At 40.9% G+C, this 71,868-nt stretch overlaps 4 protein-coding genes across 6 annotated transcripts; 2 read left to right on the forward strand and 2 right to left on the reverse strand.

The window, feature by feature from the left end:
* The first annotated feature begins 24,164 nt into the window (after positions 1-24,164).
* Positions 24,165-35,251, forward strand: mapk13 (mitogen-activated protein kinase 13). Its single transcript, XM_076092675.1, has 12 exons — positions 24,165-24,382; positions 26,143-26,272; positions 27,625-27,683; positions 28,161-28,266; positions 28,839-28,868; positions 29,922-29,969; positions 30,782-30,896; positions 31,538-31,609; positions 32,120-32,199; positions 33,010-33,088; positions 33,620-33,793; positions 34,288-35,251. Exons 1-12 carry the CDS (start codon positions 24,270-24,272, stop codon positions 34,371-34,373), a joined length of 1,092 nt encoding a protein of 363 aa, XP_075948790.1. The 5' UTR covers positions 24,165-24,269; the 3' UTR covers positions 34,374-35,251.
* A 649-nt stretch (positions 35,252-35,900) lies between these two features.
* On the forward strand, positions 35,901-47,901 carry brpf3b (bromodomain and PHD finger containing, 3b). Its single transcript, XM_076092688.1, has 13 exons — positions 35,901-36,249; positions 37,339-38,900; positions 39,081-39,243; positions 39,425-39,556; positions 39,965-40,093; positions 40,940-41,252; positions 43,783-44,076; positions 44,751-45,350; positions 45,584-45,665; positions 45,749-45,837; positions 46,051-46,145; positions 46,282-46,436; positions 46,624-47,901. Exons 2-13 carry the CDS (start codon positions 37,363-37,365, stop codon positions 46,805-46,807), a joined length of 3,774 nt encoding a protein of 1,257 aa, XP_075948803.1. The 5' UTR covers positions 35,901-36,249; positions 37,339-37,362; the 3' UTR covers positions 46,808-47,901.
* Positions 47,902-52,493: 4,592 nt separating this feature from the next.
* nr1h5 (nuclear receptor subfamily 1, group H, member 5) lies at positions 52,494-62,168 on the reverse strand. The gene is made up of 10 exons (XM_076090515.1): positions 62,072-62,168; positions 56,820-57,218; positions 56,559-56,699; positions 56,325-56,449; positions 54,587-54,685; positions 54,397-54,493; positions 53,782-53,898; positions 53,606-53,695; positions 53,375-53,488; positions 52,494-53,019 (listed from the first exon to the last, which is right to left on the reverse strand). Exons 1-10 carry the CDS (start codon positions 62,166-62,168, stop codon positions 52,817-52,819), a joined length of 1,482 nt encoding a protein of 493 aa, XP_075946630.1. The 3' UTR covers positions 52,494-52,816.
* A 4,513-nt stretch (positions 62,169-66,681) lies between these two features.
* Positions 66,682-71,500, reverse strand: slc66a1 (solute carrier family 66 member 1). 3 transcript variants are annotated; one of them, XM_076092702.1, is made up of 8 exons: positions 71,359-71,500; positions 70,575-70,771; positions 70,327-70,456; positions 69,833-69,920; positions 69,315-69,469; positions 69,113-69,205; positions 68,218-68,403; positions 66,682-67,619 (listed from the first exon to the last, which is right to left on the reverse strand). In XM_076092702.1, exons 2-8 carry the CDS (start codon positions 70,766-70,768, stop codon positions 67,533-67,535), a joined length of 933 nt encoding a protein of 310 aa, XP_075948817.1. In that variant the 5' UTR covers positions 70,769-70,771; positions 71,359-71,500; the 3' UTR covers positions 66,682-67,532. The 3 variants fall into 3 exon arrangements, with proteins under 3 accessions (XP_075948817.1, XP_075948815.1, XP_075948818.1); XM_076092700.1 differs by having other exon boundaries at positions 70,575-70,774; XM_076092703.1 differs by having other exon boundaries at positions 71,403-71,498.
* Between the last annotated feature and the right edge of the window lie 368 nt (positions 71,501-71,868).

Consider the following 71,868-nt stretch of genomic DNA (forward strand, 5'->3'; position numbering starts at 1 on the left):
ATGGCGAGTGTCGGAGCCACCTAATTTTGAGCTTCACAACGTTTCTTCAGAAACACATGGGTGACTGCATTAATACTACGTCCATATTTGATACAGTCTCTGAGCAGCTTGCATGGGAATGAATTATGATATAATACGTGTTTGATTAAGTTCGTTTTTTCAAATGTTTCTTATTTTGGACTTGTAGTTGTGACAAATTGTGAGCTTTATGTCTTCACTCGCACTGAAGAACTTGTGACTGTGACGTTTTTGTCTCAATCGACCGGTCCATCTCTAGTCTAAATTACATTTCTTTATTACATTGACAATTAAAAGGTATAAGCTTAAGAAGCCAAAGACAAAATTAAAAAAGTACTGTACCTCAAGGTCACTCCTGGGTGCTCTGTCACCTTACCCAATGTTTTATTAATGCTTTCGATTTTCGATTCGCTGTTATTTGTGCTGGCTGATTTCGAGTTGCTACATTTTAGTGGTGCTTTTCTCTAGCTTATGGGATTCAGACATGTCTCGGTCTAAGAAATGCACTGCCCCCATGTTTTTCAGGGCAAAGTTATGACCTACTGTGAGCCAAGCAAAGCCTTAACTCTCCAAGGCAAAGCCCTGTATTTCTCCTAAGCCACATTTTATCTGTGTCTTGAGCTTTAAATTTTGATGCATTGAGGGACTGTGGAGTGGTGGGCGGGCTAGAAGAGAACAAACACTGGAAGTGAGTCAGACGAGCTGGATGGAAGCCTGCTTTTAGTAACCGAGAACCATGGGCGTCCTCCAACACCCATCACGCCAAGTACTGAAAGGCTCGCGCTGCAGGAATCCAAGGAGGAGGGATGAGAGCGGGAAGTTTTGTCCTGCGTGAGGCCAAAAATAACCAAAAATACTGCTGCAGCATGCTGCTACTCGTGTTGTTTTGAAAACTGTGAAGTTATAGGTGATGAGGTGTGGGGATTGGTGTTTATTAAAAAGTCTGTTGTGGTATTAATGATTAGAATCTTTATCTACACCGGCTGCTACAGCATAAAGTCACACTGTGCTGTTTTCTCTTCAGTAATCGGATTTTACAAAACAATACAATAACAAAGACAACCAATGTCGATTCTGTTTTGTAGACTGCTCCAATATTTTTGGCAAACTATGTTTTGTAAATCCAGACATTCTCATACCAAAAATATGTATTCTGTCAGGTTCAAGGCTTCCCATAGGCAGTAGAGTGTTGTACTGAATAATTCCACAATGAGTAAGTAATCAAACAAACTTTATCATATAAGATGTGGACTGCACTGACGTGTCATTTTTCAGCCATATATCAGCTCCACACTAACACTGTACATCCCATTGGAACTTTTTTTGCATTTAATAAGTATTTCCTTTGCAGTCAAATGAATAGAAATCTTCAAAAGTCAAAAAGACGAGTGGTATGAGAAGCCTGTGCGATTGCATACCCAATGCGATATCTCATTGAAGCTACCTTTTATTGTTCATTGTCAATGCAAGGAGGAATGAGAGAAGCTGGCAAAGAAAGGCAGTTTTTCATGTCCCTTGTCCTGCTTCCTCTTTTCCTACTTTTCTGTCTCTCTCACTCTTCCCAACTTTGCAATTGTAAGGCTTCTCATTTTCTCTCCATCACTCCTCTTCTCCTCTCCCGTCATCTTCTGCCTCCTCTACTCCTTCTCTCATCTCTCTATGTCTGTCATCATCCCGCCCCTCCTGTTCCGTCTCTCCTCCCCCTCTTCGCCCTCCCCTCCCTCCCTTTTCTTTTCTTTCCCGGCGTGAAATGTGTAGCTCATTAGTTTGCTCACCACACCGTCTCACGTCAGTCTGTCCTTCACATCTCGCTGCACTGCTAAGAAGTAATTTACGCCGCCGCGTAGCTCCCCCCCCCCTCCCCCCATCTCCCTATTTCCCTTCCCTCCACCGGTAGCCTCCATATGGTTTCATCATCATTCTGCAGTAGCACAAGAAAAAACACATCCCAACCCCTCCAACCTCCCCAGCCTTCCCCCCCCCCCCCCCACACCCTAAACACCCTCTAAAACAGAAGAATTTGAAGGGTGAGGCTCAAGACGTGAAGGAGGAGGGAGGGGCGAGGGGATCAGGATTATCCCAAGCATAATGAATACAGCACTTTGATAGAGCAGAAGAGTGAAGGCAGAAAGAGGGGGAGGAGAGCAGGGAGGTGGAGGAGAGGGAAGGGTGGAGAAATAAAGCCTAAGCTACTGCCGAAAATCATGTAAATGCAGAGATAAAAAAGGAACTGTTTGGCATTCATGGGAGTGGGTGGCACATCAGTGAGGAGAAATCTCAGAGAGAATGTTGACTAATGCCAGCTCTCTCTCTTTCTCTCTCTCTCTCTCTCCTGCTTCAGAGCCAGCAGGGTGTCTGGGTAGGAGGCGGTGGGCAGGGGAAGGGGGTGGGAGGGTTTAAGGATGGAGGCCTCGAAGGCAGTTAAAGTAACGTCAGATCTGTCCTGTGATGAGTTCAAGTTCAAACAAGTAACTTAAAAGTTTACTGCCAAACGTATGCAGTGCATGGTGCAATGTAACTAAGTATTTACTCAAAGCTACTATGAGGAACTTTCATTTTGTGTTGATTTTGGCGGTTCCTGTGGACAAAAACGAGCACCAGAGTCCCTTTAGAAAACCTTTCATTTTATCGCAGCAGGGTCTGACAGTCTGCCCTGCTCAATCCTGGTTCTGGTTCTCCCGTGCCTTCCTTCCCTCCAGTGGGCCCACCTCTAGCCTGAGCTCCGACTGCAGGTCGAAGGTGGCAGCGAAGCTGGATCTGTGTCTGTCCACAGGTGGCTGGTCGCTGCCTGATGTTGTCTGACTTTGCTAGAAACAGCCAATCTTCTTGCTGATGCTCTCGTTTACTTACGTTGGTCATATAGAGGCATCAGTATTAGATTGAGACTGTTTTATTACCAGTTAAAAGTTATTCATAGTAACTTTAAGTAGAATTGTTATGAACTTGTCCTCAAATTGAGTACTACCACATTATGCCACTTTATATTTCTGCTCCTTTATATTTTGATGGCAAATATTGTGATGAAATGCATTCAAACAGTTATGCATCTGCAATTATAACTTTTCATTACTATGTATATAGCACTTTTCAAAACAAAATTACCACACGCTTTACATTAAAAAAAGAAGAAGAAAAGTATATTAACTCCAAGTTATGAATTATAATACAAGATACAATAATTTAAGCAATGACAACAAAAACACTTAATAACATGGAATTGTGTTTTAAGAAGATATTTATAAGAGGATTCTGATACTAATCAACAACAATTGGAATTTAGAGGTTTTACACAAGTGTGTTCTGTGCTGTCAAAGTCCAGCATTAATGGTAAAAGTACTCATTATGCAGAGTGGACTCTGTAGGTGTGTATGTTAATTTGTTACTACTGATGCATGCAGCGTTTTTAATGTTTAATGCTTTTCGAGATGTAGCTAATGCTAATATATAATTTGTATGTAAAATCTTAGACGCCCTGAACACTCATTGTCCACCAACACGGGTGTTTTGACTTAATGTAGTGGAGTAGAAGTTTAAAGTTGCATAAAATGAAGACACTCCAGTACAAGTACCTCAGAATTGTACTTTAAGCATTTTAACCTGAACATTATTAGTGATTGTGACAATGTGTCACAAAATGACAAGATTACATTTCCCATACAGCCCTGTTGTTATTAGTATTGTTAGTGCCACATCCTTTCCGACACTGAATCATTTCCGAGATTGGACCGAAGTGTCTGACACCAGCAATCACACCATATTTGTGTCAGGTCAAGTCGACCTTTAGTTTTTACTTCAACACTATATTTATAACTTTCTCTTTACATCCCACATTCCCCCACCATCACCAAGGTCTGAGAGAACACAGTTATATGATACAGTATGTGATATTTCAATTCAAAGTGTTTTAATAACTAATTGAGCTAAACTAGTTAAGCTGAACTAATTATGTGTGTAAGCTGTGGTACATGAATGAGGTATTAAGATGATTTTTTAGATCAATATGTTCGCAAAAGATAAAAATTACAAGTCAAAGTCCTAAACATAGAGATACAATTGTGTGTGTCTGCAAAATGTACATTATGAATATCAGAAGTCAAAGTACCCATAATGCAGAATGGCCTATTTACAGGAGTTATTACTGTATCATGCAAATTATATGTTTTTTGATTATCATATTAACATATGATAAGAATACTTAAGTTCCTCAAAACTATACATAAAGATACGTAGTGTCAGCGCGGGCAGATCACTGAAGTTGAGCTTGTATTGGCAGATTGGTGTCTGATGTTTCATGTATGTCATGAAATGTTACGTCCATTTAATTTTCTATTGCCATGACCGCCGTTATATGTGGTTACATAATTTAGCTCATTGGCACTCTCTCGCCACTTACACTTTATAACCTACACATTTGCAACAACTAAATTGTCATGTTAACATAGAAGAACATACTGTACAACTATTACTTTGAGTTCCTCAATGACCTACGTGCTGGTTTATTTGAACGGTCAGCAAAAACTTTACTCATCCACCTATGCCGCTCGGTATAGGTGACACTTGGCTCAGCTTGCCCCCATGGCTTTTGCCACTGAGTTGAGCTGATAATAAACATATAATATCGTGATGTCTACACTCCCGCTCAGTTAAAACACGGCTAAAAACTACTTCTGATTCTTGTAGCCTACACTCTGAACTGCAATGTAATATTGTAATACTTTTATAATTGCACTCTTTGTATTGCAAAGTCAATCCAATGGCATCCAATCAGCAACGACGAATCACTATACAATGTGTACCATTTCCGTGTTTGAGTCTCACCTTAATGTCTTTGTGTTTTCTATTTTGCTAATGTGTTTTATGAAATGTGTTTCCTGAAATGTCTGAACCCTCAGGGCCACCGTAGAAACCAGAGTACGAAAACAATCTTGAAAGAGGAAAGATCATTAAAATTGTATGAAGGAGGAAACAAGGAGTCAGATGCAACTAAATGCAAATAACCAATGTTGACTAATGCACCTGTTCTGGCAGTACTAATGTAAGGATATGTTCAAAATGACATGCACGCTGCTCATTCAAGCATTCAGAAAAACAGTTACTGAACTTCTCAACCCCACCTTCATGCTTTACACTTGTGCTTTATTTGTAAGTGACTCGCCGTCTTGAGCAGGGTGTTACTCTAAATGATGAGGTGCACCTATTAAAGGGGATACTCAGCATATCGCAAAATGTCAAGGGCAAGTGTTCCTTTATGTGACAATCAACTAGCTGTGTGCACACATGGAGAAGTGGACATTTTAGTGACACAAGCTAGTCATCTCCAAATCCATGTCTTTCCCTATTTTACCAGCACCATTTATATTTATGAATATTTTCTCTCTCGCTCTTTTTTACCAAATCTTTTTCATGTTTTTGTTCATTTTTTATGCATCTGTTGCTTTTACCCATTAACCAGTACATATCCTGTGGATACTAACAGTAGTAGTGTATAATACATGCATCCTCCCTATACACTGTTTTTCTCTTCCAAGGAAATATAGCACCTGAGATTCTCAGGCTTTAGAAAACGAACCCCTGAATTGCTCAATCCATCGCTGTCTTTCAAGGAGCGCTTTCTTTCTGGCTGTTGACGAGGATAAGTTAATGACAGCAGCGTTTGCACAACAAAACAGTAGGGTACATATATATATTGTATAAGGTTTTATGTAGGGCAGCGTGTACTAGAACTACATTACCTTGACTCTGACGGATGACCATTATTCTGCTGTCTACCTGCTCAACAAGGAGGAATGTTTATGACTGTTTGTGTATGTTTGTGTGCACTCAATCATGCATGCATTCTTGCCTCTGTGTGCGAGTCAATCGCAGCGACAGTCTGCATTACAAGAAAGAAGAAATGGAGGTAGAGAGCGCAGAAAGAACACTATAATGGGAAATCTGCCTGATGTGTAGAGTGTGTAAGCAGATTGGTATATTTTATGTAAATCTTGACCTTTCTACCAATGCTGGCTATCAGGCTTGTTGACAGCACGGTGCGTATCTGTCCTGTTGACAAGACGAGCAGGAAGACAGAGAGAGAGAAAAGACCTGTCACCGCTGACTAATTACACTGCAAGCAAACAGTTGAGTCCTCTGTTTACATTTGGACAGCCAAGGGAGCCCGAGATGAGCATCATTAATCAGATTTTTCTATCGCATATCACCAACACACACGCACATGCACTCATAAGATTACATATGGCCATCAGTCATATTTTTGATTGGACATGAAGGACGGTCTCTGTAATTACCAAAGAGTTTGCAGTGATGAATCCCAATAAAGAGCGGGACCAGATGTGGTTAATCAAAACTCTCTGGGGTTTCTGGAAGCCAACACAGGGCTGCAAAGCTACAGTCAAAGTCACTACAGGGCCATTTGTCCCAAAATCATTTTTGAGCTGTGCCATTAGGTTGCATGAGATATTGTAGGATTCGATTTGGAGATGTGAAATAAATAGATTTCCCATTGACTCACATGCGTATTACCAGAGAAATACCAAGCTGTTGAAAGTCAGAAACTAGATCAATGCTGGAGAGATTTTTTTTTCACTGAGAATTGTATTTTCAGGTCAGTAATGTAATGGGAAAATATGTCATAGTCTCATGTGAAGGTTTAAAGAATGTAAGTCCTAAAAGTGCAGACACCAAACTGTAGTTTCAGTAGATGACTTTAATTAGTTTAGTGTCCAGGTGTCTTGTTATCTGTTATCATTGTGCACTGTTTCTTTCTTCTTCGTAAGACAGAGACACAGAGAGGCCTTGACTAACAGAGATCCTCTGTTTGAAATACTTTTAACTTCCCTTGTGACGCATTATCTGAAGTTGTAAAGGCGTAAACCTTTGCATGCATATATGATGTGTGAGGGTAAAGAATATCTATCCTGTCTCTGCAATGGTCATTTTAACAATGTCACAGTGGCTTCAAAGGAAGCATCTGCTGTGTGTTTAAACTGTTTATTGTAAGGCAAACTGTGAACAAAGGGATTTGCAAACACGAGATAAAGCATCTTCCTGACTGTCTTAAATGAAGTATACTAAGGCTCGAAGGATGACCTGCCTTTTATTGTGTTCTTTGTGTATTCTTGTTAGCTAAGCAGATAACAGGAAGCTGTCTGAGTATAAATGTCCATGCATTGTGACTGTTAGGTAGAGCACTCATACAGATCACTGCAATGTGTCTGTGAGACTGTTCTCTTTGCTTGCAAGCAAATAAATTGACTTTACAAACCTTGATCGTTCATCAAAACTCTGTTTACTTTATATTGATAGAAAACCTCCACTTTCTTCTCCCGACTAGTCATAAGAAATATTCCACAACAGTAATAAAGGCCTGAGAAAGTCCTTGTCACATACAGCAGCCTGGTCAGCACACTGAGCATTTTTCCATTGAACAGGTGTTTAAAAGACGACTATGGTCGCCAGTGAAAAGACGTTCAAAATTGGTTTAAAAGTGACGATTTTTAAGGACTATTTGAAGACTTTTTGATAGAACGTTCACATTTACACCATATTTCACCGGGAGTTGCAATAGTGAATTTGTTCGTCCTCTACATTTTTTAACCACTTTTGAACATCTTTTACAATAACCGTATTTTAAATGCCTTTTCAACTTTTTTTAAACCTGCTTCTTGTTTGCGCATCACTTTGTTGTATTCACTCGCTCCCCATTCAAACTGTATGTAGCCCCATCGCTTTCTGTCGTGTATTTTAGATGAGAAATTGCCTAAAAACTAAATTGTATAACGTTGGACTTCAGCGACAGCCCATAAAGACAGTTGCCAACATTAACTAACACACATGTTAATGTTTACTGTTGGTCCATGCTGCAGTGTGCTACAAGCTAACATGCTAACACTACAAGCTATCATGAGCAGCAAAACATTATACTAATGGTGCTAATTTCGGTTTGTATTGGAATCCAGTAGTTCAAGTATAGTTACAAAGTGCGTAGTTAGCGTGAAGCCTCACGTTTAATATCGTCAACACTTCACTCCGCATGTCTGCAGACCGGTGCTACCTTCAAAGTTTTAGAAGTAGTCTGCGCCAAAGTACCTGCACATGCGTGTTCCAGCAGTAAGCACAAACTTATTTTACATGAATGAACAGACAGAATGTACACTGCTCTCATTCCGATGTCCTGGGAGCTTCTTGTTGGCAGCACACAGTTTATATACTTCCATATTTATGACAAGTATCAACCTACACTATACAAATCATCAACACGTTCAAATAAATTGGTTCAGACCGAATATCACCCAGTTTTTAACCAGTTTTCAACCAGAAATCATCGTTGAAATCCCGGATGGTGCTCACTACATAGTGTCTTCCAAATGAAGTTTTCACAAGAAGTTGGGTTTAGGCACCGAAACCACTTAGGTTTAACAAAAGAAATTGGTTGACATTAACTTGACTGACAAAAAGTCAGGTGACTAGCTAGCATGATTCATTTGCGCGTTGGGAGTGAGAACGGGTTGGTGAGTCATAGTGCAACATTTTTAAATACATTACTGCAAAAAGTGGAGAAATGTTTTTTATTACTTATTTAACTCAACGCTTGGTAATAACACCTTTCTCTAACTGTGATTCCTATTAAGAAATCATGTGTGTTTTTTTATGAAAATATTTCTTCATCAGATTATGGAACCACAGTTTTTGGGGTTATGAAAAGCTAATGCCGTCCAGTTCTAATACCACTTATGGTTTGAAATATCCAATAGACATAAGCAAAACAAGGACAGGAAAGGAAAGGAAAAATAACAAAACCAAAGGTGATGCGAGGAGATTAAAGAAGGTACGGCAAGAAGAGGAGTACCCTGCCTTATCGGTTTAGCCGTGGACCACTGGTCATGGGTGGCTTCAGGTCATCTGGCACTAACACACTGGACCTCAGAGAGAGACACAAATACACACTTAGACAAGGGCCACTGGACAGGAGAGAGGGAGTATGGAGGAGGAGGAGGAGGAGGAGGAGGAGGAAGAGGGAGCTGTTAGAGAGAAAGAGCAAGTGTAGCCGTGTTGATGTGCTGTAGGGTTTAAGTCAGAGGTTTGGAGCAGGACCATCAGGGCCAAGGACAGAGGAGAGGAGGGCTCAGACGGAGATGAAAGCCAGCGATAATTCCCATGTGGACACCAGGTTGTTTGGGTAGTTGTAGTTTAGCTAGATAGGGTTTCGATAATAATAGACATGGGGGTTGTAAACATAGAGTATCTTATACAGTAAACGAGTACGCGGATATGTTGGAAACCTCCACATACAACAACAAAAGCTCAATGGATGACCACATATACAGTTATAATTAATATGGTGAGATGCACGGATGCACATTTCTATTTATTATGAATTTTTGGCTTCTTGTATCCTGCATATTATATTACATTGTAGCATTTGCTTTGACTGGTCATTTTAAGGGCAGGAGATTGTGTCTGTACCTGCTGGCTTATCATGAAAAGTGCAGCTGGAAAGAGGTGATGGGCCAAACCAAAATGGAGAAAACTGAGTGAAGCCTAATGCACAGGTGAGCCTTAGTCATGATAACACTGTATGCAGTTTTTTGGTCAGGAGACTGGAGGCGTCGTGCTAACGCTTTACAATTTTACTAACCACCAATTGTTGCAATAGTGTGTCCTGCTGTATTTGTGTGTGTTGACAGGTGACAGGTCTTCTGGGCCAATAAACTGGACAGACAAGACGCATCACTGTCACCTCACGTCTGCTCTGACAGGCAGCCAGGGCGGCCATGACAGGCGTAAGTAACACGTTTTTGGCCTGGACGCTAACACACTGTGACATATGCTCCCTAACACACAGGCTGCCCACTCACCACTTACAGTTTCGACAGTAATTACAGGAACCACACAATATTTTATGTTGAATGCCAGTGATTTGGATGAAACTTGGATGGTGAATTATGCCTCTTACTTATATGTTTGTCACACACACACACACACACAAAATGTTTTCAATGTATTTGCAACACCACTTATTGAGATGACAAATGAAGTGTTTGGGGTAGAAAGATGTTACAAGTCATTGGTTTCTCTTAATCAACTTTCAATTTGGGAAAGAAAAAGCCTACACTCTTTATTGTTTGTAAACTCAATCAACAAGCATAATGAGAGCTAATGGGCTCTATCGTCATGCAAATGCAGACGAATAGGATGGAAAACTCAAGACAATTTACACCCTCGCATTGTCTTATGCAGTTATGTGTATCATCAATCTGGGATGTTTAAAATGTGCTTCGAGTCATTTTTTTTGGCTCATTGTGGTTATTCTCTTTGTTTCATATCTTTACATGCCTCGTCTACTCACTCCTCTGCTTCTCCCACATTACCCAGAATAACTGTCAGTAATGTTAACAGACCACATTAACCTTTAATGGTGAACATGGATCACATACAGGCTTTCAATATTTTTCATAGCCATGTCGTCTATAATAAGCCATACATTAATCATTGAATTAATACTTTTCAAGGAATTAATAATAACAAAAAATGAATCAAGGTATGTCGCTAGCTGTAATCGTGAACTCCTTCACCAGAGGATTTGACAGAGTCGACATGCAGAGCTCTCCGACAACACAACAGCACATCTCAGGGACGCATGCGGTTGCTCAGGCTCTAAATAGCCATAGCCCACATTTCATCTCTATTCACAATGTGCATAATGGCCTCAATCATACACAGTCACCTATGCACCAGTTATTTCTTTTTCCATGATATATGACTTCATCTCCCCTTACACTATAAGCAAAACCACCACAGCCACTGTTGCTCATAGCAACTTAGGACATATAGATGCTTCATTATTTAAAATAAATATTTGGTAACAAATAACTGATGCCCATGTTTATAATGCACCATAATCATGCTTATAATACGGTATAATCTCCTTATAGCACTGTATTTTTTATAGTTATTAGCACTCATAAATATTCATAATGATTTATAACAATAGTCATAACACTTAAGGCATTTTATAAAGATATATAAGGTCATGTATCATAATACTTCATAATTTGGTATGTTCATTTTGGTATATTCATATTTTTTGCAAATGAACATAGTGTTCTATAATTCCTACAGTTGTAATACATTATCATCTTTTACAAATGCATCATCATCATCATGTTATAATGCCTTGTAATGTGATTATAAGTTACTCTAAGTGGTCATTGTTTGCTTTAAGTGAAGTGAAAGAATATCATTAAATCTATGCAAGAACAACACACAAAATGTATTTGTTTTTTTACTTTACTTTACTAAAGCAAACAATGACCACTTAGAGTAACTTATAATCACATTAAAATGCATTATAACAGTGGGTATAATGCATTATAAAAAAGATGATAAGGTATTACAACTAATACACAATGGTCCTTGCAAAAACAAAATGTCAATGAGTGACCAGCAATTATACCTTTACCTTGTAAGTCATTATAAAATGTTTTATAATGTGTAATGATTGTTATAAAGCATTATGGATATATGTGGGTGCTTACGGTTGTATAGTGCAACGGCCAGCTGTTTAAAACACATTTGAAGTATAATGCATTATGAACATGGTCGTCATGGAAAGTGTTACCTAAAATGTCATGATTATTATGTATTACACTGACATCATGTTCAAAGCATCCAGTAGACAGTATTTATCAGAATTCTTCAATAAAATGTTGTCTGTTCAAACATGGTAAATCATTCATATCTGAGGTGTAGGCCCATATCAGTTTATTGAAAGAGTTTGAAACGTGTGTACTGTTTATGTGTATCAAGGTATTTGGTACAACCCTGCCAGTCACTGTGAGAAAGACGTATCTGCAAACTTTTCTAACTAAATCTTCCACGAATTATATATATTTTTTGTTTTATTTGGTCAAAACTGCATGTTGCATCCTTTATGGAATATTTGTCACCCAGTGTCTGTTAAAAAGATAGAATGTGTAGTAACTCTTGTAAAATCAGTTGAAATGAAAACAATGACTTGTGTATTTGGGATTATCCTGCAATGTGCCATGTAGTGTGTACAATACTGTACATAAACATAGGATGCCACACATGGGACCATCACAAGAACACATGGGGAATGATGCAAAGTTCAGCCGTATACACAAACATACAGTGTTTTGCTGCTGTGTTTCCCAGATGCACTTTTCAAAAAATAATGAGCGTTTTGTTTGTGAGGAGATTAAATATGTTCACAGCCGTACAGCTGTTACAATCTCATAACTACCATCAGGCATTCATTTTTTAATTAGATTTAAACTAAATGTTTACACAGTCTCTTATGTGCCAGGACAAGGCCCATGAAACAAATTAAAACACACATTTGGACAGTCTTGAAGCCAGTAGACTTTCGTACTGTTATAACTAAATAAACAACAGCTCTTCAGCGGTAGAGCAACTTTATATATATTGATTTTTTGTAAAGGTTCCCTTTAGGTCCATTCTGGGTCTTTGTCTATATATACATTTTTTCTTTAATGTCTATATATACCTTATTCTTCAATATTTGTGAAGTAGGGCTGTCACGATATCAGATTTTCACTACACTATTATCGTGGCCAAAAGAATTCACGATAAAGGTATTATTGCAATATCTATTGAAACTTTCAAGTAAAAATGATAATGCAATCAGTCAAATTCTTCTTTAACTATTGTGCATTTTGTCTTTTTTGGCAAACTAAGTACACTCAAAATGTGTGTGTGTTGGGGCAGGTAGACAAAGCGAGAATGTAAAGGAACGGAAATGATTTAAGAGACGCTGGATTATTGACATAAATATCATATGTTTATTATTTACGTGATATCAATATTTAAGTAATTTTAATGTCCCAGTTATTGTCAATTCCACTATATTGTAACACCGCTATTGTGTGGTATCACTAATTTGTTAATAATACCCGAATGCAACTGTCTCAAACCCCAGGAGATACTGTATGTAGCTATTAGCCAATTTAGCTGACATTTTTCTTTATATTACTTATTTTTTATGGATGAAACCGAAATTTTTCCTGCCCTGCTGTCTGCTATTTTCTATTCGGAGAAAACAACAGTTGTGGAAACCAGAGAATAGCATACAAGGACAAGCCTGTTGACAGCAACACCACACAACATGGCAGATACTGTCCTGTCCTGTCACTGATGATGTCTGTTGTGATAAACGCAACGTTACTAGAAAATGCCTTCATAGAAATAAGAGAAAAATAAGCAGCAGGAAATTCTGCTTGTTACGAGCACATGTTGGAAAGGAAAGGCAACTCCAGTTAGCATGCACAAACCCACAAGAAGGTTGTATTGGGAAAATGAATTAGAGGATGATTGTGGTTTATTACCACTTGGTTAATTTGTAGTTTTTGCCATCAGTTCTCTTGGTAACCGTAAGATTGTACACACTCAAGATATATGGGAACATGGCAGTAAGATTTGGAATAAATCTCCAGGACAACCAAACATATTTAAATCAGGAGAGACAAGTCAGATGAAGAAAAGATAATTGTTTGTTATTAACAGATGATATGTGATGATAAAGTCTTGACAGAGTCTTTGTCTTTGACTCTGCAGGGACATTTGTAATCGAGGGGCGTCTGCCCTGAGCAGCAGCGAGATAAATCCCCCCTTTAGAGTCCAGACACTAGTGGTGGTGGCTGATGAGGCTGATAGAATGATGAGTTGATGAAGATGATGAGGCTGATAGAATGATGAGTTGATGAAGATGATGGATCTGTGAAAACCGGGCAAAAATGGGGAGGTTAAGGGGCACGTAGCGGCATCATGAACGTACTGAAGGTAGAGAGACAATCATATATAAAAGAGACAGCAGCAAGATGATAGGCTAACGATGTAATTATTTTGTTGTGCCATTGGATAGAGGAGACCAGCTGATCTAAACAGCTGATATCATGATTGACAGCCCAGCACAATGACAGCAAGGAAATAATGAGTAGGCATGCGTGAGGAGTGATTGGCAGATGTTTGAGAAATAAACTACAAGCCGAAGCATACAAGAGTATAGTCTTACTGACTGAACTCACAATAGAGCTTCATTTGGAAAAGAAAATATTATTAGTAATAATCTGTTTCACTTTAAGTTTTAACTCCAAATAGAGTGGTTTAGATTTGAAATTGTCCAGCTACACTGTTGTCTGATCATCTGAATACATGTGTTTCTCATCGTAGGTTATAGCTTCTCTGTGTTGTGACTTTGGTGAGTGCAAAGTTACCATAACAAAATTATAAATAGACCAAAGCTGTAATATACTGTAATTATACTTTAAGATAATAGAGTTATCCTTCTCATACTGGCTGGTATTTCATATGCACATTTAGCCCTACATGATGCCTACTGTCTGAACAAAGACAGAATTATGTTCAAGTCTTATCTCAGTTCAGAAAAAAACCCACATTAAGATCATTGTGCTGTTTTTTTCTCTAACTTTACAACACTAGAGATTTTCTGTCTTTGACTCACCGCTAAAACTACAACCAATGCTTCTCCTTCATTAAGGAAAGCTGTCGAACCCAGCAGATTATAACCAGATTGCAGTTTGTCCAAAATTCTGCAGCTGCTTTACTGATGGGAGCTTAGTGAAGAAGACAATCTTATACTCCATTTTAGCTTCACGTCATTGGCTACCGGGGCAATTTAGGGTTGATTGTAAAATTTTATTGAACAGCACCTAGCTGCTCTTTTCTCCTTAGTAGTCTAATAACGCCACTGTTGCTGCAATAAAATTGCCACTTAAGCCACTTTGAATATATAGACGGGGACACATTTTGCAGACATGAACAACTGTCTTATTATATCCTCTCACTCACATGGCTTTCTAACCTCTGACACTATTTGTGCCATCATTCTCACAAATGAATACACTACCCGGGCTAACGCTCATTATTATCTCCTTTTTCCTCAGTCTTGCACTCATGAATGAAAAGTCAATGTCCTGAATACTTTATAAGGCCTGAGTTGGGTCATTACGTTGAGGGTCACCCCATTAACAGCCTCCTATAGCCCGTTATTGCCGTATGCTCCAATGCAGCAATTACATGCCATGTATACTATCAGAATTGGCCTGCTTTGCTACCCAAGCGGCCAGCACACAAACAGTGGTAAAGCTGAGGTTTGTCATGTGTTGGCCAACGAGCAACATTAATGAGTGGGTGAGATGAAACATGGCACAATGACATGCATGCCTCCGAGGCTCGGTATAGTGGCACCGCTGGGACTTGCTGTATGAGGAGCTGTCATCGTCTGGGCAGCGCACCAGCCTCGTACACGATGATAATCGCTGTTTAGATGAGCACTAGTGTGTTCGCTATTGCCGCCATTGTTCATATGCATGTGCTTGTGTTACCCATCTGTTATCAAATGTTAATCTGTGACAAACACGAATGCAGCATCTGCAATTCTTGGAGAGTTATTATAACTAATGTGTTTTCCTTTTCTGAGCTGACTTGACGCTGGGTCAGACAGAAGGAGAGCCAGGTGGCCGTCTGAATGGTATGGACACATTTGGGAATGCGAAACGCTCATGATCCGAGTCCTGATCACCATAGATGTTGTGACGATTGATCCTCCATGACAGCTGTCTGCATGGCCAAGGCTAAACTGAATAGCACCAATTAAAATGTCTTAAATCATCTGAAAGACTTAAAGCTGCACTAATCAATCCTTTACACATTAACAATGGATCAGATGTCAGCGCGTGATATGAAACAGGTCACTTATAGTAATGAACTCACAGAGAATTAAAACTGATTTCCATTCCACGACTGTTTTCAGCACAAAAAAGCTCTGATAAAACCACTATATGCTACATTGCCAGCTCTAAACAGTAACAGGCATAGCTAGCAGTTAGCTGGTGAACATAGTGGAGGATTTAGTTGCTTAAGAGCCAAATATTTTCCTCAGGAGTTGGTGGAGACCAAAAGCAGAGCTAAAAGGAAAATAGATATTGTTCATTCATCAGGTGGCCATGAAACACAAAGTGAATGTTAATGTTGCTTTGTGTCTGCTGGATTGGAAATAGGCAACTGCTTGCTAACATGTTCATCTTAATGACTTTATAGGGTGATGTGTCAAATGTTGTGTTTTAAAGGGCCAGCATTTTGGGGGATCTATTAAATGAAATATTTGTAACTTATGTTTTCGTTAGTGTATAATCACGTTAAACTAAAAACCATTTTCATTACCTTAGAATGAGCCCATCACATCTACATCGGGAGCAGGTCCTCTTCACAGTACTGCCATGTTTCTACAGTAGCCCACAACGGACAAACCAAACACTGGCTCTAGAAAGGAGCCTTTCACGTTTTTTTACGCAACCTGAAGGCTACACTCTCCAACCTTATATGTTTAATATTTTGTTGAGTTTTAGAAGGCGTTTTCATAGCAGACATGTCAAAGTAAGAAAAGTAGGTGTTATAATGACATTAATGATGGCTTGGTCCTATTCAAGAGTGCTAGTAAGTCATGACAGAGTGACACCAGAACCAGCATATACAATACCAGGACCCTGAATCTGAAGCAGCTAAATGGAATTCAGCCATCATTATAGTTATTATTTACACCCATGCTTTTCCTACTGTGACATGTCAAAATGTCTGCAAAATGAAACAAGGCAAAGCAATGTGCAGCTTCGCCACATCAATGGGATTGGCAGTTGTGTTGGTTTTACTTTATTTATTAATTTATGAGCCGGCTATGGTTCTACTGATGTTTATGAGGGTCACTAAAGTCAACTACTTGTCCCATCTACTCCTATATCTCAGCTTCTCGTAAACCACAAAGATGATCTTTGAATCTTTGTACAGTTGAAAAAGCATAAAATAGCCTGAAATTAAAGGATGGAATATCCATCAATTTTCTCCAAATGGCTCCTTCAGGATAATTCAAGGGTGTTGAAGTTCAAAAAATTGCAGTAAAAGTTTAATACATACCTCATTGTCTCCCATTTTTTCCTGTTTTGTGCCAAAACTGAACAAAAGCATTCAACGTGTATATTATTTATATCATCTACATGTGTATAGATATGAGACATGTGATGTCAAAAATGTACTAAAATGAAATTGCTATTTATTTTCGATAATGTAAAAATACTGAACATGTTGCATGTTCTAAATTATTCCATGTGTCTTTATTTACAGTGTCTTTATCTATAAGCAGCGTCTGAAGTCATTTAACTGCCCTGTACATGTTCTTTTGCAAACAAGTTCTTCTTTGCGAACCTTTCCATGTGGAAAACACGATTCTTCCCTCCCGTTCTCCCGTGTGAAGAATGAATATCGCCTACATGCTTGGCTTGTCTTGTTCTAGTGGGAATGGTATACCAATATAAAAATGTTAATGCCATGCTCTACCAACTGAGGCCCATGGGACAAAATATGGAAATTTCTTAGAGGTCTTTGGGCACCCATTAATATCATTATCATCACCACTTCTTCCGCCGTCACATTTGCATGCCAGTGGATGGTGTGGTCATGCTTTGAGGAATAATATCAGCTCACAGAACTTAGCTACACTGACGACAATCTTCAGTCAAGGACTGACTGGAAAGCAGTGATGAACCTCGGATGTGACTTCCTCAGAGGTTTCGCATGCCCAGTCACTGCCCGGTCTTTTTGTTGCAGGGTCTTTCGTGATTATGTGTGTTTTTTTGTTGCATTTGGATGCAGAGTGTATGGGTGTTCCAACCCGCCATCCCCCGCGGAGGTCACTTTGAAATGGAATAGATTTTTCTCGATCTCAGCCAAAGCTGAAGGGAAGGTCACTTCATTAATCACAGCTAAATGCCACTGTCTGCCCGTCTCCCTTCTTAACCAAGTAACACCCACAGATAACATCATTGATTGATACTAATAATTAATTATCCTTCGGTACATGACGACAGAGAGTACCATTCTGCGGGGAACCTTTAATTACCATGTAAAGACTCATTAGGTTAATGCCATCGCGTGCTCCGGTGGCACGGGGGGCAAATGGATGTCTTCCTCAACCCGTTGCCTTTTGTGAAACAAGCTGCTCCCCCCTCTTCTCTCTCTCTTTTTTACTTCTTGCTTTTCTCTCTAGCAGTACTCGTCTACGCGCTAGCCTACTTTCTCTGCTGATTCAGTGTTGGAAAATGTCAACTCAGATTTTGCTTGAGAGGATTTTGGCAGATGGGTTGAAGCCCAAATAATGGGAGAAAGAACCGACACACAGGCTCAGAGTGTGTGTTTCTGCACGACACACACACGTATAGGTACGCGTGTGTCTGACTTTGTCTTGAGTCACGGACACGCCGCCAGTCATGTATCTGCATCACAAGCAAGAATAGAGGACGTGCCATGTTATTTTATTGTCTACCAATCCACGTAGTGTGAAGGAAGCTGATGCAATGTACCGCTCAGAGGCTTTTACTTTTGAAATAATACTCTGTGACAAGTTCACATAAATAAATGTGTCATCTATTACTATCCCATTCAGTCTTTTTGTTTCAGCTGACAATTATGGAAGCAGAGTCAGGATTGCTATGAAAGATTTTGCATTTGTTGTTCTTGATTGTTGGTGTCTGGAAGATCTTTTCTAAGAATAAACCTCCAGCACTTAGGCAGTGATGCATTCAACATCTGGGATTCATCATGAATAAACAAATGAACTTCGTCGTTAGCATTAGCAGGGAGAGCAGCTCTTTCATCAAAATAAAAAATCCAGGAAAAACATGGATTTATGGATTCCCACAAATCCAGACTACTAAATGAAAAGCCCAAATGTATTTCATTTTCTAAGCAGTTAACAGATTTAAACAGTACACACACCCATGTCCAAAAGAAGTTACATTTGGTCACTGATATGATGAAAATGGCCCGAATGCACCATTCAGCTCATCCTGTGGCCCTCTGCTAGACTTTAGCTCCATCTTGTGGACTATTTAGATCTATTTCAGGAGAATATTGAGACGCAACCTCAAAGCTGCAACCTGGGTGTGACATCTTTCCACATTTCCACATCTATAGCTTTTATTCTCAAAGTTGTGATTATTGAGCTTGAGCTGGAGTGAGAGCTGTGTGGGATCAGGGGCGGCTGATACTGACAATCTGGTACATCTTGTAAAAGTACCATTTGAAAACAGGCTTATAGCTCAATGCGGCATATTTAGCAGGCTTTAAGAATATGTGATGCTGTGTTTCTGAAAATGGGATCATCATTTCACTGTTCAAACATAACATACATGTAATGTAGTGTAAACTGTTTACTTCAATCACTGTCTGGATGATCATTAGCATGTCCTCATTTAACTGAATCCATTTTGCTCAGACATGGCACGTGTGTCATTGAATTATAGGCTGAACTATTATGTTCCTAGGAAAGTAAATTGTCTCCATTTAAACAAGTCTTATGTGACAAAATGCTGGGTTATTTCTTTGCTCTGTAGACAACCTCTAACTTTCCTGCCAGACGCGGATGTAATTCGCTCACTGGAAGTGAATCAAAAACCTTTGTTTTTGGTGTCTCAAAGACTCCAAAAATATTTCAGAAATTTGGCATTTCGCTGACATTTACCCAGACAGAGGGACGGAGGCTCTCTTCAAGCAGTTGATGAAAACTATTTTCGGAAATGACCCAGGAAGATTGACAAAATGCAAATAACTGGCAAAGAGCAAATGGATTTATGATCAATATTGGCAACAGCAGACAGACCGCAGATGTCTGTCAAATTGCATTTCTCAATTTTGGATGTATTAGCCCGCAGGTATAGCATGTAAAGTCATTACGATTACATAGAACAATGAAGTATCCAGACACGCCCGGAATGTGCATCAATGGTCAGCGGTAGAGTGGATTCAATAAATCAAATGCATAAATCCTCCAGAGGAGATCATAGGGACACAATATATACTTTAAGCTCTATAGCTTTTGGTCAAGGTGAATGACAAGATGAAGGAAACTTTTAACTCATTTGGTTCCTTTTACAGTTAGAGTATACATTTCAGCCTGTGCCAGGTGCTAAATTGTCCTTTGAAGATCATTGGCTGCAGCCATTAGTGGATTATTTTTTTAAATGTTACTCAACAGGAGGGAGCCCATCATAAACCTCAAGGAAGAAGGTTACACTTGTGGGCTTTAATGTGTTTTATGAACTGAAAAGCCTCTGAGGTTTATTGATTTTTAAATTACTGTAGCTGTACTGTACTGCACTATGGCTCAGTGGTTACAGCAAAAAGGTCTTGGGTTCGGACCTGAGATCTGCTTGAGTCTGCAAGGCCTACTGTAAAGTCTAAAGATATGTCTGTGTGTATTTGCCCTGTCACCTTATATTTGCACCCGGTCCCCTTGACGTTGTGTGTGTCAGAAGCTCCAGTTCCTGTGACCCTGCATAGAATAGACGGTCTAGAAAATGGATAGATAGATGGATGGATGTACAGTTAACAGTTAGTAGCATTGCTGGTCTTTTTCTGTCTATCAACCACTTTAGTCTGGACTGAAATTTCTTAAATGCTGTACCTTGAAATTTGGTACAAAATTTGGTCAATCCCCTGACTTTTTCTCTAAGAGCGCTGTGTTATCATACTAAATCATAAAGGTACAGAGAGAGGTGTAATTTAGCCAAGCTGCTATCATTCTACAGCTTTCTGAGAAAGACCTTACAATGGCCCCACTTCTTGTATTTTACAACATACTGGATGTCTTCACATGTAATGCTTTTGTGATCTGGCTGGCACCATGGAAAGCTACAGAATAGAGTTGTTTCTAAAGGAGTTGAAGCAACCGGTAACATATTGCATACAGAGCCGATATCCTTGACAAATGACACTAATTGTTATCTATATTCCAGAAAATGTCAAGGACACAATTCACACAGAAGGGAGAAGAGACAGGAGGAAAAGCTGAATATCCTGGAGGATGAAGATCCAGATCCAACATGTCTGGATCTTGAATAAGGTACCGACAGCCAGGGGAGAGAGACAGGGAAAGGTCTCAGGACGGCCGTTGGTCGAGCACAGAGAAGTCTCAGTACTGAAAAGTAAAAACAAGGGGGGTGGAAAAACAGAGGGTAGGCAAAATACTGTATTTATACATATAAGTGGGTGAGAAGGTTAATGCAATGATCTGTATTACTGTATTAGCTTGACATCAATGTTTTGTGTATACTATATAATAATATTCCAAATAGCACTGTAAAAAGGTAATGCCTTAAGTAAAAGTAATAAAGAGTCAAATGAAAACATACTAAAACCTCATAATTTAAGATGTCATGCAGTGACAGATGTTGGCATAATTATAGTGTATGAAAAATTAGAATGCTGTTAAATAAAATGAGGAAATATTTAACTACTTTTTTTTCGTGAATACATTTTATTGTTTACATAAAACATTTTCTGCTCGATGTAAGGCTTCAAGGTCTTTTTCCAAAACCGAGTTAAACCTTTTTCCTATTCATTTTATTACTCATTCATCCTGAACAGTCAACGTCTCTTTCTTGACGGTGTTAATTTTATAGAGGTGGGCGAGTGATGACAGCTTCTTCTGTGTGCGTGAGGAGTTTACCAAATCTACCGCCACAGGAAGCAGATGGTTAAATATGGTTTTACGGTTGTATCATATATTAATATATAGAGGGCATCGCCAGCCCCGCAAGATGGAAAGGCCTAAATGTTACAGAGAGAAAGTCCAGCCTCTTGATATAGAAGATATAGGCCTGGCTTAGGCATGTGATTCCTTCACTTTCATATCGACATAGTTATCTACTATCCTATATAATACAACAGCGTGATCAAATTCCTGAAATTCAGTTATGGCTTTTGGTTTTGGTGGGCCACAACAAGATTTTCTGTGGCCCTATCTGGCCACCCCTATACCTGGGGGCACCACTGGCTTTAGTTCTTCAACAACGTTCGTTCTCCTGATGCTTTCCCAGGCTTCTGATCTCCGAGAGTTCTGCTGTCAGGGGTTTGGGTTTGGCAGCGGATCAACTTGGGTCAAGTCCAAGAGCAAAGTGTGAACGTGGAAAAGTTCTGCAGAGCTCCTCGGCCGCGCATCACCGCTCTGTTACCATGACTTTTACTGACGCACACGCTTTTGTATGAGTGCTGCTAAAATCGTGAGCGCATATGCGGTCAACCTTCAGGCATATCTATGCGAGAAATGAGGGAAGGGGGGGGGGGGGGGAACTGTTTTAGTCACATGGATGCTACATTTTCAACCTCCTTTTAGTTTACTTTGCTAATCACTTGACTAAACAGAGGCCGGTTTAGATTAGGTCTTTAAACACCAGTAGGTAGGATGTTTTCTATCCAGAACAGCGTACACGATGGAAAGAGGGCTTTTAAAAGCCAGAGAGTTCAGCAGCTGGCCAAGTAATAGCTGAGTCATTGGTATTGATCCATAATCCTTTCAACCCCTGCAGATATATTATGGTCATTTTGTGCCATCCTGCAGTAAAAATCTTACATATTGCACACTTTAAAACAGTCACCTCATCCCTTTCTACTTTAAAGGCTGCCCCCAAAATATGAGAGCTGCGTTGACTCAAATTTTAGACATTATAGATGAATGCCACTGAATATTATACATTTTAGATTGTAGATCTTTTTTTGGCTGTGTAAGAATTTTTAATTATTGTATATGCCCCATCTTCGCACTTTTGTGTACTTCTTACATGAATTATCAACCTAACTGAAAACATGGAACTGACAAGATTCTAAAACACAGGAAATACATATTCAGCTCACAACTTCCTCCTATTCATAGAACCCGTTGCTTCCAAATGGACATGAAATATTTCATATTCCAAATATGTGTATTCTGGAGAATTCTAATTAGTAATCACAGTTTATACATGTATATATATATATATATATTAAAAAAAACAATCAAAGATTTGGAAGTTTAAGACCACCTACACAAATGAGGTTTAGTCCAAATAACATTAAGTTTATGGAGAACTTTACATAATAGCAACAACAAAAACAAACAAACTGAAATTCTGTTGAAATTCGTGAGAATACAGTTCTGATTACTGAGAACTGACTGAATCTGGATGCCATTAAGATGAAAAAAACATACCGACATTAAATTCACACGGTCAGTTCTGTTTTGACTGCCAACGGAGCAGCTCCAGGTCATGTATCTTGATGACTTGTGTAGATTTCAGTGATGATTTTCTGGCTTTTCAGGCTTTCAGGGGGGACAGCTATTGTAAACAATTGTTAGAGGAAAAACATCCTTCTTTAAAAAAAAACTAAGTGCATTCATATCACTACAGTAAAAACAGTCTAATTATGTGAGGGGTTGTTATTGAAAAACAATTGTTCATAACTATGGATAATTTATTAATTATTAAAGTAAATTTGTGTGCAAAGTCAAAATCTCAGGCCTCAGTTCACATGTCTTCATCCATGTCAGTAAGTGTGAATGTCCTGCTGTAAGCTGCCATGATTCATAAACTTCTGCCAATGTACAGTAATTATTCATGTCAAGTAACACCTACTGTGTGTGGGTGGGAGCGAATCGAGTCATGTTTCTGCAAGCAAGCCGTCTGATTTTCACAAATGGGAAAATGTGTTTTTGCGCAAAGGGAAGACAACATGAGGCAACATGTTAGTCCTCCAGGCTGTTGTCTACTGTAATGCAGTGAGTGTAGTGTACTGACAGACTTGTGCCGTGTTGCCGAATCAAGGCAACCATAAACTGTCAAGTTTAGACAGGAAGTTCAACGATTTGCCTTCAAAATAAAGTTTATTTTCAATGGAAAAATCTAATGAGAATTTTCTTTAACAAGAAAGACAAACAATATCAAAAACTAAATGCCGTGTTTCCACAATACATTTGCCTCGATCATTTTCCTTTAAACGCCGTTTGTATAGCATGTATTGATTAGTAATTCACATCAATGAAGGCAAGAACTGACAAAACAAAATCAAATATAATCATACCTAGTTATAAGAGATGAGTACAATCCGTTTCTACAGGATGCATATTACTTGATTTTCGTGGGTTTTGTCGCAGCATGTTAGCCAGCCGTTTGTGTCCAACAGTAGTTTACTCGGGTTACTCCCACGCGGCTAACGCGTAATGGACATTATTTTGAAAACCTCTGGCGGAAATAAGCTGTAGGGTAAGTTGTATTGTCTCGTGCTTTGAGCAGTGTTTAGCTTTACCTTCTTGAACAAGTGACAGATTTACAAGTGGAGGGAGGAGAACTTTTTTTTTTTCCAAGCTTCGCCGTCTCCTCTTCATTATGGAGGCTCGGGCACATTTCTACCGCGAGGAAATCAACAGCACGGTGTGGGAGGTCCCGGAGAAATACACACGGCTTAAACAAATAGGGACCGGGGCGTACGGCTCGGTGTGGTGAGTGTCGTTTACCTTACTCCGTATGTGTGTCGTAGTTGGGACTGGACTGTGCACGAGAACTGTTTTAGTCTGAGCCCAGCATTCATGTGCGTTAGCCTCACTGGCTGCATGCAGCCTGTGTTGGGCCCGGGTGGTAAATATCGTGTAGTGTAACGTTACACCGACACTGTCAACACGACAGCGCTTGTAACGTTATAACGTTATAACACCTGACATTTTGTAGCGCATCCTAGCTGCGCGTGTTAACAGCGCAGCGACTACGTCGCGCGTGACACGTACCTTTCAAACTTATGTGCATTTGTCTGTTCAATAATAGTTGCAATTTTAGGACGTCAATATTAAAGATGGCCACTTTCCACTTTCATTTCTTCATGCAGTTACATACAAGGTACAGGAATACACTGTGGGAGCCGCAGAAACGGATGACACGCATGTTGCCTAACACCTATGCACATCCATGTGTACCTATATATATACATTGTGTGTTGTTTATTTACATGTAGTAAAATACATAGCACAGAAATTCAATTAAATGTTAGGCTTACACATGAATACAGGTTAGGCGTCAATCCATTAGGGAAAAGCAGATGTTTCCAATGCCCAGCATCACTTAACCTTATTGATTTACAGGTACCATATTATTTATCCAGTGTTTAGTGTTCATGTCAACTAATGCTGCAGTTTGGTGATACACTATATTTGTGATTTTATCTATATTGTGATTTATTAGTGATCTATAGCGATAGACACAAGGCTGCTGTCAAGTTCCATACAAGATTATAAAAAGACAATTGGATTCATAATCTACACTCTGGGCCGTTGCTAGAATTCTTTAACATAAATACTGGTTATGAATGAGTCCAAGTTCCCCCAGCAGCCGCCACTGACCTGAGACATTTTTGACCAGCCGCCATTCAAACTCAAAAATGTCCAGAAATGTAATCTCCCTACATTATAGTTCAACTCGTTGGTTCGAAGCCTGCACTTCCACCATCATAGTAGACTTTGGTTGTCAAAGCTGCAGATATTGTGCCAGTTACTGTTACCGGGGTTTTAAGCATCAGTGTGGGTGTGATGGTCTGTGAAAGCTTAAAATGTCTGAACTTTAAAAGAAGCACCATCTGATGAACTTGGATCAAGTCACCACCATTATCTGTAATTTTGCCAAATTGCACGTCTCTCATAAATTGTCTTGTGGCAATTGCAAACACGGGAAAAGAACAGATTATTCAACAGAAATATAGCCGTTTCATAACTGCTGTACGTGTAAGATGTACTGTATTTACGTCGGATGCTTGTCTGGCATGGATCAGCTGCTGCGTGTTAATTTAACATTAATATCCTACATTAGTGCGTCAGCGTTGTCCACAGCACTATGCACAAGTGTTGTGTGTAATGTGTGTTGGTGGATGTGGCTCCAAATAGCCTAACAAGCCTGTCCTCCTACGATTTGGTGCCCTGCAGATCACTGCAGACATACTGTGCACATCACCAGTTGCCAAACATTTACATATTCATGCTCAATAAACCACAGACCCCCCACTCTGTTTGAGAATCCAGACCACCATCTCAGAACGTCTCTGCCATTACAGGAATTAATTTGCCTTCTTTGCGAGAGTGAAACCTCAAAATAGACCATCCTGTCACTTTCTCGCTGCTCCTCTGACTTCAAAAGAGTGAAATCATAGTGATGCTAGAAGGCGCACGCAGACTCAGAGTGCAAAGCTAATGACTTGTTTTTCCATTATTCATCACAGCTCAGCAATAAATGAGAAGACTAAAGAAAAAGTGGCCATCAAGAAGCTCCACAGGCCCTTCCAGTCAGAGATCTTCGCTAAGAGGGCCTACAGAGAGCTCCGACTGCTCAAACACATGAAGCATGAAAACGTGAGAAGATTAAACCTGACACTGCTCTTTTTTCCTTGAAAAGAATGTAGATTTGACTTGTGTTAGTTTTTTTTTGGCCTTTCAAGTGGCAATCCTTAAGATTTCAGCCCTTCGTTTTAAGTTTTAAGTTTATTTGCATAAGCCCTGTGATAGCCTGTGTCGACCTGTCCGGGGTGTAACCTGCCTTCACCCAATGTCAGCTGGGATTGGCTGAAGCCCTGTGACCCTGAACAGGATAAGCTACAGATAATAGATTGATAGATTAATTTAGCAACATTTTTAAATACAGTGTAGAAGAGGCAGAAAACCCACCGAGCTTATTTGAAGCCTCCACCTAAATAATGTTAACATTTCACAATACTATGGAGTACACAAGATTATTCATGAAATAATATGACTACATAATGTTGATGGCAAACTACTTTAACAAGATGTATATAATAACAATACCTATTTTTAAAAAGACAGAAAATGTGATTGTGTGTGTGTGTGTGTGTTTTTGTTTGTCTGTGTGTGTGTGTGTGTGTGTGTGTTCTCTCAAGTGCATGAGTGTGTGCTTGTGTTTGTGAGGGGTATATTGGTTTATACACCTTGTGACAACCCGGGGGACGTGGAGGCAAGATTCACAATAAAACAGGGGACTCAGAGGCAGTTGGTATGAAAGAAAAGTGTCCTTTAATAAAGAGGTTGGGGTAAAGGGGATGGGGTCATATCCTAACTAAAGATTCCTCCCGTTTGGGGTCTTTGGCCTTTGGTCGTCAGCCAAGGCAGTTCCACTGTCCTGTGTGGGTCGAGCAGAGAGAGAGAGAGAGAGATATATGAGTCTTTTTGATTACCTCCTATTCGGCGCCGCTTGTCTCCAGTGGTACAGGAGATCCTCCTGGTCTACTCCCCAGCCTGTCTGCCGCTTAGGAGCCGGGCGAGCTCATGCCTGCTCTGATTACCTGATGGTCTGCAGGTGTGTCTAATGCCATGTGCCTAGTGGCTGCAGAACTTGAACCGGAGAGAACGCTCCCTCTATCACCTCCCCCAAACTGAGCTTGGGGATCTGTCCCCCTGTGCTGGATCTGCATGTCTTTTTTCCCCTGGTTTGCCACAACCTCCTAAACAATAGTAATGTTACGTGTCGCTATGCGTGAAAAAGATATAAATATAATGTAAAAAATAACACATGTATACATGGACAACAATACATGGGGAAAGCAGATAGATTAATATGTTGTGATTGTGATTAGAGTGTGAGATTGCCACTTTAAATAGCATTAGCATTAGCATATCCTGGAAATACTTGAGCTCCTCACGTCTGCTCCCGCGTCTCTGTATTCGTCACCTCTCTTTTTCATTCCAACCAGGTGATAGGACTTCTCGATGTGTTTTCATCTGCCTTAAGCCTTGATGACATCCAGGACTTGTGAGTATTCTTCGCCATGTTAGCAGAGCCCTCAGGCAGAGACGGGCAACGCCTCTTTTCGTGATAGATATGGGCTTTGGACATGTGGAGATGTATGAAGCAAAAGACAGAATACTTTTAGATTGATTTATTTAAAAGACTAAGTTTAGTGTGCTGGTAAAATTAATACATTTAACTTCGACTTTTGCCAGAGCAAATTAGGAGGATACTGCAAAGAGGAAGAGTATATTGAAGGTTGTATGAGCGTAAGTGTTAGGTAAACATACACAAGCATCCTAAGCTCCTTGATCAAAGTGTAAAAAGGCCTAGATTACAACATTAACAGGGTGTAGAAAATACCAGCACACAGCAAAGGAAAAGCTTTTTCTGAAGCATTCTTTGTGATCTGGTCTGAATAAAGCTTGTGTAGTGTTTGGTCTGTTAAATATAGGGAATCATACTGTCCATCTCTTGCCCCTCTCCCTCTCTTTTGCTCAGCTACCTGGTGATGCCTTACATGTTTACTGACCTGTCGAAGGTGCGAGGTCACCTCACAGAAGACAAAGTCCAGTTTCTCGTCTACCAGATGCTCTGTGGACTCAGGGTGAGCCGACCTTTTTCAGAAACGCACAATGTTATCGTGACGCATCACGAGAAGATTAGTCAAACATTTTTGTGACTCATCAAAACCTCACTGAATGCGTTCAAAAGTTATCATGCAGCACAGTCATGCCAGATTTATACTGTATTTTAACATATGCTACAATAAGTTCAGAGAATTGTCTGCACTTACACTTATACATACAATGAAGGACGCAGTGGAGAGTCAACCTTTTTGTATCTTAAATGGGTCAATATAACACAAATATACACAATTATAGAATAGAGAGGTACTAAAAACTATTTGAAAACAGACAAAGTAATGCACTATGATAAGCTATATAGTGTATACTATATATATATATATATATATATATAGTATGATATACATTATACTATATTCAACTATACTAAACATTTGTCAGGTTAACAAATAGTGCAAACTAATAAAACTATCATGTAAACAGGCATATTAAAGAGACACAAAATACCATATATACATGCCACATACCATGCATTTTGGATGTTGCTGCAATAACAGCGTCTGCTTCCTGCTCCGTCTCTCCCTTTCTGCAGTACATTCACAAGGCTGGAATCATCCACAGGGTAAGCACAGGTCACATGTCAATGTAGACATTTAAGATTAGGTATTAAAAACAAATCCTGAGAAAAGGTTTTGGTCTATGATAAAGGCTAGTATTAAGAAATTGTAATGCGTGCAGTGATTTGTGTTGTACTTTATCTTTTACGCACCATTTCCTGTGCTAAAGATATCCATGGGAATGTTGATTTATTTCGTCATTGTTATTGAGTCAGATCAAACCCTGCCCCAACAGGTTGGATGAGTTGACTCTCTGATGTATTACTGCAAGTCTAGAGATGTTCGGCCACACCCGACTTCACTAGTGCCGTGTGTGTGTGTGTGTGTGTGTGTGTGTGTGTGTGTGTGTGTTGTCTAGGGAAAGTAGGGTTAGATCAATACAGCACTTACATATGCGGCAGATATAAATGGCTTCTTAATACTTGTACGTCCAAACGCTAAAATGGTCTTTTAAATTTTTGGTGTTGTCCGAAGACAAAGTACTAATTTTCTTGTTTTCCTTGCAGGGAAGTAGTATATTTACAAGTAGAAACACACTAATGTTCACTCTGTTATGAAGATTTGTTTTGATATATGTTTTGATCATAACATATTTATTGATTATGCTTATTATTACCAAAGGCATTAGTGTGTTATGGATGAGCTGCGAACATGTGTTTGAGCTCAGCGAACTGTGCGTTTAGAAAATATGATCATGCACATGATTCAGTCAGTGTTAGCCTGCTAGTACTCTTGTAATTCCTGCACAGTCAAGGTGTTATCAACACTCACTATCAGTGCCACACTTATCACACATTATGTCACGGTATTTTATGAGTGACTCTGCAGAAATGCTGCAGTGAGTGTTATGATCAGCTTACAGTTGAGTCTCACCGTTTGAATCCCTGTTTAAAATCCTACGGTATTCAGGCATTGAGCCATTTTAAACCACAGGAACTACGAGCACTAAAGGCTCCTCCCGATCCCAGTTTTGATGCTACGCAGTACAAGCAAGTTAATTTGCCGTTAAACACGATGTGCAATAAGTATCCTCCACTCAGCTCATTTTCTTTTTACAGGATCTTAAGCCTGGAAACTTGGCTGTAAACCAAGACTGTGAACTGAAGGTTTGTACTTCCAAGCATTACACTGGAGAACATGACTAACCTGAAATGATGAATAATAGGATTCAGCAGTTACAAAGTGATCAAATAGTAGATTAGAAAAATAGACAGATGATTCTGATCCTAATGTCAAGAAACATGTTTTAAGATATTGCTATTGATGCATGATCTTAAACATTGGAACCAATATGGCCAATATCAGTCTATATGTTCATTAAAGCTGCAGTTGGTAACTCTCATGAAAACAACTTTTTTTTTCGTATTTGCTGAAACTCACAATATCCTGACAAGAGTACATGAGACAAATAAGCCTAGTTTGCTTGGTTTTGGCTCGACTGTTTCCAACATGGCAGTCAGGTCACTAACTATCTCCTTTTACAGCTAAAAGTTACACTAAAATATGTTTCTAAAAACATTTGAGGCCAAAAATAGGCAATGCTGTAGCAGAATGTTGATTCTCATTGGATCAGCGCTGCTCAGTTCGACAGTTTGATGAGAACTCACAAAGCAGTGATCGACTCCTCGGCTCTGATTGGTTGTTTTCTTTCGGGCGTGGTAGAATCTTTCAAATGCCATTAGGATAACTAAAAGGTGGCAGAGGACCCTGATTCTTTCACAGATCATCTATCTCATGTACTACTGTCAGGAAATAATGACAGTTTGAACAAATTTGATAAGATGATGCTTTTTTTTTTACACACATTTGAATGTGCATATGAAAAACCTTATCAAACAACAAGTTAGCTTTACAGATGTCTGTCATGTACGGGCTTCATGTTCCAGATTGTGATTCCTTTTCTTTGCTGCCGATGCAGATCCTGGACTTCGGGCTGGCTCGCAGTACTGACGCTGAGATGACGGGCTACGTGGTGACCCGTTGGTACCGGGCACCTGAGGTCATTCTGAACTGGATGCACTACACTCAGACTGGCAAGACAAGCGCTGCTGTTACAACTTCTTACCTCTGTCCTTGCTGTTGTCTTAGTATTGAGTTGGCCTGTCGGTGCTGTAGCTGTTCAAACATCTCCAGTTACAGGGGTTTCTTTCTTTAGCGGTGGCTTGTATGGTACTTTATGGGTCAGCAGTTTTTTATAATCCTGCCGTTGGTGCATGAAATGCATTTGAAGTTTCATTGGTTTCATGTTGACTGAATCTTATTTTATTTATTTTTTCTTTAATCTGTTAGCAGTTGACAGAGATGGGTCTGACAGCAGCCTGATAGTGCTGAGACTCCGTGACAGAGCTGTCACTGCAATCAAACTGACTTTCCCAGGATTTATGCTTCTTTAGGGGACGGTGCTTTTTTCATTTTGTAAACAGCAGCTACAGAATAGGTTGTAGCACAGGAGGCAACTCTGGCGCAGGTTTACACCCTCCGTGGGATTGTATCACTCACCAAGTATTCTCCAATATAAACAGCACAATAGATTCTGCTCCAAGGACAAGGAACTTTGCTCTGGCATATAAATGCCAACTTCCTCATTTGCACTGTACTGAGCTTAAGTTAAAACACTGTGACATGTTTTCTGCTTGGGTTCTCACTCGTGTTTTTTGTCCTTCTTTTATTCTAGTGGACATCTGGTCTGTGGGCTGTATCATGGCAGAAATGATTAACGGAAAAACCCTTTTCAAAGGGAGAGATTGTATCCTTTCACCAGCCTTGTGTGTTCACTGGACTTGTTTTAGTGTACATAAATGTAAATGTACTAAATGATTCCTAAATGGCATCACATCAAGCTTTAATATCTCTTCATTAATGTAATAATAAATGCCATTCAAGCCAGTTCCATGATGGGCACAATAAATCAGGTGCAGAATGGAACACAAAAGGCAATCACAGTATATTACATGCAGCAAAAACACGGTTCCTCAGGCAGCATCCAATGCAGCTACTTCTGCACTATATTACATAATTTTTCTGCATGTTTTAGATTGACTTTTTATGTCCTTTTTTGCACTCCAGGCACTTTAATGATTTATAGCATCGACTAGCAAATAAAGCTGTCACTTGTGGCTTTCAGTTCCCTTTATTATTCAGTTTTATGGACCTGCATGGAAACCCTACTTTCCACTGCTTCTAAGTGGAACTTGCTTATTGAACCTCCAGAACATCCCAAGTAAAAAAAACAATCCTTGATTGTTACCTTTACCAGACATGGACCAGCTGACTCAGATCATGAAAGTGACTGGAGTACCTGGAGCAGAGTTCACACAGAAGCTGGACAGCCAAGAGGTAGGACAAACTATAGTGTGTGTATGTCATAAATATATATATGTATATCATTAAACTACAGTAACTGGGATCCAAGATGTTTCCTTTCACTAAGCTTTACCAGTAGTTGGAGTAAAAATGTATACTTTGTCCTGAGGGTGGCACCAGAGGAAAAGTCAGGGCTTCAACAAAAGCATGTAGCAGGAAGGAATGATGGGAAATAAAATGATTTAAAGACATGGAAATAAATCATAGAAATATTCATTTTATCAAAGTTATTTTCCTATTCAGTAATGTTTTTGTTTTATATGTAAAAAACAGAAACAATGACTGAATTATAAATGATGTTGTCTATTAGTATCACACTATAATAACACATAAGGAATGCTATGAAATTTGCACCAATCTCAAACTGTATCGCTAACCTAGACTTAAGGTCAGTGCTCCTGTCAGTTTCATTTATTGCATTTTAGCAACGTGCAGAGCATAGAATGATATTGGTACAGAATATATTTAAACTTTAGCAGAAGAAGATGCTTGAGTGATTCATTGAATTTTACAGAAACACCTGTATCATTTGCAGACTGAAGCAGTTGATTTGTCATTTACACAATCAATTGATCATTTTGAAGAATATTATTTAGTTTATTGTAAGCTATGTCTGTCTGTGTGTCTGTCTGTAGGCAGAGGAAATGCATGTAATTTGAATCATTTCTAGTCCATGAGCAGAGAGGATAGATACAGTATGAGCTGATGCTTTGATTTGCATTATATCTGGTCAAATTTAGTTTGTGATGCTTAATTTAATTTCTCGTGTGTCTTTGAACACAGGCCAAAAACTATATCAAGACCCTTCCTCGCTATCCCAGGAAAGACTTCTCAACGTTGTTCCCCAGAGCCAGTGCAAAGGGTGAGTTAAGCAACAGCCTTTTTCTTGAGCTCGACCGGTCCACAGATTTAGATTTTTACCTTTTTATCAAACTTCAGACACATTTAGTACAAGTACAGTCTTTTACTACTGTCCACCGTACTGGTCCACCACAGCAGCAATCGTTTGTTGTTGAAGTAATCATTTTTCCTTTGCTTATAATGTTCATCTTGCTACTTTCCTTTTCTGAATTAACACTGCAGTGACTTATTTTGCACCCTGTTCATGAAAGCTTCAAGTAGATTAACAACAGGAGAAATTCTCAAAGTAGTACATTTTATGTATCCGGCAATAGCAGAAATTTGTTTTGTAACTTTTGGAAACAGCAAAATAGGCACAAAACAAATAGTACTTTGGACTACACTTAATTCAATCTTCTGCTTCTGAAACACTCGCAGCAACCATCCATATGGCTAATGTCAGTAAAAGTGTTTTAAACATTGATATGTACAATTTGATGTTTTTATGTTTGATCAAATCGTTGCTTTATTTTGTTCCACTGACTGTTTGCAGGTATTGACTTGCTGGAGAAGATGCTGGTTCTGGACGGAGACGAGAGACCCACAGCTGAGCTAGCTCTGGAGCACCCATATTTCGACAGCCTCAGGGACACAGAGGACTTACCTGAGCCTGCATCGTACGATGACAGCCATGACAACGCCACATTGACCCTGGATGAGTGGAAGCGTAAGCAAAAACCAATGAGCCATAATATAATCAATGTTCAGGTTTGAGTAGTGTATATATACACGTCTTGTGTGTGTGTACCTGTCATTGACAGATCTCACAGAAACTATATGTCATAGTACCAGTTCTGGTCTCATTTTACAACTTTTTTTAGAATAGAGACTTTCTAAAAACAATTCCTGTGTTATATGAGAACGATAGAAACAGAAGTAATAAGGTTGTCTCATAGTGGACACAGTAAACATTGGAACTGTATTATTATCATGCTTTTGAAATGGTTAAAGTGGACTTTTCTTCAAGTGTTTACCATGTTGGCCATATAGAATGATTTATAACTACACAAACATCCTGCTGCAGGGCTTCTGTTAATGTGGTAATTAATAATTAATGTTATAAAGTAATACACCTTTAATGGCTTTCTGTTTAAATTAGTATTGGAGTTGTGGACATGCAGCACAAGCAGAAAACAAATGTTTTTCCCCTTTTGCCCACAGGGTTATGCTTTAGAGAGGTGGGAAGCTTTGTGCCGTTCCCACGGCGGGACTCTAAGAGGAAACACACCCTGACTATTTCTCCGTGACCTGATCAATATCTTGTAACTACTGATGCCCCAACCTACCCCAGCATATTGCCAATGGTGCCCTTGTATATTCCAACCATGGATTCACTCTGTTTCTTTTATCATGGATAGTGAAGAATGATTAGATCAAAACTGACACACCTTTTGTTTTGTGCAATTGTTCCCTAAGTGTGGATTTCTCTTCATGATACACATTCCCTATCAGTATATTGTCTTGCAAATGTATTGTGAGTGAATGTCACAGAGTTTACTGTAGAATTTACTGTAATGTGGTTTTTCAATTAAATAATAAGACAAGATGTGTACAAAGTTCTGTTTTTATAGCAAATATTACATGTTGCTGTCCAAGAAAGACTGGCCTAACTGATAGTCAAGTATAATCTCTTGTCATGAAAACCAATGCAGTGTTGAGGTGAAAATGTCATCTTTATGTTATCAAATTAAAATGATCATCAGGGGGAAAAGTTTAGGATTTGCCAATGAATGCCCTGAAAACCCCTGACCAACAAAGACCCCAACTGATTGATTTATTCATGTCTCTGCTTGTATGACTTTGTGGTTCCATACTTCACAACTTTAAAGTCTGATATGCTGTGTATATCATAAGTTCTTTTTTGCACCAAATTGTATGCCCAACTCTTGTGGATCTTTCCAGAATGTAGCAGCCTTTGAATATGTACTTGACTGGGCTGGTACATTTAGAGGCTGCTGTAAGGTTATGCTGTTTAATTTATTGTGTCATCTATTTGCACTTGCTACCCACCATGACACTAATTTCAAACATGTTATACCATAAAATAGAATACTGGTCTGACACTCTCTTGAGTAGGCAAGGGTGTGCATGTGTGTAAATTGAAAGAATAAACAGTTTTCATGAGCATGCATGTGTGCGCACATGTTTAGTGCAGAACAGGTGTGAAATTTCCACTCCACATGTAGTTCAGAGTTATATTTTGATGATTTTGATTGAAAATTACACATTTAGAATGCATAAAGCTGTACTAAGATCCATACATTGTTATCATTGGCCCTGTTGAGTCGCTTGCGCGCGAAAATCATGACGTGGTGACGTCAAAGGGGCGGGCTAAACGTATCAAACTGCTGCTATCAAGGTAACGTTAGCTCACAGGCTACCATGAAAGCGGAAGTGAGCTAATTTGTCGTCAAAATAAAATAACTTAATGATATAAATATGAGTAGAATGACAACTAATTTTGCACAGCTATATGATCAATCAAAACTGAAAGTCAAGCTTTCCATTCCAATCCATTATTCTAAGTAAGTTCTTGAAGAATACACCAGGAGAAAATAAACGAACACTGAAAATGATATGCCCTATGTTTGGAATGGATCAAACATCTCAAGAAAATGTGTTACAACAGGAAATGGTGATAGAGGGGGAACATACGATTTAATTCCGAGTCTTATTAATTGTGACACATTGAAACACTGTGCCCCAATAAGGAGTTTATTTTGAAACATGTATCCGGAAGTTCTATGTTTTTACTCGGGCTAGTATCGATTTAGCACATACTCAGGACTCCAAACTGCTAGCCGAAGGATGCTAGTATTTCTCCTTCTCACAACATTTAGTCGATAATGAGATGTTTCTCATATTATTAATGCAAATATATCACCTGTGTTCTCAGTAAACCTTTGTGTGTGACTGCTTGCCCTTCAACCGCCTTGTTGTGAAGAAACGGAAGCGGTATAAAATAGCGAAATATACCGGTTGTGCCAGAAAACTGTAGCTTGCTGGTAGCAGTTAGCTTCGAGAGTACAGCAAGTGAGGCGGCTGGCTGGGCAACCATTACTGTAGAAGCGGCTTCAGACCGCCGGCTGTCGAGCTACCTGTGTCAGTCAGTTGCCATAATAGGTAAGATGCCTTAAGTTTGCTACGTACTATTTCTTTATTATAGAGTGGCTCAGAACTCTTTATCTATTTTGAAGATGGCAACCTGTTCCGCTCATTGTCAACGTTAAAATACAACAAGGCAGCTGAAGTTAGTTCTGCCTATCTTTTAAAGTTAGCAGGTTAGCTCGTGATATCTGTAACGTTAACTAATGCTACTTCTCTCTGTACTTTTATGTCAAGATACGAGCACTGTTACAATGCTGTGCCTTTCTCATCCCGTTTGACAAGATTAAGAGATAAAGCACCGCTATAGCATTCATTTACATAACTGTAATTTAAATTGTATCCGAAGAAGAGCTTTTAGTTGTGTTTAAAACTGTAAATATGGCTGACATTTTACTCCCGAAATAATGACTCTGATCTGGTATCCTTAAAGCTGATTGGTTCTCGGGTGGATCAGTCAAGCCTTCCTGAACGCTGATTGGATGTGCCCTTTGTGTCGTTATTCGGCTGTGGTTGAGTCTAGCACTGATAGTAGCTAGTTGCCAACAGTGAGATAAAGTCGAGAATCATTTTTCTTTTCTTGCCGTGTATCTATTGACAGTGAAGAGTGACCCTCATTTTGTGTCCGTTAGCTGTCAATACTTTGGCGTACGCATTTACCTAATTACAATGAGTAAATTATAGTTTTGCGAGTTGAGGTGTGTGAAGGAATGTTAACACTACAGGTGATAGTTACCATAGTCATGCCGAATAACACTGCATTTAAATGCAACGCACAGATAGGGATGCTTTGACTGAGCATTTTAAGCCTATTCAGACCTTAGTGTCATTGCATTGTCACAGCAAAAGCATTCGATTTAGCTTAGTCCTGTAAATCTATAATGATCCCAAGAAGAAGTGAGGCTTGTCCAATACATCTAGCTAGATAAGAATAGGAGATTAATACACAATCAAGATAACAGAAGCAAACGATAACAACAAAATACTACAGCAAGAGTGGAGTTATGGCATAACATTTCACTGTAGCACCACCAAATTTGTATATTTATTATTATTTACAGTCTACAACACCATTTTCTCATATTTTATTTCCTATTATACCAACAGGAGGTAAAGTGTGACTGGTGGCTTATGAGGAAGCCACGTCGAAAAGGCCAGGTGGCCGCAGGAGATGGAACTGATGTCAGGAAGTCCAATGGGACAGTTGGCGGGCGTGGGGGGGCCCGGCAGCGATCCCCATCCCCTTACAGTCTCAAAGCATCTCCAACCAGAGAAACCCTGTCTTACTCCCAGGCCCAGAAGGTGGTAGAGGTGGAACTAGATGGTAGGCTTCATCGCATTTCTATTCTGGAACCCTTGGAGGTTATTACTGAAGATGAGATGATGGCTCAGGACATTATTGAGTGTAATAGCAACAAGGAGAACAGTGAGCAGTCATCACCTCCCACCAGCAGTGCCCAAACTGTCCGCAAACCCATCACGCCCCGGGGCCGCAGGAAAGACTCCAAATGCCCTCCTGTCAAGTCGCCACCACCTTCCAAGAACCGCTGCCCCAATTCTCATCCCCCATCCCCTGAAAAGTTTAACGAATCACACCATCAGCACATGACCCTCCCTGAACCTAAGTTTCATGTGTTAGAAACCTTCACGCCAGTCGAAGCACCTCCTCTGCCCGCGGGATATTACCGTTACATTGAGCGGTTAGCTGAGGAGCAGGAAGCTGAGGCAGAATATGACATGGACGATGAAGACACCGCCTGGCTGGAGATGGTCAATGCTGGCCGGACGTCAGAGGGTTACTCAGCTGTCACACCAGACAACTTTGAGTTGCTGGTAGACCGGCTGGAGGAGGAGGCGTACCGGGAAGCCCGCAGCCGGGCACCCTCTCAAAGTGCTATTGACGATGATGCCTTCTGCTGCGTGTGCCTGGATGATGAGTGCCTCAACAGCAATGTCATCCTTTTCTGTGACTCCTGCAACCTGGCCGTCCACCAGGAGTGTTATGGTGTACCATACATCCCTGAGGGCCAATGGCTGTGCCGCTGCTGCCTTCAGTCCCCTCAGAAACCTGTTGACTGTGTTCTATGTCCGAACCGTGGAGGCGCTTTCAAACAAACGAGTGACGGCCGCTGGGCACATGTCGTGTGTGCCATTTGGATCCCTGAGGTCTGCTTTGCCAACACAGTGTTTCTGGAACCAGTGGAAGGGGTCAGTAACATCCCCCCGGCACGCTGGAAATTGACTTGCTACCTGTGCAAGCAGAAGGGCCGTGGCGCATCAATTCAGTGCCACAAGGCCAACTGTTACACTGCGTTTCACGTCACATGTGCTCAGCGTGCAGGCCTGTTTATGAAGATTGATCCTGTGCGAGAGACAAACGTTAATGGGACTACATTCTCTGTGAAAAAGACAGCATTCTGTGAGGCCCATTCACCACCAGGACAAGAGGCCGTCTCAGATGAGGAGAGTGAAGGGAGAGTGGTGGGCAGCAGAGGGAGGGCCAGCAGAGGACGGAGTGCCTACACAGAGGGCCCTATAACACCGAAAAAAGGCAGGAAGTCTGAAGATGGTGCCAAGCTGGGTAAAAAGAAAGGGAAGAGGGGCTCCGAGTCAACAGAACAACACACGGCTTCACCACAAGTAATAGTGGCTCAGATACCCACAAGCAGGTTAGATTTTATTTTGTTTTGAATATAACAAAATGCTGTGCATCTGTTGTTGAACCAAACGATTTTTGACCAATTTAAGTAAGTGTACAGTTACAAGTAACAGTCTTCTCGTGGAAATGTCTGGACCAATGTTGGTTATGTTGACACTAAGACCAACCTGCATCTATCTCTGTTGTACAGGCTGAATATCATCTGTAAAGGAATCATCTTTCAGAGAAAGAAACCGTTCATGCATAGGCTGCATAATTACTGGTTACTGAAGCGGCAGTCAAGGAGCGGTGTGCCGCTGGTCCGGCGTCTGATCTCTAGCATCCAAACCCAAAGGATTACTGAACAGATCATGGTAGGAAACCTTTCTACGGTCTTGGCTCTCTGACTATTTTTGTTCTCTGATGATAGCATTTTTTGTGACGTTATTTAGCCATTGTCCTCCCAAACAATTTCTAAAATGAATTGATTGCCTTTAGATACATCCGATAAAGTGTTAATACAATACCTCTCAAAGAATGTGTTGTTCTTTGTAGCCTGAGGTGGATGAGAAGGTTTCTGCTGCAAGAGAAGCTCTGAGATATTGGCAGAAGCTGCGGCATGATCTTGAGAAAGCCAGGCTGTTGGTGGAGCTCATCCGCAAGAGAGAGAAACTCAAACGAGAACAGGTAATGTACACGGGAGGAATCTCACAGGCTCAAAAAGGTGGCGACTTACTGTATTTAATTTTCATGCTTTTAACTTCATCCTTTACCCTTTTGATCTTATGAAGGGTACAGAATACTGTGATTATTTTCATTGTCGTTAATTTAATAGTTGACAATTAATCGATTTAATGTTTGCAGTTCTACAGAATGCAGTATTTCAAATCTGAACTTTTGAGGATCCAAAGTACATACATTTTGGGTATTTCAAATTGTAAGGCGTTCACCAATGTAGTCTGAAGATCTGAGATGTTTGAATGGTCACACTTTTCTCTTCCCTTTAGCCTCTTGGAAGTCTGCAAAAACTTTCCTTTGAAATTTGTATGGCTGCAACTTCCACGTATGGTGACATCACATGCATATCCTCTGCAGGTCAAAGTTCACCAGGAAGCTCTGGAGATGCAGTTGACCCCAATGTTGGTGCTGCTCCGCTCCACTCTGGACCAACTACAGGAGAAGGACACAGCCCAGATCTTTACAGAGCCAGTCAACGTCAAGGAGGTGAGACACTCGCTGTTCCAACCCCAGTTGCCAGAGACCAGATGTATGCAAACTGGTTCTATGGAGTTAAGCTGGAGGGCCTGTTGGCGCCGGAAGTGTTTTTTCCCATTTTCCAATTTATTTAAATGATACGCTCAGTGTTACTTGAGTCAAACTTGGGAATCTCCCATTAAATATAAAGACCCTATAGGTAGCTGTTGTTATCACCAGTTATTATTTATTTCACTGTATTTTCTGAGAAATCTGGTTTTGTCCGACGACTCTAAATACTAAAATACCCATGAGCCTCGACTGCTGTTGCTGTGGAGAAGAAGCCAGTCAGAGGCTCAAATCAGGGGTGTAGCAAAATTCAGAGCACAACATCATTGCAATTATGAAGAAAACAGGGCTTCATAGTTGAAATATGTTTCCCCAACAGCATAATCTTTAGGTCCTGCCTGCTGTGAGAGGTGCACATGACAGATTTTAGAGCGAGGTGATGCGATATTTCTTGCCAAAATGCACCTTGGGAAGCGTAGTTAACCTGCCCCCAAAGTTTCTATGTACACAGGCTTATACTTTTTACTTTTTTATCAAAAAAACAGATCTTTTCTTATATAGCTTGTAATCCTTTGTATTGATAATTTAACTGAAAGAGGTTCATGCCCATCAAAGCTGGCAAAGTGTCTGTGGGGAGAAATTAATTGGATTTCTACTTGCGGAACCAGAGCAACCGAAACAGCACCTCCTCTATGTATAATTTATAATCTGTCCAGTTTTGTTACTCTTTTACTAATTTGTATTTTATTTGCCAAAATGTGTCCCTTCTCCTCATGAACTTTTAGAGTTATGTTTTCTTGTCCTCAGGTCCCCGACTACCTGGAGTTCATCAGCCAGCCCATGGACTTCTCCACGATGCGCGCTAAGCTGGAGAGTCATGCCTACCGCTCCGTGGCTGACCTGGACACCGACTTCAACCTGATGGTGTCCAACTGCCTCCTCTACAACAGCAAGGACACCGTCTTCCACCGATTAGCGCTGCGCCTTAGAGACTTGGGGGGAGCCGTGCTGCGCCATGCACAGCGCCAAGCCACCAACACCGGCCTGGACCTGAACACTGGCATGCATCTCTCCGAGTCGCCGCAGAAACGAGACTTTTACAGCTGCACCTGGGAGGACGGTAAGTCACCCTGTGGTACTCGACAGGAAATGTGAACACACGCACACCTGTTTTACTCTAGATAGGGGTCTGTGTGTATCCCTCCTATATGATTTAGAAGCATGGTAAATGATTCAGTACAATCAAGAAACTTTTTGTAAATATTTTGTTATGATTCTATTTCAACGATAATACATTAATGCACTGCAACTCAAAGGTGGTTCAATGGGACTGAAATAGATATGTGCTATTTTTTGTTTGTTGAACATGAATTAAAGTGTGAGTTGTGATTGCGAGTACCTGAATAGAAATTATTACTATTTCAGCTCTTTTTGTTTGAAAGGAATTACCATTTGTATATCAATTACTCCTCACCCTGTTACTGTGATTTTGTGAAGAAAACTTAGTTTTTCCTGCCTCCACGGTGAATAGAGAATAAGAAAAGAATTGAAGCATTCATTAAACAGCAAAACTATATCAAAACATCCGTTTACAAATGCTCTCACAGCTCTTGCAGTTTAATCCAAGTCTCATTTATCACATGCATCTTCGCTAAAGCCTTGTAAATCATTCGGGATTCGTCCGGACTCACACGGAAGAGTAGCTTTTCTGCGCACGTGTGAGACTGTTTATGCTCATTTTAAATAGTAAAGTTTTTGCGAAGCTGCATTTGGGAAGTAGTGAGAATATTACTGGATAAATGAGACTTTGACTATTCTGCTCGAGTCGTGTGAGAGTTTGTAAACGGATGTTTTGATATAGTTTTGCTGTTGTTAAACAGCCCCATTTATTTCAATTCATCACAACGTTTTTTTTTTTACGTTTTTTGATTATTCGTTCACCATGGAGGCATTGGAGAAAAATAGAGTTTTCTTCAAGAACATGACTGGTCATTTTGTGGGAAAGGTTTTCCTTTACGTGCTAAATGAGAACCAAATGCCCCCTCTCCAAAAATGTTTACAGTTTGTGTATAAATATGGGCTGTGGGTGCTTTTTTCACTGAAACCGACTGAGAATATGTATAATAATACGAAATGTTCTTCATGTTCTGTTTCTGCAAATAGCATGAACGTCACCGACAATGCTTGACAGCAGAATAGTGTGGTCACCAGTAAACAGGGTGGTTGCATGTCTTATTTAGTATATGTTGAGATTTCAGGCTGTTCTGTGTGTAGTGGAGTCTGACATTTTCTTCTGGGAAGTGATGGATTTGAATAAGGTGTGAGATTTGGCAGGAGAGGGATGGCTAATATATATTTAACTGGGTCATCATTTTTGAGAACTATTTTAAAAAAAAAGAAGAAAAAAGAATTCAGAATTTGTTTTGGTTTAGTTTGTTCTCATCAATGTAGGTGTTTCTCTGACTCTTGTATCTACTATTGCAGGAGAATTCAATTAAAATTCACGAGGTCTATTTAGAGAGTATTTCCTCAAGCAAAGGTCCAGAACATCACAATAATGTCTCACTTGCGCAATGATTTAGTCCAATATATTGAAGTAGCCAACAGTTGTATTAATGTCTGTATGTAGTCAACAACTGAATAATATCTCAACAATATTTATTGTCAGTTTTCAAGTATTGAACTGGATGAAATATAATACATACATACTCTAATAATAAATAAATGATCTCTCATTTCAAGTAAAATAAGGAATGGATTAAAAAATGTGCATCTTAAAATAAAGTACTTCATTTAAGAAAGATTAACTGAACTGAATTGTCCTGCAGCTTTAAATTCAGTTCATTCAGGTGTGAAGTCATGTCACCCAAAAAAGACACAATATTATATTTTCATCATCTTCTAAAAAGAGAAATTGTATTTGAGATTAACACAAAGGGAAGAATTAACAGATACGAGTCCGTCTATTCATGGTTAAAGACTCTGGTCCCTCTGGTCTCGCTATCCACATTCCTCTTTTTAGAGAACGTCACGTGAAATAACTTCTCTGTCCTCGCGTAACACTCATTTTATGACGGAAAGTTGATCAGAATCCACATATTTGATTGGCTGAGTAGCATCACGTGAGAATATTTATAACGCATGTAATTGGTCGGTGTGTTTCCTGGACCGCTGAACGAGTACCATAAAGGCTATAAAAGCTGCACCGGTTACTATTGAAGCGCTCCGTCAAAAATAAAATCGTTTTTTTTGGTCCAGGGTCCGGATACAACGTCGTCTGGGTCCGGATCCGGACTGCGGTCCGCCTATTAGTGACCCCTGTACTATTGTGTTGCTAGTTTAACACCATGTAGATGTAACTCTGTTGCTGTCTGTGGACAGTGTACATGACAAACTGAAGTGATGAAAGTAAAGCTCTGGCAGTTGTGAGTTGGTTCATTTGACTGGCCTTTGTGGAAAAAATCGACAGCACTATGTTCTGCTCTCTTTTCTTGAGAGCAGAGGCAGGATCTAATTTCTCGTTCGCAAGAGCATTTACTCTTGGGCTGTTGCTCGTCAACTAATCTGTTCAATTAAAAAATATCAGTATTAAACTCATGTTTGTTGTACTTTCGTGGAACATTAGCCTAACCCCTTCTTGTTGTGTCCAGTTGACAGTGTGCTGGATCCAGACAACCGGCTTCATATGACGGTGGAGGAACAGCTGAAGGAGCTGTTGGAGAAGATGGACTTTGTCTCCTCCATGCGATGCAGCGGCGCCCGGACTCGACGGATCCGCCTGCTTCGTCGCGAGATCAACAACATCCGCTACAGGCAGGGCCAACACCACCGCTTCAGCCTTCACAATGGACATCTGAAGGAAAACGACGACGATGATGAGGAGGAGGAGGATGACGACGACAAAGATGCCAAGGCAGACAACGGACTGTCGTCTTCGGACAAAGGTGGGTGATGAAAAGCGCTGACATTTCAACAGTATGAAATTGCCAATGCATAAACCTTTTAAAAGCCTCTATTTTCTATGAGACCAGTTGTGAACATGAGCTAACGGAACATTGTCCTCAGGTAATTGAGCCAGGGTCCCCCCCACGCACCAACCCCAACCACCCCACTGTCTCCAGTCTAGTAAGTAGGGGCCCACAGAGTCTCGTTAGCCATGGCTGCCTCACAACTCCTCTCTCCCAGTGCACTCTATGTCTGCACCTCTTCTGTACATCACTCTCATGGACTCACCACTCTCCATTGGCCACGTACAGTCATGCCATGTCATCCCACTTCTGACTCCAGGCTAGTCCAGTCAAACAGTCTCTTGCTACCGTAGAGGTGCGCAGCACAATACCTGCGATTTGTGTCAGTTGAGTCTTAAAATGCTGCCATGTTATCATGTTGCTGGTGTACAGTTGTGAGAGGAAAGTTATTTATTCACTCGTCTAGATAAGGTCCTCCATATCTGTAGAATACCTCAACTCCCTTTGAGCAGGTTAAACTCTAACCCATTCTGAAGTGACACCATATTCCAGTGTGAATACTACACCACCACATCACACGACATACTAAATGGACATCCGTTTGAAATGCACGCTGAGTGAAATTGAATTGAATTTTTCTCCTCTTCCAGATGACCTTAAATCCACTTCGCCCCCGACGCTGGAACCGACCGGGCCGGCCCCTCCTCCACGACGCGGGGACGCACCTCTGGAACCTCCCACCCTGCGGCCAATCACAGGGGAGCGCCAGTCCCCCAGCTGGCCCTGCAAACGCCTAAAGATGGACAGTGACCTCTCAGACCTCGCCACAGCGAACACGAATTGCACTAAACCACAGGAGCGGCAGATGTCGCCACCCCCTATTTTGCACAGCGAAGGACCGACAGTGGCCAACGGCCTGCCGGAGCTCAGCACTCCTCCGCGGCCCACCACCGGAGTCGGACGACGAACCTCTGTATTATTCAAAAAGGCAAAAAATGGCGCTAAGCTGTTCAGAGAGAGAGACAATCCTTTGCTGAACGGAAAGGAGCAGCAGGACCACAATTCAAGTAACGCCCCGACAGCGCCCAACTCCACAGCCAGTACCCCATCCTCAACACCTGTGTCCACTCCATCGAAGACCCCACAGAAAAGCCCCGGACCCCCCACCCTCAATGAACAATGGACCCCCAGTCGGTACATGTGCTCAGATAGTGAGCTGGAGAAGACACCAAATCATACACTGGAAAGTGGTGAGAGGCTTTATGTAGTTACTTGCATTAGTTTAGGATCCTCTACCCAGAGCTACTTAGAACTGACTACCTGTGGCACTGAAGACCTTCATTCGGATGTGTCCACATAGGGAATTGTTAGAATGTGCTGTACTTGTCATCCCTCTCCTTCAAGAGATGAAAGAGCAGTCTTCAATTTGTCTTTATCCATTTTCTTCTGAGATTGTTCTTAGATTTCTCTCACTTGCTTTCAGGACTGACCAACGGCTTCAATAAGCACAAAGACGGCGGGTCCGACTCCGAGTACAGCCCTTGTCCAGTCCTGCACAAAGAAATGTAAGACATGGTGCATCCGTTGTCAGTGGTTGTTTGATTATGGTAATGATTGACAATTCATTGACAATGACATTGTCTTACAGTAGCTCGCCACCCAAAAGAAGCCTTGGGAAACCAGCTCTTTCCAAAGTTCCCTTTCTGGAGATAGTCAATGGAGACTCTGATTATACTGGTATGCTTTTTTCTTATGTTTGTTTTGTTAAAAATGTCTAAGTTCACATGAATTTAAATAGCAGTCGTACCATTGTTATCCTCTTTTCTCTCTCTTCTGCTCACAAATGTCTCTTAAGCATCAGACACTCTAACCTCATTGGAAATGCGTGTATGTCCCATTCGTTTTCTTCTTATTCATAAAATCATTTCACCGTCTGCTGCTGTTTTGCAGGCAACGGCAGCCTAAGGACTGAGGCTGGGAAGGAGCTGGAGTCCCTAGATCTGGTGTGGGCCAAGTGTCGGGGATATCCCTCCTATCCTGCTCTGGTAGTCCCTTATTCTTCTAAATGTTTATGAAGCACCATCTAATAAATACGGAGTTTCCTAAGACCAGCTGTGTGAGAGTGCGGTGCTAGAAACAGACCTAAATTTCCAGCGAGACTTGACTGTGTGTTGGTTTCAGATCATCGACCCAGAGATGCCCGAGGAGGGCATGCTGCACAACGGGGTGCCCATCCCTGTCCCACCCAAAGAGGTCCTCTGTCTGGGGGAGCAGAGGCAGGAGGAGACCAATGAGAGGCTCTACCTGGTGCTCTTCTTTGACAACAAGCGGACATGGTGAGGGTCAAACTGACACGCTCAAATGTACCTGATATCCACCATGAGGTCAGACTGCATTTCAGCTGGGTGAAATGTCCAGTCAAGGAGGATTAGAATTAAATAAAATGAGCGTAGTTTTATATATTGTAGTTGATGCAAACAGGTCTAAAGCAGTGAAAGTGGTCATGTGTTTTTGGTACTGCAGGCAGTGGCTCCCACGGGACAAAGTGACAGCCCTGGGTGTCGACGACACAGCGGACAAGCTGCGCATAATGGAGGGTCGCAAGTCCAGCATCCGCAAGTCTGTCCAGGTGGCGTACGACCGCGCCATGATCCACCAGAGCCGAGTCAGCCACAGCCACGGCTTTGTCGTCTCCAACTACCTGTAGAGGGCAGCGGTGAGCCCTGTGTGCGCCCACAGTCAGCCACTATGCATTTCTGTTTGGTTCCTAAAGCAGCAGGTGGTCCTACTGCGAGTTGTTAATTTGTATTCACGCTGTGGTCTAAAGAGAGGCTCCTGCACCGCACGGAGTCCTGGACTGTAGTTCGTTACCAAACCACTAGTGTCTGAAACACAGAGCGGTGCTGTTTGTTTGCCTTCGTGTCGTCATGGAGCTCTGGATGTGAATGAAGTTACCTTGAGGTCCCACCTCCTGGATGTGTTGAAGCCGTGTGTCTGGATCAAATGTAAAAGAATTCCCCTCCGTTTCGTTTAATGCTACTGCCAAGGAATCAAATTGTCAGAAAAGAGATTTGACATATTTATATGAAACGCAGAAGACGAATGAATGGATCACTGCCATCTTTTATACAATAGCTTTTTACATTTTAATCTTTTACAAAGACACTTGTATATTATAAAGGCACACTTTGTGTACATATGTATGTTTCATTATCAATTTTTAATTTAATGTTGCTGTTTTTAAAATGCGTATTTCAATCAACCCACAAGGGGCAAAGCGAGGCTGTGTGTATGTGGAGATGAAATGATTCCTGGCTTGCTGCAGTGTACTTGGCTTGTCTTTGATGTAATTTCATTGTGCTGTGTGTGTGTGTGTACATTCAGAGCATACAACACAATGAGCCAATTGTTCTTTATATTTGAATTCTCTTTTTGATACAGAGAGAAATAATTTATTTATGGGATACAGAACTATAGAAAGTTATATTGGTTAAAGTTGAGAATTAAATCTTATTTAAAACAAATGGAGTGAAGTTTAAAAAGACATGCGGCCAACATTTTAACAGATAACTTCACATTTGGTTTGGTGGTGATTTTACTCAAGACCAGCCGCCATCATTCACTGTTGACCCCCAGAATATTTTATTTATTGTCGAGAGCCCCATTTTATCAAATGGAAAAATACACCTTTATAAGCTTGTAATACCTGCATATTTTACCTGCTCACCAAATATTTTGTCAAAACAAGTATTTCCACATTTTGGGAAATCAATGCTCTATTAAAAGACTTTTGGGATACTTGACTGCAGTTTTGTTTTTTTCTTTTTACAACCAAAGATGAGAACAGCCATTGTTCAGTGTCATTTAATCACGATCACTTGGAAGATATTTAAATGCTTTACAAGCAACGATTCAGAACGTTAGCTCAAAAATGAAAGTGGTGAAAGTGATGTCGCAGGTTTTCAGTCAGAAAATTCTCTTTTTTTGCTGATGAACTGCAGCTAGCACAGTCTGCGTTTTATTTACAACGTTCAGCATGGTGAAAAGTACTGTTACCCGTTTAGTCATAGAAAAGACCTAAAAATATCTTTTGGCCAAACAAACGGCAGCAATCCACAAACACATTTCAGTCCCATCACAAGCTAAAATCCAATAATGGCTGCAGAACTGACGTTAACCGAGAAAATGGTGGAAGACTGGTGTGTGTGTGAGACCGAACAATCCAACAGTCTGATTCTAAATCAGATAAAAACTACTTTGTACGCAAACATACAGTATACGTGTTGCATGAGTGAAGTTGTCAGACTGCAGAGCCATTTTAAGTAAAGTCAGACCCTTTGACACAAACTAAGTGAATCATTAGGTGTCATTTGACTATTAAAACATGCTGCAGAGCTCCAGGTGGGTTTATACTGATCATTTACAGTTGCATAGAGGTTGTGTATGTCTTTTCTTGACAGCTGATTGGCTTATTCTAGACCAAGCGTACAGATTCCGTAACTCGCCCAAATCATTCACAGAAGACACCCTTTAAAAAAAAATCAAAACAATGCGATTTATTAACATGAAAACATACAACAGGAAAATACAAAATCCTCGGTTGAAAGGCAGCAAGACGAGCAGTCCCAACACCAGAGGCCTCCATCTTCGACTGCTGGCACAGGAGTTTTAAGCAGTCCAGTCCCATGCCCAGTGCACCTTGTTCAGCACAAACCTGCAGAGCTGCAAGGACAACACACGCAGCAGTAACTTATAAGATTACTTTTTTCCGACACTTTACTTTGACTTTTTTTTTTAAATACTATACTATGAATTTCACAACATTTACCACGCCCCACCTTTTTTAATGACTTTTTGACATGCTATACTATGACTTTTTAGATGTGGTATATGACACTTTACGAGGGTTTTTTCGATATACTATACTATTACTTTGTAGGACATACTATGCCATTTCTTTTTAAACACGCTATACTATAACTTTTTTCGAAATGCTATACAATGACCTCGTTGAACCTCATTGAATACACCTGCACTTTACCCCGACTCTTTTTAATATACTATACTATATTTGTATGCATTATTTTATCACCATGTTTATGACTTTTTCGACATGCTATAATATTACTTTCTTTTTAAATTTTTCGACATACTACACTATTTTTTACTTTTTCGACATGCTATACTATGACTTTTTTATAGTTTTTCTTAACATACTATACTATAGTATGTCAAAAAAAAGTCATTGTAGCATGTCGTTATAAAGTCAAAGTATTTTTTATGTTTCCACAACTACAGGCATGTAGTTACCCAAGAACAAGAAAGTAAAGATAGCGCTTAAAATGCTGTGTGATTAATCACAGCGAGAACATAATTATAATCTACAATATTGCCTGATAGCAAAGTCTATCTAATTTACCGTCCAGTTTGGCTTTCAGTGTTCAATAGACCTGTTCTGTTATGAGACACTTTGCCCAATTTGTTGTATTACAATAAGTTTTGCAGAGACGGGTTGTGTAAGGTTTACAACTCGTAGCTGTACTGAAAGTTTCAACTGAAGAATAAAAAATATATTTGACGAATAATAGAAAATAACTGAGTTTTACACTGTTTTAGAAAATATACTGGATACGAATAGTGCTGGCGAACTAAACTACTGGATCATCGTGGACAACAGAAGAGCCTGAAAAAGGCCCTCAGTCGTCTGCCGATCGAGGAGGAGCACCTGCTGAGGGGAGTGGGCTGTGAGTTGGATGATAACCGTGCAGGTAAGACAACTTTTAGATTTATTTTAGCATTTTTCTGTTTGATACATCCCCTTAAATCCTTAAAAGTGTTCTCAGTTTAGAAACCAGTGGAAATCTTTTTGTAGCCATCGCCTGACATACCTTTCAATAATCTTTTCTCTGAGTTGCTTGGAGTGTTTTGTCTTCATGTTGCAATTGTAGCAGGAATACTGACGAACCAGAGACTGGACCTCCCAGACACAGGTGTTTATACACTACAATCACTTGACACACATCAACTGCACTCAGGTGATCTCCATATCACTAATTGTGACACTGCTGGCATCAACTAGCTGGACCTCTGTTGAATTAGGGCAGTCACTTTAAAGGGGGTGAATATTTATGCAAACACTTATTTTACACTATATATTTTTAATTAATTGACAGTTTGTAAAAATCTGTTTTCATTTTGACATGAAAGAAGCTTTTGTCAACAAAAGCCAATTTATTCTGACCATGATTTCATGTATAAAAGCAACAAAAGGGGAAAACATCCAAGGGGGGTGAATACTTTTAATAGGCATTGTAGGTCTGAATCATGCAAACCGGTCTAAAGCAGTGAAAGTGGTTATCTTCAATCTCTATCTTTAGTACTCTAGGCAGTGGCTTCCACATGACAAGGTGACACCCTTGAGTGCAAACGACTCAGCGGACAAGCTGTGCATAATGGGAGGTCGCATAAGGCCGCCAGTCCAGCATCCGCAAGTCTGTCCAGGTGGAGTACAACAGCGCCATGATCCACCAGTGCCGAGTCAGCCGCAATCACTGCTTTGTCGTGTCCAACTACCTGTAGAGGGCAATGGTGGTGTGTGTGTGTGTGTGTGTGTGTGTGTGTGTGTGTGTGTGTGTGTGTGTGCATACACTCACCGTCCACTTTATTAGGTACACCTTGCTAGTACGGGGGTTGGACCCCCTTTTGCCTTCAGAACTGCCTTAATTCTTCGTAGCATAGATTCAACAAGGTGTTGGAAACATTACTCAGAGATTTTGGTCCATATTGAGGTGATGGCATCACGCAGTTGCTGCAGATTTGTCGGCTGCACATCCATGATGAGAATCTCCCATTCCACCACATCCCAAAGGTGCTCTATTGGATTGAGATGTGGTGACTGTGGAGGCCATTGGAGTACAGTGAACTCATTGTCATGTTCAAAACACAGTTTGAGATGATTTGAGCTTTGTGACATGGTGCACTATCCTGCTGGAAGTATAGCCATCAGAAGACGGATACACTGTGGTCATAAAGGGATGGACATGGTCAGCAACAATACTCAGTGGCGTTTAAACGATGCTCAATTGGTACTAAGGGGCCCAAAGTGTGCAAATATGCCCCCCACCATTACACCACCACCACCAGCCTGAACCGTTGATACAAGGCAGCATGGATCCATGCTTTCATATTGTTTATGCCAAATTCTGACCCGACCATCTGAATGTCGCAGCTGAAATCGAGACTCATCAGACCAGGTTTTTCCAATCTTCTAGTGTCCAATTTTGGTGAGCCTGTGCGAATTGTAGCCTCAGTTTCCTGTTCTTAGCTGACAGGAGTGGTACCCGGTGTGGTCTTCTGCTGCTGTAGCCCGTCTGCTTCAAGGTTCCACGTGTTGTGCGTTCAGAGACGGTGTTCTGCATACCTTGGTTGTAACGAGTGGTTATTTGAGTTACTGTTGCCTTTCTATCATCTCGACCCACTCTGCCCATTCTCCTCTGACCTCTGACATCAACGAGGCATTTTCGTCCACACAACTGCCGCTCACTGGATATTTTCTCTTTTTCGGACCGTTCTCTGTAAACCCTAGAGATGGTTGTGCATGAAATTCCCAGTAGATCAGCAGCTTTTGAAATACTCAGACCATCCCCCACCAACAACCATGCCACGTTCAAAGTCACTTCAATCCCCTTTCTTCCCCATTCTGATGCTCGGTTTGACCTTCAGCCAGTCGTCTTCACCACGTCTAGATGCATTGAGTTGCTGCCATGTGATTGGCTGATTAGCTATTTGTGTTAACAAGCAAATCGAACAGGTGTGCCTAATAAAGTGGCCGGTGCACAGCACAATGAGCTAATTGTTCTTGATATTTGAATTTCTTTTTTTGATCTCTTTTTGGACTATAGAAATATAGTTATTTTGGATAAAGTTGAGTATTAAATCATATTTAAAACAAGTTAAGTGAGGTTTTAAAAAACATTTAGTTTTGTTTGGATTTCACACAAGACCAAACTGCCATTATTCACTGTTGAATATCCAATTTATTGTCGAGAGCTCCAATTTTATCAAATGAGAAAAATATACCGTAAGCTTGTACCTGTATGTTTTAAGAAATATTTAGTCTCAATAGCATTTCCACATTTTGAACATTTTGGAAAACTGCAGTTTTATGTTGTTGATGTTTTTTTAAATCAAAGGTAGTATCAATTCTCATTCTAGTATTAATTTGTATTAATCACTTGAAAAATATTTAAATGCTTTACATCAAGTATTCAGACCATCGGCTTAAAAGCTCAATAACAGCTAACAGGTGTGGTGAAAGTGACATCCACCTTTTCCACTGATGAACTCCAGCTAGCACACAGTCTGCGTTTCATTTTTATTTTAACAATATTCGGCATAGTGAAAAGTATTGTTAGTTGTAAATGTTAGTTGTGACGCCATAACAACAGTTATTAAAAAAAAAAGGCTGATAAAATATATTTTGTCCAAACAAATTACAGCAATCCACAAACACATTTCAGTCCCATCGTAAGCTAAAATTCAATAATGACCGCAGTACTGAATGAACCGAAGTTAACATGGTGGAAGACTGGTGTGTGAGACCAAAGAATCCAACGCTGCTCAGCTCGTACCGGATCATCTAGTCCTTAAATTCAAACATGAAACTCCCCCGACATGATAGTGGTAGTTTTCACCATTTGTGGTGTGTCCTCTTGTGTCAGTGTCCAGGCTGCCGTCTTGTCAGGAGGAGGTAGTTGTGACGAAGGGTTCGTAGCTCTGTCAGTCTACCCAGCAGGCGACCAAACCTCTGCGGTCCCCCTCGCGCAGCTCCAGCCTGGGCCCCGCACACCCTGGACAGCAGGTCCAGGATCAGTTCCTGCATTTTCTCAACGCAGCTGGCTGCCTGCAGGGACGCACGGTCTGTAGAACAGGGACACAGAGTTGTGACGCCTGGATCTGTTTGTTTGTGTTTGTATCCAAACATTGACTGACTCACTTCGCCAAACAATTACTGTTTGACGCAGGTGTCAGACTATGAAAACCCCTGCTACAGAGCAGGTAAGTTACAGAGCCATTCTAAGCCTTGATAAAGTCAGACCCTTTGACACAGACTATAAGTGAATCCTTCGGAGGCGTCATTTTACCATTAAACCCTGCTGAAGAGCTCCAGATGGGTTTATACTGATTATTTACAGAGGAATAGAGCATTTGCGTGTCTTAATTTGAAAGCTGTTTTCTTATTTCTAACCAAATGTACAGATTCCTGGTGTCTGACCTGAGCAGAGCAGAGCTGTCGCAGTGAGCAGGGTGTATTCTGCCTCCGTCACCCGCAGCGTTGCCATGCTGTGGAAGAAGTTGAGCACTGGCCCGAAGAGATCCTCGCTGCCTCCTGTTCACACCAGCAAATAGGAAATTGTTCATTTTTTTAGGAATACCGTGAATTGCTTTTTTTTCACAGCCTGTGAAATGTTTGATATTTGGAGAGTGACTGTATCTCTGGATTCACCTGAATTGACCAGCGGCCTACTGTGGATGTTTTCCTTTGACTCTACGTTTCTCAACCAGTTGTGTGTTGACATACTGAAAATCTGCAGGGCTGATACAAGAGAAAAACAAAGTATGAATCAAACTGAACTAGACTGCTAGTATGACCATTGCAAGTGTGTGTGTCGGTTTATTCACCTGGACTGGGGCTTGTTGGGTTGTGGGAGAACTGCTGTGCTGAGAGCAGGAACATGACCTCCAGCGAAGAGGCGGACAAGAGAGAGCTCTGGTCAGAAAAATCCAGGAGGTCAAAGCCTGTGAGGGGAACATCGTTATTTGTTTGGATATATGTTGTGTTTATTTGATTTTTCATGATGTTCTTTGAGTGACAGCTAGGTTATATCATATAATTTGATGAAGTTCTATTTTGTATTTACTCCCTGGTATGCCTCATCATCACTCGCTAGACACAATGGTGTGACGATGGATGGCAGTACGTACATCTATATCATATTGTAGTTCTGTGTGTCCTTTATTCTACTCGACTATTCATCTTGTAGGTTTTTTTTAATTATAATCATTATGCCATTTGTCTATTTGGAAACCAATTACAACACTTCCCAAGTGAAGTATGCCAACAAGTGTGTCTTTAAAGTCTTTATTTATAAGTGGTATTATCATGTATCACATATGGGATAAACCATTTGAATCCCCTCTCTTTGATCTCATTCACATTTCCTTGTTATTTAAAAACTACTTGTACTTAATTACAGATCACAGATCCTGAAGGTCACATATTCCCATCAGTCTTACCTGGCACTGTCCTGGCAAACTGTAGCAGTCGTTGCAGTTGGGGTGACGCAACATCAGACATGCCTTCCCCTTCATCTATACACGACCACTCAAGCAACTGAGCAGACATACACAGGAAACCATGAAGGGCAATGTAAAAATGGAACTGTTTTTGGAAAAAAACAACCGATGTTTCCCCACTGTGACCTACCCTGCAGTGGTTGCTGTCCTGTGCTTTGTACAGTTGATGGGCCTCCACCATCCTGTCCACCATGTACTTCTGTTCTCGCGTTAAACTGGCAGACAAAGCCTGAGGTAGATGGAAGTTAACATCTGGTTAAACCAGTATAAGGATTATGATATAACTTCCTCATGTAACAACTAAGAGATAGAAAGTACCCTATGATGTTTTTTTATGACATACTATACTATGACTTTTTACATTTTTTGTGACACAATATATGATAATAGTTCAATGACATAATTTATACTATGACTATGACATTTTTGTTTGACAAACTATGACTTTTCATGACATTTTCATCACATTTTATGACATATACTACGACATATTTTACGTCATTACTATACTTGACATTTGGTATGACATATTATACTAGGACTTTTCAGTGACATGTTTTATGACATTTTTGTAACATACTATACAATGACTAAGTTTGGCATAAAATAATGGCAAAGGTCAAGGTGACCGCACATGACCGGGCAGTTTTGGATAAGAAGAGAGCAGTTTACACGCGGGGCTTTTTATTAGTTGTTTGGCTGCGAACAACAAAGATGTCTCTTTCCAAATCGAAAAGGAAAGTGGATGATGAACACAGACAATTTCAAGAAGGATAGACATTGCAGTATTTTTTGTGGAGTTTAATGGAAATGCTACTTTGCCTGATATACAAAGAAAAAGTCTCTGTTTTAAAGGAATACAATCTCAAGCGTCATTACTCAACTAAACACGGAGAACAGTCCAAAGCCTTTTGTGCCTTTTTGGAAGCACGTATCTGTGTGAGAAACTTTTCTCGACTCTGAATTTTAACAAATGCAAGTTCAGGTCCAGGATTAGTGATGCCCATCTTGAAGCTACACTCAGGGTTTCAACTTTGACCTCCATCAGGGCAAAAAAGCCCTGCCTGCTGTCTGGCAGGAAATAGAATAAAGTACAAATGTATTCAGGGATTGCATCTGTTGGTTCAGTGCAATGTTTCAATAAGTAATTTAGAATAATGTAAGGAAAACTTATAATGTAAAAATATATAAAAACTGCTGTTTGTCCGTTTTTTGTTAAGTCTGACGAAAATGTGCTACAAATGGAAATAAAAAAGCTAATTTTCAAAAATATTGCGCTTTCTTGTAGTACTTGCAAGTTAAAGTGGCCCTCCTATGAGATGGCAATACCAGCAGTGGCCCCGAGCCAAATTGAGCTTGAGACCCGTGCTGTAATGTGTAGGATTTAGCTTCTATCTTCATCTTTTTAACCTGTTTTCACTGCTGGGTCAGTTTGACATCCTTTAAACAGATACTGTACTGTAGACCCTTCCACCTGCTTCTCTCCGAAATCACTTTTTTGTTTTTCAAAATATTAGATAATAATCCTTCGGGGAGTGCAGTTAGTGATAGAGTGGACTCCATGGTGGCTCTGACTGCTTGACCGAGCGGGCTTAGTGAAGGGTCAATTAGCACTACATACAAAGTACAGGTGGCACAAGAGGAAAAGTCAAGGGATCACCAAAGTTAGTAGGATTCATCCTCTGGGGACCATGAATGTCATCAAAATGTAATGGCAATCCACGAAACAACTGTTGAGATATTTCAGTCTAGCCCAGAATGGCTCAATCTATAGACCAACACTGCTATCGCTATAGGGCAATGCCACTGGCACGGCTAACAAACCGCCATTTCTCCAGTCAGACTGGCTCGGCCCTGCTTTCTATTACCTGCCCCGGTAGCCTGCTGGTAGAGCTGACCCTCTTGCTGTATGGGTTCTCCTCTTCCTTATGTGCTCTGACTTTACAACCTTTCCTCAGTCGTTTGGACTGGCACTGCACCTCTGTGAGAAGGCCTGAGAAAAAGAAAAAGATGCATTAAATCAGTTAAATGCACATTGTTTAAGTAGGCATTGAATACTCCATTGGATACTTTTAAGTTAAATCACAGTAGAGGTCGCTTACACTCGGCCAGCATTCCCACAGCACGGCACTTCCTCAGCCGACAGTCTTGGCACTTCCTCCTCATGTACATGTCCATCTCACAGCCACCGCCACTCTTACAGTGATACACAGCCTTTTTAGTCACACTACGCCTAAAGAAGCCTACAAGTAGAGAAGCAGAAAGAAGGACCAGGTGAGGCTGAAATATAACCTCTCTAGATTAGCTTGTACATACAGCGATGGAGAAAATCATTTTTTTTTAAATTGGAAAGGGAGAAATACCTTTGCATCCCTCACAGGTAAGAGCATTGTAGTGATACCCTGACGCTTTATCTCCACACACCACACACAGCTCTTCCTGACCCCTGCTCTTCCCACCCGACACCACCCGTGTCCTCCGCCCCAGGGGCAGTCCTACCACTCCGAGCCCCTGAGCCTGGACCCCGCAATGGGGCTCAAGGCTGGGATCACAGGGGGCCTCCAGGCAATGAGGGCTGTAGTGGTACGAAGGATGGCAGGGCTGCGAAGAGGAGGAGGAGGAGGATGGAGAGGAGGTGGAAGAGGGTGGAGAGCCATAGAGGGAGAAAGGCAGGTTGGCGGGGCTGTACTGTTGTTGGCTGCAAGGGAGCAGCTGAAGGTCAGGGTCCTGTAGGGGGTAGCCCAGAGGGTCAGCCAGCATGTCTGGAATAGAAAAAGGTGGAAGTCCAGGGGGAAAAAACCTTTAATAATTGTTTTGGGGGTCAGAGATGTAAGTTTAAAAACTAATGAGTGAACTGTGTTTTCTTTGACAATAGATCCAGATACAAAAGGAAAAGGATCAGAGCAAGAGTATTAAGGCATTTATTTATTTTATTGATCTGACGCATGAGAAATGAATTTGAACTGTTCACTTCTTGGAACTTCCTTTCCACTTCCTGGAAAACAGTGCATCCTCACTGGTGCTCACTTTCTGCCCATTCTATCAAATCAAACTGCTTTTTTCCCCCTGTAACTGACATCCAATTTGTTTAGGATATGGCTGATATTCTATATGTTTTATCATTGTCAACAAACCTCATAGAAAGACATGTACCACCAAGTACTGTCTGTGTGGCTTAAGCCTGACATATGTACTCCTCTGTTCTCCATTGTTGTCCAAAATTAGAAGCACATCAATGTGTCACTGTTGCACCGGGTGACACGTTCCTTCATTAAGTTGAACATGGGCACTGTAGTCAATTTTGAGTCAATCTGACATATTCACCCTGCTGCCGAAAATACTGGAGCACCAAACGTGTATTCATCCCAGCGTCGGAAATACACGAGGGCAAAGGGCAAAACTGCCCTTAAGAAATATCATTTTGCCCCTGATATCACTAGGAGAGGGGCAAAAAATGCCCCCGAACTTTCTAAACGAATAAATAAATGGAGCGCTTCTTAATCAGACCTGTGACTGCGAGACTGCGGTCAACTCAGCAGACACTTACATGTTAGTGCACCTATATGTTGACATTCACGGTAAACTTTAAACGGCACAGATCGGGAGCGAGCGAAGGACTTTGAAAGTTAGCGGAAATATTAACGTGAGACAACATCCGGTTTCTTCAGACGAACATCCGGTTTTCAGAATAAGATGCCAACAAAGTATACATATTGCATAATGGAAATTAGATTAAATGAATTATATTCACATTAAGTATAAAACATGCTACCTGCATCTCGTGAGTTAAAGGGAAAATACACCTAAATTGTGCGTAAAGTGTCTTTATTCTTTGATTTGAGGGTTGCTAATGAATAATACCTGACTGACAGTCAATTAAGATATTTTACTAAGTAAAAACTCTGAACTGAATTTGTACCTTCAAATGGCACATTTTTTAAATTTTTAAGGTGCTATAAAAAAAAAATCTCAAAAATTCCACACAATGACTGATGCATATCAGGAAAACAAAAATATCTTTCTCAATAATTCCATACAATGACTGATGTGTATGTAATCAAGGCATCGTTGACTTAATAATTGTTAATAGTTGTTTAAAAAATGTAATAATAACAATAAATAACCACAAAGAAATAAGAATAAATTGAATATGATTGTCTGATTTATGTTTGTTTTTTGTTCAAAAAATCTAAGAAAACACTTTGAATCTGTAGACTACTGCCTAATAGTCTTATTATTGCCATTTGATGACAATTGCTCATATACTGTAAGCCTAAATAAGTATATTTATTATTTTGAACAAAGGTTAAATGTTATTTCACAAGTTTCAAAAAGTGCCCCCAATTCTTTGAATTGGCAAAAATTGCCCCCTAAAAAATATGTAAATTTCCTACCCTGATTCATCCACAGTTAAAAATAGTCCCCAACAAATGCCCTATTTACTCCTGTTTGAGTAACATTGTCTAAAAACTACAGTGACCAGCAGTTTTCGAAAATGACTGAGCTTTTTGAAAATATAAAACAGTTTATTTGTGACTGGCTGTCAATGAGATAAATTGAGTAAATTGACTATTACCAAATGTATCCTTTAAGGATGAATGTGTTAACATGTACACTAGTGCAATAGCAAGAACAGAAACATGAATGACCATTATAGGAACACTATTAGGCTGTTACAAAGTCAAAGAGCGTCATAGGAATGTGGTCTTACGTGACTCGTGTGACTGCTTTTATGGTTCTTGGGGGATATAATAAAAAGCTGAGATTGAGGCCTTGTGAATTTGCTGAAACAGGATGCAGCTGAGAGCTCCCAGTGCCATCAAGGAGTTTTTGATCCCCGTTTCTGGATGCCTCATTCAGTCTGTAATGGCCGTTCCGTGTTGTGACGGGCTGAGACGTCTCTGAGCGTGTATCAGCAGCTTGTGTTTTGCAAGTCCCGTCTCCTTTGAGAAAACATGTGTGACCACTGACAGCCTCTGAAAGAACAGCTGGACCAGCACGACTGGGACTGCTGTGGGATCTTTAATGCGCTGATTAAACGTAGAGCCCACCCAACTGGCAGGAGTCTCAGGACTGCTGGAGATGGAAATTTAAAGGGTAAAACACGTTGCATGAAGATGGGGGCTAAAAACAATCGGATTATATGGAAAATGTGTCTTCGTTAGTTAGTTGAGAGGATCAGTGCCACACGGTAAATATAAGAAAGTGGTATCAATCTTCTTATCCTGAAGTCACAGCATTCTTACAAAATACACTTCCCATGTCACCTGCTCATCACCTCATTATCTCATCACCTTTAAAGAACTGGAACATTTCTCCCTCTCACTTTCTCTCCAAGACTTGTTCTAACTCCGTGTTGAGGACACAGCCAGTCCTGCACTCTCTGCAATCCATCCAAGTCCAAAGGGAATGGTACGGTCTGGTACTTTTAATACTTTGCCACTGCGACTATTTATCAGTCATCAGTCTTCAACCTTTTGGACCCCAGACATTTCCTGGAGGTTTTCATGACAAATGACAAAGTAGATGTAGAAAACTGGTGCATTAAGTTGATTGACACCCTTGATTGAGTAAATATCAGAATCATCACTGATTAACCCGTCCTCACTCCATCCTTTTGTCCTCTTTCGTTCTCTCTCCAGATGTTTCCTGTCTTCACCAGACTGTGGCGGGGGGGGGGGGGGTGGGGGTCCTTGCTTTCTCTGCATGTGACAGCGCTGTGGTTCGCACTGTTTGTAAACCATTTGAACACTGTCTAAACACTCCTCAGCCTCCCTTCCATCCCACGCACTAGGGAGCCAAACAACCCCAGCAAACTACCCCCCATAGCTGCGCCTCCACCGTCGTCCTCCCCCTGCTCCTGAGGGCAGGAGGGGAGACAACAGGGGGAATACATGTCAGTATAAATAGATCCTCCGATGCACACTCAGCCTCCCTGCGTGCTGTGAATGCATCGAGCTGGCTGAAACTCCTCAAGAACAATTTTTTTCATGTCAGCGAGTTCTCAGAGGCGGTAAATAAACGCTCATTTCATTCATCAACTGTGAAAGTTCAGTCACATCCTTGTTTTATAACAATATAATGTATGAGTTACTTACTCAAAGGCGCACAATATGGAATTCAGAGCATATCTATTGCCTGCTCACGGCCCTCAACAAAGAGCGGCTAGCAGCTAACATGCTGACAGCATGAATAGTACAAAGAACAGTATGAGTGCTGACTGAGCCAGCAGGGTTGGGCTGCACGGTGGTGTGGTGGCCCCTCTTGCCTCACAGCAAGAGGGGATAGGGTTTGATACCCGGGCTGGCCGGGCCTTCTGTGTGGAAGCGTGGGTTCTCCGGCTTCCTCCCACAGTCCAAAGAACTGCAGCTAAGGTAAACTGATCACTCTAAATTGCCCGTAGGTGTGTGTCTGTCTCTATGTGTCAGACCTGGCGACCTGTCCAGGATGTACCCTGCCTTCGCCCAGCTGTGATCGGCTCCAGCCCCCCGCGGCCCTGAACAGGATGAGCACTTAAAGATAATAATTGAATAATGCTACTCTTCCCTGACGACACCGTGGGCCTTGACATTGTTTTCAGTTGTAACCGACATATGAGTGCAGTGCAAAGCTGCGGCCGTTAGCCAGCTAGTGGGGCGCAACAGAGAGAATCACATGCACTAAAATGCACGGGCGGCCATGTAAACAAAGCAGAAACTCGGATTGCAACACACAGAGAGGAAGAGTGACTTCAGTCTCTGCTCAGGTAGACATTACTACGTTATTAGTTGTTTGCTGCTATATTAATGCACTGAATTTCAAATTTAGCACCTTTAAAGGATCCATACATAACTTTTGTTAAACACCAGTGATGAATATGGGATATTGTTAAATGTATTATATAATGAATATATAATGAAAAGGGTCAAAAATAGTGCATAAATAAACTTGAGTAGACTTTATTTGATGTGACAGCAGTCTAGAGGGCCTGTCCTGCAGAGCTCCCTTACATTTTGGTGTCACTTCAGAGGGTCAATTCATCCATATTACAGAAAACAAACAAACAAACATGCTTTCTTTCTTAACACTGATAGTATCTATATTGTCAAAGCTGAAGGCACCACAAAGGAAATGCATTTATTATATATTTATATATAAATATATTATTTTCTTTATTCCATCAATTGTATTGGGATGGAGTCTGAAATCTTAGAAGTGAATATCTAAAACGTGAAGAAATTCAACCAAAACTATCTGCAGTAAGTGAGACAATTTGTTTTCCTAATTTGGATGAAGAAACTCTTTACAACAGCGGAAAAAACAGTTGATAGCGCAGATTAGAAATAAACCAGGAACCAATAACGCTATACCACCACATTTGACTAAATTTACCATTGACTGATAACACTGGAAATACTTTGCAACTAAAATATCTCCACACATTCAAATCACATAAGACATTGATACTCGTGTCTGAATATCGAGTCTTTCCTCTTCCTGGTGTTAAATGTATTGGTATCAATTTTCAACAGTCCAACTAAGACATCATTCATTCTATCTTCAGTGCTTTATCTATTATTATAAGAAATGATATAAAGAAAAGAAAGTCAGAAGAGACGTGTCAGTGTGGACTCACCGTAATACTGGAGCTGCTCCGTTGAGCAGTAACCATCCGAGGCAGAGAAAAACCCCCCTGCCGAAAAGCTCATCTCCAACTCAGTCCACTCTCTCATCTGGACAGAAAATCCTCTCTCCAGCTAGTAATACGGGATCTATCTTCACACACACACACACACACACTTGCAAAGACATAAACACACACACAGACAATTACTCAGAGGATTCACAAAGATATGAAGGATCTGGGAAGTGCGGAGACATTCCTCTATCCCCAGGTCTCTTAACTGTAGAGGCTGATATCCCAGCCTATTTTTAAAAAACAGAGGATGAGTGCAGCTGGCTCTTGGTCTGTGGTGGATGATGTGCTGGAGGAGGTCTTAATCGTCCCCGGGGGATAGACGAAAGGGAAAGTGAGGACACCCAGGAAGGACAGGGATGTGACTGGGGTCCAAACAGCTGGACCTGGCCGGGGACTTCACAGATCGACGGCAGGGAGGGATGGATGGAGGGAAAGATGGAGACTTTATCCCACAGAGTGAAGGACACCCAACACTCATTGAGTGTACCCGTTAAAGTTATTTGGGGGGGGGGGAGTTTTTCCTCTTCCGATGTGAGGGTCCCGGGACAGAGAATGTCGTATGTGTACAGATTGTAAAGCCCTCTGAGGCAAATTTGGGATTTTGGGCGATACTAAATAAATTGAATTGAATTGAAATTGAAATTGAAAATTGAATGTGTGTCTGTGTGTGTATGTGTGTGTGTGTGTGTGTGTGTGTGTGTGTGTGTGTGTGTGTGTGTGTGTGTGTGTGTGTGTGTGTGTTGAGGTTTGGTCTGAATGGATGTATCCCAGAGGGCAACAGCTGGGCTCGAAAAAATGAATTATTTTCCTCAGTTTAATCTGATGAGTCGAATAAAGTAATTACCATCATTAAATCAATTGTTAAAAGTTTTTTTCGTGGACTAAATACTGCTTGTGAAGCTTGCTACAGTGTGTTTGTCTGTCTGTCCGTCCATGTTTGTCCTCCAAGCCTTTGGGAGTGTGTTTACTTTGCTTTTGTTTACCGCTGTTCTGTTTGTGCTGCAGTTAATATTGGACAGCAGTTAGATTTAAAGGGGCTCTGGGACCTCCTCCTCCCCCACAGACAGTTAACCAGGCCGGGGCAGAGCAAAATGAGACGAGGCCTGAACCGCCCAGTGGAGACAGAGGAGTGACCTCAACACTGGCCTGTAAATCTCTGAGCAGGGCCGTTTGACATGCAGCATGCTTACTGGGGATTAACGGCGTCCTCCCACCCGCATATCATCCCTCTCACTGGCTCATTATGGGAACCAGGACTGATTGGTGGATAGCAGAGGGTTCGTCAGTAATGCTCACTGGAGCGATCGCGATCGATCTCAGTGACAAATGACATAGGAATTTGGGCGCCAGCTACACAGTGACTTTCCTTTGAAGATTGTGTCCAAAGGGTAAATCTGTACACATGTGACCACAGTCCACGATGACAAACAGTTTTGAGATAAATTGTACTCAAGGGAAAACCACAAACTAATAGAGCACAAATGAATGTCATAGACCTACAATAACAGTCCAACTGCCAGAAACAGTTGCATTCAACACCACAAGCCTTTAAATGGTGAAAACATTAGACTAATAACTACATTGATGGTATTACTTTGAAGGTTTTATGGTTAGATAAAGGTCACGGAGAACAGCATCATAGAAGCATTGACATATACTTCATTGATATGATATTGTCATTCTGTTTCTCCATATTGTAATTCTACAATACAATATTTCTGTCTATTCTATATACTGTATACGGCAGTGATTTGAGCTGAATGTTAACATCGGCTTGATAGCCAAACATGCTAACAATGAAAATATTAACAAGCTTTAGTTTAGCAGGTATATCATCTTCTCCATCTTTGATGCCGTGTTAGCGTGCTAACATTCTCTAATTAGCACTAAACAGTACAGCTGAGGCTGATGAGTTTTGCAGGGATTATTGGGCAATTTAATTATCTGACCTGTTGATGATACTAGAGGGAAAGTCAGCGGACCACCAAAGTTCTTACAACTCATCCCAGTTTCATGGCAATCTATCCATTAGTTGTTGAGATATTTGACTTAAACCCACAAACGTCAACCTCACGGTGGGGCTAGAAGAAAAGTCAGGGGATCACGAAAGTCAGTAGGATTTATCCACTGGGAACCTTGAAAGTTTCTACTAAATGTCATGTCAAATAGTTCACTTTATTCTAATTCAAGCCAACTTGTTTGATCTTCACTCAGGCATCATTTCCTTGACATTACTACAATAATCTAGAGAGATGCATGACTCCATTGCAAAAGAAGAGGTGGTCTGTTGTGTTTTCCTCCATTAATATCAGTGTGTCATGGCAAAACAAGCATCAGCCATTCCTCCAACTGTCTCTGACCTCTGAGGCAGCAGCAGTGCTCAGAGTGACACTGAACGATGGGGACAACATCTGAGAGCGTGCAAATGTCGCCATGGATCTTCAGGAGGTGTCACACTGTTGGACACATTGTTGGACACGGGCCTGACGACGAGGGCTCGCCCCATGGGAGATGAGAATCACGAAAGAAGAGGGAGAGTGTGGGGGGGGGGGGGGGGGGGGACTTTAAGGGCAAGTTCATATCATGCACGGATAGTTTAAATTGGACTCTGGCGTGTTCCCTGAATTAGGTTGTGTTCTGTGAACCAACTAACTGTACCAAAATGATGAGATGAGCGCCAGAGAAACAAGGGCAAGGTCTAGCATTTCAATGTAAACTTAAACAAAGCAAACTGAAAATGACAAAGAAGTCAACTTTTCCTCAAACTAAGTGATGGCATGTGCATGTGCAAACCTCCTGAACTCATTAGTCCTGAATCACTCACAGTACAAGCCCTGAGATAAATTCAGCACATCGTAAATCCTGTTCAGGACGTCTCCTCCATGCCGCCAGCTCCTCTTTATCGGAGAGCTGCTGGCTGGTAGCTGCAGCTCGATAATGGTTGGGACTGTTTACTGATCCTCGCAGGAAACTGACACTTACATTAAAGTGGCCTTGGGTTCGTGAGTAAAGTTCACAGCTTATGTTTGAGCATATGTGAGTGAGTGTGGTTGGGGGTTTACTTGGCTATCAAGGGAAGGAATGTTAAATGTAAAATATCAGTTGTCACAACTAAAATGATTTGTTTGAAACCATTTCATATGATCTGTTGAGGTCACTACGTATTCTATGCTTAAGCATGCTGGATATATAAAATAAATACATTAAATTCCTCATAAAATTCCGCAGAAAAATGACAAATGTAAATGTCAAAAACTCCCTTTTTTTAAACCCTTATAGACGAGACTGATTCAGACTGCAGGATAGTAACGTGCTGCTCTTTAGGTCAAAGATCTGTGCGTTGGCCTATGAACAATTCTGTTAATGTTGCAGTTGTGTTAGTTAGGAGCAGAGGTGGTGGACTCACCGCTGATGGTGGGAACCTTCCTGTTGCACCGAGCGTCCCGACGTCCTCTCCCTTTGTCCAACTAACTAACTTTTTGTAATGTTGACTTCAGCCCAGCCTCCATCCTTACACACACACACACACACACAATCGCACACACATATATAATCACACAGAGTAAACAGACTGGTGCTCTTGATGTGTGTTTTAGCTGGACGTGCGGAAACCTGACCAAAGATCTTCTTTTCCTGTAAATGTTCTCTTGCAGGACAGAAGTCTGTCAGTGAGGAGGATACATTATTTATAAACCTTTTATGGGGAATATTTGAGGGAAACATGAAAAGTGAAACTGGACAACAATAGCATTCAGAGGTAAAGTGTAGGGTGTCTGACATGGTAAATTAGATATATTTTCAACACTATCCTAAATTTACCATAAAATCCCCCAGCATGGGGCCTTTTGGTTGGACTAGGGATTTAAACTGGCAACCTCTCCGAGTCACAAGGGACCCCGTTCCTGCACTACTTGTAGCAACTGGAATCATCTCATTAACAAATTCCCAGTATGGAGTGTTTATAAACAGCCTCTTGTTCATCCTTGTGATGGATGGATGTTCCCTATCACTGTTCTTCCTGCTAACTCTCCAACCCACTCAGCAATCTCTCTGCCACTGTTTCACAACCCTCCACCCCAAAATACACACACACACACACACACACACACACACAAACTCTGAAGCCAAGATAGTTTCTGTACTGACCTTGCTTTCTTGGTGGGTGGGCCCTTACTGGTTGACTATGCGTGATTGCATTATGTTTGATAGCGGGGGAAAGTGTGTGCATGCGTGGGTGTTATGAGGGAGGAGGGAGCAACTGAGAGGCCAGTGTGAATCTGCTAATGACGAAAAAAAACACGGCTGTCAAGGCCTCCCAGGAGCAGGTCGAACACAGTCAGCAGGGGTTGAGGTTAGCAAAGGCAAAGGGGTAAAGGTCTACATCAAGGCCAAGAGCAGGCCTTGACCTCTGCTGGGCTGAAAAAAGTGGGAGGTGAAGAGAGCAAACTGTAGGGGAGGAAGCGACCCCAGAGTGTTTTTCTTCTCAAGAGCAGAGTTTCTTTAATTCGTAGAGAAAAAAAAAAAAAAATCAGCCCAGAATCAAAAAGAACAGAGAAAATTACTTATTTATTGTTTAATCTTTACAGTACACTGACCTACTGATATAGTCAATATTTCTCAAAGTACAAAACTAACTTTTGTTGTGCAAAACAGTGAGAATGACGCAACGAACATGTGTAAATGAAACACAGTAGTGTGTTGTTACTTTTATCACCAGTGCAAACAAAAGTGTCTGCATTTTCAAATCACTACAAATACAAAATCACTACAAATAAAAAATATATCAAAAATTAACAAAAAAAAACAATTCTCAAAACTGTGATTAAAGCACTTGGTGTAAACATCAATTCAAAATTGACTAAATAGAATTTACATTTGGAAATGTTTTGCAAAACATTTCTTCTTTTGCGGTCAGACACGTCACTGCAACAGGATGAAACTGGGCTTCATGCAGCGGTTAAGTGTCAACGCCGTCAAAGTGTTTGGCAACTGAAAAACACCAGAATACTCAGAGAAACCCCGGTGTGGTCTGGTCACCCCCGGCCAGCAGAATTCTGACATCTAGATTAGGTCTGAAATCAAATTGAGGTTGTGACCTAAAATCAGGAGGAGTTTCTAATCCATGTGCGACACCTGAAAACCTTCAATCGTCCCTTTAAAAACTCGAACATTAAGAGAATCGTCAATCACATCACTGCAGCTGAACTCCAGGGGAAGGACTTCATCTGCCACAGTACTTTTGCAGATAAAAACAAAGTGTAAACATGAAAAGAGCATAATAAATTACACAATCAAGTCTCACTAAAATGTTCTTTCATCCCGATCCTGTTGGAAGTGATGATTTTGAGGATTCACTGGAAGCGAGTGTCCGTTCGTGTTCCACCAGTACACTCTCGGCTTAGCTCCCAATAAGAGGCGTCGTCTCACCGCGGCCGCCGTCCACCTCCAACTTAGCTTTGCGGTAAATTAAGAACTGGATGCAGATCTGAACCACAACGTTAAGGAAATCTATAGAAATCCTGGGAAAGTGTCTTTTTTTTTAATTTAGCTAGAAACACAAACAACAATGACAAACTTGAGATCATATTTAACCATAAAGTGATGAAATAAATACATGAAGTGACCATTATTTATGGTGTTACAAATATATTTTACTGAATACCAGACTCCTTTACATCGGATGTACAGGATTGGATTCCCCAAGAGCTCATCATCAAGTCACATGTTTCTACCTCTTCTATAATATTCATTGAAAACGAAAGCAGCAAGCCACTGCACGCACACTCAAGTCCACCACTTTAGTGGGGTGCAAAGAAGCACAAGGCCTCCAGGAGGCACTAGTGCAGCTTCTACAGCCTTGTTTCTTTGCTTGTGACAAGCTAATTTCCCTGCGAGTGCTTCGACCTTTGATACTGCATATTGTATTTCAAGACACACAGTCACGAGACACAAACCCATCTGATTAAGTGTCCCCTCTTCCAGCTCAGCACTGCCTAAAATGTAGCATGTACGTGGGATAAATAGAGAGCCCAGAGGCCCGGCAACGACGGCTCATGCTTTCCAGTAATTCTTTAAAAGGATACAATGAGGTCTAAGGAGAGGGTGCCGAGGCTTCCGATGAGCCAGGGCAAGTGATGGATCATGTAGCTTTTTTCGCCCTGGCCCTCATCAGGGTTCTTCAGCAGGACACTCAGGCCGTATGTAGAGTTTCCCAGGATGACCAGCGCAAACAGGAAGAAAGACACCCCCTCTGTCGACTTCCTCTTGAACTGTGGGGAGAAGTGAGGGGGGGGGGGGGGGGGGGGGGAAGACCACAAACCTTTATTTTTTTTAAGGAATAGAGGATGGTATACACAGCCACCACACATTGTCCACCAGAGTGATGTGTGCAGATTGCAGAGGCAATCATCCGAGCTCTCCGAGCATCACATTCACAGGCGTTTCTGACTGCTCAGCTTTCAGCTACATTTAATCTCGTCTCTTTCACTTCGATATACATTTTTCATCTGGTGCAGATTCAAACATACATCAAAACACAACTTTTAATGCATTCACAGCTGTTTTTTGTCCATGATTATCATTTCACATGCATTTCTACATATCTTATTTATCTTTACCTATCACTTTAAATTTGGAAATATTTTATGAATGTTACTTATTGGGTACCCGTGGATACCTGACCCAATATGAGACTCCTCTAATTTTATTGTTTAGAACTTGTTGTATTGGAAGTACTTTAACCAACATTAGTGTAAGAAGAAAATACATGCAATTACAAAAATAGAAACAACATTTGAAAGTGCAAAATATACAGTGATGCTGAAGTAATATTATGAGGATACTTACTCTAATTATTATTATCAGCCATTTGTTTTTAGTGTTAGCATAAGTATTAGTATCAGCTAACGTCTACAGTATGCAGCCACTATTACAAAGGAATTAACACATGTGCAGCAGGAAGCACTTTGTCATACTCACATTAGTGTACATCTGGGGAAGTCTGGAAAAGAGGTAGAGGACTGACGACACTGAGCCGATGGAGAATCCAATAATTTCTTTAGTGGTAAAAGTCTGAAGCGACAGAGAGGCAGACACAACAACATTAGACCACAAATAAAAAGCCAGACAAAATGAATTGACCCCCCCTCTGGTCCCTAATAAACAAATGAATATGACTCACCTTGATGTGACTAACATCGGAGGTTGAGAGCAAGGCGCGACCTCTGAACCCAGAAGGAACAACTTCATGTTGGGCACCTAATCCAGGGAGGGGGGCGAGGCCTGTGGTGAAGCCCAGGACACAGGCTACACCCACCACGTGCAAAACCCTCCTGCCTGGGGAAGAGACAACACCTGGGTTCAGCATCAATACCGGGAAAGACATCGAAGCACATTCCTCCAGACAAGGGTCAGAGTTCACCAGCAGTGGAACAAACGCAGCGACATGAGGCATGTGATGACATAACCGGGTACAGTGATCACCCTCTTCCTCTGTCTGGACTAGTGTTGGATCATTGTTCCTCAGCACTGATATGAGATGCTTGTTCATTAGGCAGCTAAGTCAGATAAAAACTGATCTTAGAAATAAGCAGTGCCTTAGTAGTGGCTGAATCAAGAAATCAACTAAACAAGGATGCGGTTATTATATTGTGCATTTGTAAACAAAAAAATGAGTAGTGAAAGAAAAAAACCACTCACTGTCTAACATCTTGTTCCATATCTTGTAGTACAAGTACATGCCCAGCATCGCCATGTCAGCAATAACATAGTAAACGGCTGTATACGTCTGGATGACAAGGAGAAAGACACAAGTTGTGAAAAAAACATTTTTTCTTTCACACAAATAGTCAATATAATTCAATACACTTAAAAAAATCTATTGTTGTCAATATTTTACATGAATAGTCAAGTAATTAATTAGTCAATTACCAGAAAAATTATCAATAAGAATTTGAATAATCAATTACTCAATCAAGTCCCTGATCAAGGCACAAACAATAATTAGCAGATAACGGCTCTAAAAATGGGACAATTTATTCGTTTTTTTGTGTCATAACATTATTTATTTTTTTAAAGTCATAATTTTGTTTCTTTGAATGAAAAAGAAAATCTCAATCATTTTTTAATTTCGGGTTTTCATGACATTTTATAGACCAAAAACAATGATTTATAGAAAAACCACAACAAGTCACCTGAAGCGGAAGCTGGTCCGCCAAGAAGGAGCCCACCAGGTTACAGGTGTCACCTCCCAACCACAGCAGCAGGAACCAAATAGAGAGGGCACTGTCCATGTTCCCCGTTTTACACGAGCTGTAGTACTGTCTGCAATCACAACCAACAGTCACAAGTACACATTATGATCAGATGACACACCAACAGTCACAATTACACATTATGATCAGATGAGAGAGCACTTCCTCTGAGAGGCACAAACACTTACGGAAGTGAAGACACCATGAAGCAGAGGATGGACAGGAGGCCCAGGTAAACGCTGGCCATGTCCCTCGCATCCTGGGCACATTCCCCAAACCCTTCCCAGACCCATTTGGACCCGTTGGGGCAAAGGGAGGTTAAGTTTCCTTCTTGAGTGGTCAATCCAAAGGCACCGCGCGTGAGGACTCCGTCTATCCTCATAGTCTGCTGGAGAGAAAGAGGTCTGTGTTTATTAAAAACACATAACATCCTTTTTCCACGTCTTCAGTTCTCGCTAACAGGTTACATCGCCAGCCTACAAAAAAACATATTTACACGATGCTTCCTAGACAGCATAACACAGGAACATGTAGCCACTGATCTAACCATATGGCACAGATGTAGAGTTGTCGGAGCGTCAACACGGGCTTGAATCAGCCATAAACAAAACAGCAAGGAGAACAACACAGCCCAGGACTTAACACCGGTGTCCAGTTAACGCGGTCGCAACTGGGTCAAAGTCTGTTGAGCAACTAAAAACATCCAAACAGTCCGGTTATCCACATTCTTCTGTTAGCTGATTAGAACAACACAGCGGAATGAAGTGTTGCTGTGTGTCTTCATTCATGCATCGCTCAACTACAGAAAACATACTTGTTTCTGTTTGTTTCACACAAAATGCGCTGATCAGAAACCACAGAATAACGTTAAATCAAATGAATTGTTAGCCACTTAGCTAACGTTAGGTAGTAACTTAAACTACCGACGAATAGACAGTTGGATTTTGCCTGACGGCTTTACGTCATAATTACCGAAGAATGACCGGATGGAAATGAGTAAAGCAGATGTCTCTTGCCTGTGTGGCCGCTGACTTTCCGACAGAGTCCTTAACTGAACAACAACTTTTCCGACACTGTGGAAACAACACGGAAGCAGGCAGATAAACCAGCTGGGCCTGCGTCCGCGAGCTGATTGGTCGGTGGGTTGAAGCGTCACTGCAGGCACATCGAGGAACTGGCACGTGACTTGAGATCGGGCTCCAAGAATGTACATTTCGTCAATTTAATAAGATTATCCCTCGCCGAGGATTGTACATGTGTGCCAGACATCCCTCCATGTTGTCAATACTACATTTGAACACATTGTTTTTTTCAGTTTTTTGCATCAGATTGTTTTGATGCCTCAATTGATCCACAGTCATCATAAAATGATGTTTTTTGGAAAAACAAAACGTCTGTAATTGATCGTAGAGCTCTCGATAACGGATTCCTTTCTCCTTATGGATTTGTTATGATTTGAAGGTTGATGAACTAACATTATTC

This window comes from Anarhichas minor, unplaced genomic scaffold (genome assembly GCF_050575085.1).
Source record: "Anarhichas minor isolate MPS153535 unplaced genomic scaffold, ASM5057508v1 ptg000003l, whole genome shotgun sequence".
NCBI classification, from domain to species: domain Eukaryota; kingdom Metazoa; phylum Chordata; class Actinopteri; order Perciformes; family Anarhichadidae; genus Anarhichas; species Anarhichas minor.

Bases quoted from the DNA above. Each gene is read 5' to 3' on its own strand.
- brpf3b (XM_076092688.1), top strand. From the start codon at position 37,363: ATGAGGAAGCCACGTCGAAAAGGCCAGGTGGCCGCAGGAGATGGAACT. The intron at 38,901-39,080 runs GTTAGATTTTAT...TCTGTTGTACAG, and splicing joins GCTCAGATACCCACAAGCAG to GCTGAATATCATCTGTAAAG. The intron at 40,094-40,939 runs GTGAGACACTCG...TCTTGTCCTCAG, and splicing joins AGCCAGTCAACGTCAAGGAG to GTCCCCGACTACCTGGAGTT.
- slc66a1 (XM_076092702.1), bottom strand. From the start codon at position 70,768: ATGAGGATAGACGGAGTCCTCACGCGCGGTGCCTTTGGATTGACCACT. The intron at 69,921-70,326 runs GTGACTTGTTGT...CTTGTCATCCAG, and splicing joins CGGACCAGCTTCCGCTTCAG to ACGTATACAGCCGTTTACTA. The intron at 68,404-69,112 runs GTGAGTATGACA...TTCTCCCCACAG, and splicing joins TTCCCCAGATGTACACTAAT to TTCAAGAGGAAGTCGACAGA.
- nr1h5 (XM_076090515.1), bottom strand. From the start codon at position 62,168: ATGAGAGAGTGGACTGAGTTGGAGATGAGCTTTTCGGCAGGGGGGTTT. The intron at 57,219-62,071 runs GTGAGTCCACAC...TTTCTATTCCAG, and splicing joins GGAGCAGCTCCAGTATTACG to ACATGCTGGCTGACCCTCTG. The intron at 54,686-56,324 runs GTAATAGAAAGC...CATCTACCTCAG, and splicing joins CCAGCAGGCTACCGGGGCAG to GCTTTGTCTGCCAGTTTAAC.
- mapk13 (XM_076092675.1), top strand. From the start codon at position 24,270: ATGGAGGCTCGGGCACATTTCTACCGCGAGGAAATCAACAGCACGGTG. The intron at 26,273-27,624 runs GTGAGAAGATTA...CATTCCAACCAG, and splicing joins AACACATGAAGCATGAAAAC to GTGATAGGACTTCTCGATGT. The intron at 33,089-33,619 runs GTGAGTTAAGCA...GACTGTTTGCAG, and splicing joins CCCCAGAGCCAGTGCAAAGG to GTATTGACTTGCTGGAGAAG.